The sequence below is a fragment of the Marmota flaviventris genome, chromosome 8, assembly GCF_047511675.1.
Source record: "Marmota flaviventris isolate mMarFla1 chromosome 8, mMarFla1.hap1, whole genome shotgun sequence".
NCBI classification, from domain to species: Eukaryota; Metazoa; Chordata; class Mammalia; order Rodentia; family Sciuridae; genus Marmota; species Marmota flaviventris.
This window is the reverse complement of record NC_092505.1, coordinates 88,183,036-88,255,124: the sequence shown is the minus strand read 5'-3', so window position 1 is coordinate 88,255,124 and position 72,089 is coordinate 88,183,036. Positions and strand designations below refer to the sequence as shown.

The window sequence follows — 72,089 nt, the reverse complement described above, 5'->3', positions numbered from 1 at the left end:
TGTTTGAACTCCTCCCTTCTAGTTCTAGAACCTGTGTCCATCCCATCTCTGCACTTTACTCCAACCCTCTACTCTAAACTCAGAGTTGGGAATGCAATGAGTGATTTTAGATTTCTCATAGATATAATAAGAGGGGGTTAGGATAAAAAATAGCTGAAGATCAAAAATGTTTTTTTGCATAAATTATTAGGCAATAATAATAAAATAATGGCCTTACAATTTGAAGTGGCTATCTTGACACAGTTGTCAAAATGTTCTATTGTAAGGTAGGCCAACCAGTTAGGAGACTATTCAAATAATTCAGGAAACGTGGCATGATCCGCATTGACTGCCATTTAAAAAATAGCAAGTAGCATGACCTCAGGGCCAATTTCTTAATCCCTCTAAACCTTAGCATTCTCATCTATAAAGAGGGTTAGAAATAACACATACCTCATAGGATGATCACTTTAATGCATATAAAACTCAAAACCCATTACATGGAAAGTCCTCAATAAATGAAAATACTGATTTGTTTTTGTATTTTTTTTGTTGTTGCTAAAATTGATATAGTGACAGAAAACAGATTCTAGAAGTCTAAAATAGCAAGCACTAAACACTTGTGGTTATTGAACACTTCAAATGTGGTTAGTATGCATTGCAGTATGTTAGAAGTATAAAATATGCACTGAATTTCAAAGCCGTAGTTTTTAAAAAGTGAATTATATAATTAATGATTTTTTGTTTTATTACATATTGAAATGATAATATTGGAGAATATTAGAATGACTTTTTCCTGTTTAATGTATTCTTTTTGATGTGACTACTAGGAAATTGAGCACTGGATGTGTGGCTCTCATTATTTTCCTACTGGACAGAGCTTCTCTACAGCTGTTAAGATAATACTTGCACAAGTTTGGTGGCTGACAAGATAGGGCATGAGGAACAGCAGGGAGTAATGCCACCTCTAGACTTCTCCCCAAGATCACTTTTTTCATTCCCTCTGCACCTGGCACCCTTGTAACATAAGACCAATTTCAGTAACTGCTTCTTATTGGATTGATTTAATCTTCCCAAGAAAACAACTTCACGTGTTGGCTACTTCCCCTACCACAGAAGGGGCAGCTCTTCCGGTTCCCAGTGGCAAGTTTTGAATAGACTGACCAGATCTGTTCCTTTGGGGAGAGAATTTACATCCATTTGTGCCTAACCCAGATCAATAGCATATATTTTTGCTCACTAGTGAAACAATTGTCAGAGGTAGATATTTAAGCCTTCATTTTTACAGATAAAGAAATCGAGATTCAGAGAGGTTAATTAATTCAGCACATGTCATAAAGCAGGAAGGAGTAGAAGTGAGAGGTAAAAGAAATTCTGTTTCCTTGATCCCTGCTACCTCTTCCTAAGTTGGCTGACCTTCTGGAGAAATCGGGTTCCCAAATTCTGACAGATACTCATCTTTTTAGGTGGTTTCCTTTGGATTTTAAGTCCCTGATTTAGAATACAAGAATCCAAATGCAAATGTATGATATGTCAAGATCATTGTAATGTTTTGAGCAACTAATAAAAAAAAAGAATCTATATGCTACAAAATGTAGGAAATGCAAGCTCTTTAAACAAACTACTCCAAGGTATTTATATCATTAACAGAGATTCCTTGGAAATCAAATCATTAGCATATCAGGTAATTTTCCATATAATTATGAAAACAGTTTTTTAAAAGGACTAAATATCTGATTTAATATTTTCAAGCATCTTTCACCATAGACTTCAAGCCATTTGAATAGATTTTTCTCTGACGAGTAGCCATCAAAAGAGAGCTACTACTCTTCTTACTATTTTTTCCTTATATCTTTAAATACAGTCTTGCACTGAAGCAAAGCAAGATGTAGAATTTAAAGTGCCTTTTCTTTGCCTGCTCAGTGCCCTTTGCATTGCAAAAGCCTGCTTTTACTATTAGACCTATTTGCTTCCAAGGGGCTTTTTACCTGCAGTCTTAAAAAAAAAAAAAAAAAAAAAAACTATCCAGGAAAAAAAAAATACCTACTCTAGTATTGGCATCTGGCCCAGAATATCTCTGACATATCTTTCAGCTTTAAAATGCTAGCATTCAATGATTTCTCTGAATTCTGTTTCAATTCCCTTCAGTCAAGATAATGGTATATTAATTTGACACAGGGTATATTGGCATATATAAATAAACAAACATTTATTTATAACATATACAAACATTCATTTACATATGTGTAAATAGCTGCATATAAGATAGCTGTAAATAATGTTAAGACTATTATTTTAATTAATTCTCACAACAAATTTTAAAGTTTGCATTAATATCTCAATTCCATAGATAAGGAAATTGGGACTCTGAAGTTAATTAACTTGCATGCAGAGCAATATTGAGAGCAAAGGAAAGAAATGGAGCTCAAATTCAGTCATCTTCAACTCCAGAGGTCTGGTTTCTTACCACTATTTCACTCAGCAGTAAAAGACATGGATAAATCAAAGCAATCTTTGTCCAGTTGGCAAGACTAAAAGGCTGGATGACTCAGTTTGAGGCTGAGAACACCACGTCCATAATGCTGGTTTCCTCCAGGAATAGAGCTTTACGCATATGATCAGCAGTCGGTGCAGAGACACTACTGGGAGAGACTGGACAGATTTAATTATAGTTCACCCAATGACTACCATGGTGGGACACAGCAAGGTCTGTGACCCATATTTTCCTGGCCCCAAAATATCTCCCTCACAAGTTGATACAACACTTGAAATCTCCATGATCAGATCATTAGCTCCCCTTTGGGAGAGAGCAGCAGTTAAACAATTGGATTAGTGACAGGGTTCAGAGCCAATGCAGAATAGGGAGTAGAGGAAATAAGGTCAAGGAGATGATGAAACAGGACAAGATTTGTGCCCTAGATGCCAAACTCTATAGGAATGTGGGTGCATAGAAATCATTTACAAGATCAATGAGGATTTTCATTTTGCCTTCCCATTTGGTGCTTAATCTCCCCTCCCTTGACTTTACTAGATTTCCCAAGAGCATTACTAAACACTTCATTTAAGAAATCAACAGAACGTAAAATAGAAATTATATTTAACCAAAGACAGATTAGAAGTCAAATAAGTCAAAGGAACAGACCTTGATTGCAATTTTCCAAAGCAGAACAAAATGAAATTTTTCAAAGGAAAGGAACCTTAGAATCATCTGTTTCAATTCCTTCATGTTAGAATGAGGAATAGGTGTAACAGTGAGCCAATTACCCAAGAGTTCGTGGCAGGGCTCACGCTACTTCCAGGGCTTAATCTTTCCTCCACTCCTTTCTCCATGAAAAATTAAAGACCACATTTATGATTGTTTACTGAACATGTTGAACTGTGGTATGTTACACAGACCCAGTTATTTTCCAGATCTAGTATGTATTTAACCCACTCCCAAGTAATGATAATAGAATATACATAATGCTTCCATGTTGCAGAGACTTTTAATACATTATATTACATATGTTCATATATTGGCATAGATATATAAATATTGCATATACATACACATGCTATACATTATGAAACATAAAAGAAAAGAAATAAATTATGAAGAATTGAGGATATGGGGGGAAAGGTACACTCATACACTGCTGGTGGAACTACAAATTGGTGAAACCACTCTGGAAAGCAGTATGGAGATTCCTTGGAAAACTTGGAATGGAACCACCACTTGACCCAGTTATCCCAGTCCTCAGCATATACCCAAAGGACTTAAAATCTGCATACTATAGTGAAATGGCCACATCAATGTTTATAGCAGCTGAAATCACAATAACTAAGCTATGGTGCCCTTCAGCAGATGAGTGGATAAAGACAATGTGGCACAAATGGATTATTTCTGAGCCATAAAGAGAAATGAAATTATGGTATTTGCTGGTAAATAGATGGAACTGGAGATTATCATGCTAAATGAAATAAGCCAATCCCCAAAACCAAAGGCCAAATATTCTCTCTGATATGCAGATGCTGACTAACAATATGCAGGAACAGTTTCAACTTATTGAACAGGGGGAGTTGGAGGAAAGAAGGGGAATGGACATGGGAAAGACAGTAGAATGAATCAGACATAACATTCTTATGTTCATATGTGAATACACAACCAGTGTAACTCCACATTATGTACAACCACAAAAATGGGAAGTTATACTCCATGAATGTATAATATGTCTAAATACATTCTACTGTCATATGTAACTAAAAAGAACGAATAAAAATTTTAAATGTAAAAAGAAGAAAAGACAGCAGTAGACAGGTAGTAGAAAGCTGCCCAGGTGACACAAAGTGAGAAGCAGAGCTTGGACCTGGCCCACCTCTCTGTGTTGTACCTTCTTGCCTTCTGCTCACTGCTGTCATATTTTTCTACCACATCTCATCTTCCCTTTCTCTGTAAATGTAATGGGAATGCAAACTGCAATACTCAAGGAATAAATAAGCTGAATGTTGCCACTATTATTGAGCAAGCATTTCTTTGATAGGGATTTTGGTACTTGGTGGGCCTAGCAAAAAATATACAGTGAGAGAGATCATTTGTTGTGCACTTGAACAGGGCTGCACTAAAATTCTGGCTTCACCACTTAATAGCTATGTGGTCTGGGAAATTTTACTTGCTTTTCTGAATATCAGTTTTGTCTGGTAAATAGAAAGGACTCTCACAAGAGTTACTCTGTGTTAAATGAAATAACGCATGTAAATGCATTATTTATATAGGTCTAGAAAAGTGACTCCCATGCTTATGCGTGTTGTTGCCATCTCCAGTTCTTATCTATAAAGAGCTAGTATAGTTTAACTCCCTTGATTCTCAATTGAAGTAGAAGAGCTAAGCCACGGGCACTGAGAAGGAACGGATAATTTCAGCATGAATTTGTCATTTGTAGCAATCTAAAAGGCACACTTAAGCTGTGAGCAGGTTTTTTTTTTTACACCAGCTGTGCATGTGTGATGCCCAATAGAGTGAAATGTTTAACAATTAAACTAGCTTTAAATACGTAGCATGGAAGGAATGAAACTGAATATCAGTTGTGATTATCCACTTGAAAAGCTCATTAAGAAATGAATTATGGAATAGTGGACTAATTAAGACCATGTGGAAATGTGTTCTCCATTTCTGCAAAGTGTTTTTTTTTTTCTTTTTGTAAAAATGAATCAAACAGAATGGCTTGATGTATCAGTATGACCAATTGTGGGGGGGAAAGTGGAAAAAACTAACATTTACTGAGTGCCTACTTAATGCCATATATTATTTCAAATCATCCACATGGCAATCCGGTATGATATCTGTTATTATTCTGTTTTCTTGATGATGAAAAGGAAGCTCAGGGAAGTTTAACAATATATTTATGTTACATAATCACTATATCAGAGAGTTGGAATTTCATCCTGACACTAATTTCAAAGCTCTGTCAACTAAACTTTGAGATGATCATTTCCCTTCGACATATGACTATAGACATGAGGCAAAGCTTACTTCACTATCCAGCAAACATGCATAACAGTCTTTTATTGATAATACCCATCCACATTTGTCTAACCAGTCTGTTTCCCACTCTAGACCATGATTTCTCCAAAATGAGGGTCATTACCTGTTGTGTCTATCACTATAGCCCCAAATCCAAACTCAGTGCTCGCCACAGAGTGACATCTTCAACAAATATCTGTTGGAGAAATAAAAGCTGAATCAACTAAATGGATAGGGTTTAACTCATTAGTCACCTTTTTGCAGATAGGGAAGCTGGGGGCATGACAGTGTTTTCCTGTAGTTAAAGGGTTACTCAATGACATAAGGAAGATTAGAATCCCTGAGCCTCTGAAGTAGAAAAAGAAGAAGAAGAAGAAGAAGAAGAAGAAGAAGAAGAAGAAGAAGAAAAAGAAAGAAGAAGGAGGAGGAGGAGGAGGAGGAGGAGGAGGAGGAGGAGGAGGAGGAGGAGGAGGAGGAGAAGAAGAAGAAGAAGAAGAAGAAGAAGAAGAAGAAGAAGAAGAAGAAGAAGAAGAAGAAGAAGAAGAAGAAGAAGAAGAAAAAGAAAGAAGAAGAAGGAGGAGGAGGAGGAGAAGAAGAAGAAGAAGAAGAAAAAGCCCATTGCTGAGCTCAATGAGCCAAATACTAGCAGGCTAAAGGGCCAGTACAATACTTAACATCCGTCCTCCTGAAACTGAAGTCAAACACATCATGAACACACGAACAACCGTTGATCTATGTCACATGTGACGGGGTCACAAGTGACCACCACCCCACCTCTAGTCAAGGAATCCATTCACAGTTACCCCAGTAAATGAAAGGCAATCTGCAATAAAAGTCTAAAAAGTGACTTATTCTTTTATTTGATTCTTCTCAAAGAGGCAACAGGATTCAGCAATGCACTTCTTCCTTACCTCTGCAAAATGGCAGCAAATGACCTGACTACTCTGTCTCCTAGACATTAAATGGGGAGAGAGGCCTTCTTCATTCCTGTTATAAGGCATTGTCCAGTAGTCATTGTCCAGTGGTACTTTCTAGCTCCCCAAATGACACCAACAACAGTCAAGGGATGAGTCAAAAACAAGAACCCACAAAAGAAATTATAGGAGTCTATAGAGAATAAGAAGAACCAAGAAAGTATCATCCTCTTTATCAAGAATGGAAAGCATTTTTAGAAGGAAATGACCAATGATATAAAATTGAGCGTGTTGAGAGGTTAAGTAACATGTGGAAAGAAAAGGAACAATTTAAGATTCCCACTGAGAAGTCATAGCAGTCTTGAATAGAGCAGGTCCAGTATCTAGAATAGACTTGTTATTCTGACTCCTCTATAGACTATGCACTGCTTAGACGCAGGACTGAATGTCTTGGCACCCACGGTATGCAGTGCAGTGCTTGGCATGTAGGAGGCACTTAATAAATATTTGGCAAATGGATGCACAAATGAATGAACTAAAATAAGGTAAAGTGTGTAGTTGATTTTGGAGGAAAATATCCAAATGGCATTTAAAACTGCTCATAATAAGTACCAACGTTTTCTAAATTAAATCACTAGATCTAAAATTATCACCATACATTTGGCTTCTCCCCCAAAAAGCCCTGAAGCCAAAACAACTCGACTCCTAGGGAGAACATATAATTTGCTGTCTGCAAAATAAAATCTCACACATCAGAAGCAACCCTAAATTTCTGTGCTCAGAGTGACCTTTTGGGCTTCCACTGTGATGTCATTAGTGTTATAATTTTATGCAAGATTAGGCATGTAATTATGTGTTAAATAGTTCTGTTGGCTCCTGCTCTCATTCAATAAAGGAAAGTGCATTAAGAGTCTCCCATATGCACAGCTCAAGGCCACTGACACCAGAAAACTGCATCTACTTTGCTCTCGTCCTTGCAGCTGTCACCTCGAGGCCCAACACTGAGAGGAATTGAGAAGCCACTGCACAGAGTTGCACTTGAAGAACCACTACTCTCCAGAGGAAGCTTCTAGAGACAGGGGTATTTATAAAGGATTTCACTTAGGTGAATTAAGAACCTGAGAAGTTGTGGCAGTTTTTCTCACCTTGGTGGCACATCACAATTACCTGGACAGCTTTTTTAAAAAACACACCAAAGTCAGAGATCCACCCACAGAAGTTCTCATTGTTCAGGGATGAGCCCAACACCAATATTTTTCAAAAGTTCACCCAGGTGATTTTAATGTATCACCAGCCTTCAGAGGCACTACCTTCATACTCCTCTTGCTCAGGATGGGTATCAGAATTTAGGCTAAAGAGGAAGTACTGCAGATTTTATCATCTCGATATTTCCTCTGACAGCTACCAGGCCCATTGGACCAAAGAAAGAAAAGAAAATCAATACTCTCAATGTACAAGTACAAAGAGGCTTAATTGGATTTTGTTTACAAAGAGAAAAATCCAATCCATCTGTTTTTAAGTATAATAATAGGGAGTGGGGGGAGAAGAAGCATACTAATGTTTAGTATGTACCTATTATGTGCTATGATCTACTTAGGTTGTTTTGCATGTATTGTCCAATTTAATCATCCGAGTAACCCGGAAAGGCAAGTATTATTATTCCCATTTTTACAGTTGAGGAAACGAAAACACAAAGATGTTAAATTTGCTTGTCCAAAGTCACAGTGATGGTAGGTGGTGACGCCATGAGGCAAACAAACAAATAGCCCCATCTGTGTTCTTGCTCCTCTTCTCATTAGGCCTTGCTGCCCTTTCCAAAGGGCTTTTTGAATGATAATTCAGCAAGCAACAGAAACTTGCTGTCCAAGTCAATGAAAAGAACAGAGGGAACATGACATTCCGGAGAAGGAAAGAAAAGGAATAATGAGGAGTAAAAAGAAGGAATAACATCCCAAGATAAGAAAAGGGTCAGGAAGGAGAGGTTAGCAGTACACTGCACCAGTGTCACATGATATAGATACTTAGAGGTCAAGTCAGAAAACACAACCAGTGTGTTGCTATGTGTCCTGCATTGTACCATAGGTGTGTAAGGGACAGACCTGCCTTGGAGATGCTCAGCCTACCTAGCAGGGAAGGCAGATTTGTGCACATGGAGGAGAAACTGCTCCTTGCTCTAGCAGAAGCAGAGATGAGGAAGCTGCTTGTATGTGTCAGAGAAGGCTTTGCAGAAGAGGGGACATCCAAGATGGCTTGGATACAGCATAGCTCCTTCACCATATATGAAACAGCGGTGGGGTGGGGGGGGGCGGCTGAGTGAATGGCAGGAGCTGAATCAAGGAAGCAGAAGCTAGCAAGGAGTGTGCCGAGACATCAAAGGGACACTTTATAAATTCTTGAGACAAAGAAATCTCACCACAGACTCACTGATGATTATGTCAGTTAGGATTTCTGATTTTCAGATATGTCCTCATCATACAGTAGTGGCTCTGCCAGGTTCACCCCATTCCTAGATGGGTTAGTGATGGCCTGAGACCCATGTCTCCACCTGCCCCACTGCCCTGTGCAGCCACAAGCATAACAGGTCTCTGTTTCACTCTAGGATTCCAAACTGCAAAATTTCCTCAAGTACTTTTTTGTTTCTCTGCATCACTTTTCTAATCACAATTCACATGAAATGTTCCTTGTCTTATAAAGTGAGCAGAGTTGAGTTAATTACTTAAGGAGTTCAAGAGGACTGCCTTTGAGCTAGGAAGAAATCTCCAAACCAGCTTCCATTAACATATTTTAAATTCTGGGAGTTTCTTTGAAGCCTGGAAATTTTTCCTCAACCTCTGCAGAATCTTTATATTGTTGTCCTTAAAGCAGCTCCTCACTTTCATCTTAATTAACAATGAACTTAGCAAATTTTAAATAAAAGTTTGTCTTTATGAAAGAAAACTGCAGTGGAGAAACTCCAAATCCACTTATTGGAGTAACCTGAGGAGATGTTAAGTCCTTCCCAACGAGCTTTAGACAGTCAATTAAAATAAATGTATCTTTCATCTCCCCTTTGTCTATCATCTTAAAACAACAGAGCCAAGATTCAGCACTGCAGTAATGACTCGCAGCTGAAAAGTATCCAAAATACACTGAAATCGCTAAAACCCTTCGCTTTGAATCATTTCAAACCATTTACAATTCTATGGTGTGTCTGTTAAATTCTGGCTAATAGCCAGCAGCAGGACAGTGCTTAGAAATTTATTGCTTTACCTATGCTCAAATTGTGCCATTTTTCTTTGTCTATCCCACACCCCCACTTCGTTGAAGGAGTAACTAATGTGATCAGATTCCACCAGGGTCCATGTCAAAAAAAAATTCCAAGAGTTTATACCAATCCTCATTCTTAGGAAATTACTCAGTCAACTTAGATTAAAATCATTCTCATGCCCCAAAGGCTAACTGGTTTCAATAACGCGTTTAATCCCTATTCTATTGGATATTTTAAAGATGTTCAAAAAGGAACATAAATAACTTTAAATAACCCAGATCCATGTCATTTAAAGAGATAGAAGATTCAATTTTTAAATCTTCCTAAAACTGTCTAGGTTATCCATTCAGGTGGTCCTTTCATCCCTTCATTTCCCTGGGATACCAAGGGAGAAGGATAACTTCTTGCATCTTTATTGACTATTAAGGCTTTGCTACCTCCCATAGCTCCTGCGCCTTAACCTTCTGGTCCTGACCAAAGGTTGTAGACAGTGATCTACTCTTAGGACCTGTTCTCAGGAAGTCAATGCACCATGACTTAATATATGCTTACATTCATTCTTCAATTTACTGAATCACAAAATACTGGTGCTAAGAACAAACTTAAAGGTTATCTGTTTCAAACTCTCCATGGCACAAAGTTATTTAAAGTAACACTCAGCCCTAGAGAGGTTAAGTGACTTTCTCAAGGTCAGACAGCTAGGTAGTGATGAAGTGGACTTATAACTAATGACATACTCTGAGTACATACCCTAAGCCTTTGCCCAGTGTAGCCTGCAAATCAGCAGTACTGTCATCACCCAGGAGAGGGTGTTACCCATGCAGAACCTTGGGCCCTGCCACAGACCCATGGAATCAGAATCAGCATTGGCACAGAGCCCCAATTCAAATGCATACTACAGCTTAAAAGCACTGGGCTGGAGCGGGAGGCCAGCAACTATGGGTTTGAAGCCCAGCTCCACCTCTTCTAAATGTAAGCAAATATCTGAATCTCTTCAGAGCATCACTCATAATTTGAAAATAATAGCACTGCTCACCTTCCAGGGTTTTCATGGTATAAGCATAACATGGATATCTGCACAGGCCTCTCATGATGTGTGCATAGCTAATAGCTGCAAAGTGCCTGGCATATAGTAGCTAATTGAGTATACAGTCACCAATATTATTTCTAGTCTCACATTTATCATTAATACTGTGCTTTAACTGATAAGAAAGACACTATTGACTTGCACCTGAGAAGGAATCACCTTTCTGCCTTCCTTTATTCAAATGTATCAAATATCATTTTTTTAGAGTTCATAAAAATTTAATTTTTTATCTTTTTAAATTTGTTCTTTTTAAATATACATGACACTGGAGTGCATTTTGACATATTATATATACATGAAGTATAACTTATTCTAATTAGGATCCCATTCTTGTGGTTGAACATGATGTAGAGTTTATCTCACTCCAGTCAGAATGGCAATTATCAAGAATACAAGTAACAATAAATGTTGGCAAGGATATGGGAGAAAAGTTTCATTCGTACATTGCTGGTGGGACTAAAAACTGCTACAACCACTCTAGAAAGCAATATGGAGATTCCTCAGAAAACCTGGAATGGAACCACCATTTAACCCAGTTATCCCAGTCCTTGGTTTATACCCAAAGGACTTAAAATCAGCATACTACAGTAACGCAGCCACATCAGTGTTTATCGCAGCTCGATTCTCAATAGCTAAGCTATGGAACAAACCCAGGTGCCCTTCAACAGATGAATGGATAAATAAAATGTGGTATATATGCACAATGGAATATCACTCAACCATAAAGAAGAATGAAATTTTGGCATTTATTGGTAAACAGGTGAAACTGGAGAATACAGGCTGAGTGAAATAAGCCAATCCCCCCAAAAAACAAAGGCCAAAAGTTCTCTCTGATATGTGGATGCTAACCCACAATAATGGAGCAGGGGAGTACAGAGTACTTTGGATTGACAAAGGGGAATGAAGGGAAGGGAGAGGGCATGGGAATAGGAAAGACAGTAGGATGAATCAGGCATAACTTTTTCCTTTGTTCATATATGAATACACTACCATATCAAATATCATCTTAACTCTTATATTTGATTAATATATCTATGATATTTCATATTTCCTCCTCTACAGAAAGTTATTATTATGTAGAAAATAAATAATAATAATAATAATAATAGCTAACTCTTTAGTGCTATTTGGAGATGAAATAACTTCTCCCAAAGTCAAGACATAATCAAAAGAATACAGCATTCCTGTAATTCCTTGCCTCTTGAGTCTATAAACCTGACCTCTAGGAGCCACTGAGTATCTGGAGCCACTGCTGCTAGACTTTATCAGACAGCATCTCAACTGTCAGGAGCTGAACCCACAGCATTGGCAGAGCACAGTTAAAAGATGATAGTTTGTGTCACATCTCAGCATCAAGGGAAAATGTTGGAGAGGAAAGGGAAAGTAGAATTTTAGTAACCAACTCTGAACAAAAATTCTAAGGGAAATATGACATACTATAGAGTATGAAACCATACCAATATTATATTTTAAAGGAGACAATACAGGGGAAATAGAATTTTTTTTTTTGTACTGGGGATTTGAACCCAGGGGCGTTTAACCGCTGAGTCACAACCCCAATCCGTTTTATTCTTTTAACACAGGGTCTCACTAAGTTGCTTAGGGCCTCACTAGGTTACAAAGGCTAGTTTTGAACTTGCAATCCTCCTGCCTCAGCCTCTTGAGCCTCTGGGATTACTGCACCTGACAGGAAACAGGACCTTAACATCAAAATCATAGGCCCCTAAAGCAGTGGCTTGAGTCTAGCAAAGGATTAGAAATAATGACGAAGCTTTTAAAAAAAATGGAATGCAAATTTCTGAAGGAGGGACCAGACATCAGTGTGTTTTTAAAACGATTCCCAGTTGATTTCATTGTGCAGCCAGCATGGAGAGCCAGTCCCCGAGGCATCAAAAACCTGGTGTTATTTAAGAAAGTCAATCCACTGAGAGCTATTGGTTGCTAATACAAAGTTCCAGAACTCAAAGGAATAGATTTAACCATAATGCATACCTCTTCTAGGTCTTTTCGCCATTCCTCCAGGACTTCCACCGCAAGGAAAGGAGACCCTGGACCACCATCTTCTAAGATGTTCATATGGACCAGTGGCCGGACTTCCTCATCTTACAGACACGATGAGAAAAGGTAACTGCACTGGGACCCTGGGCACTTGTCAGAAGGTTTGACCTGGCTGCAGAGAGGATGGTGACCAGGAAACACTAGGCAACTGAGCTTTGTGTCTTGAGATGTGGGATGGGCTCTTTACTGAAGGAGCAGGGCTTCAGACACCGACCTGCCTTCTCCTCTCATGTTGCATGTACCACATGGCTTTGTGAATGCTGTCCCCTGTTGGAATTGACTTTCATACACACACACACACACACACACACACACACACACACGCACGCACCACTCTTAGCTAACTACAGTTCTGCCTTTTGATATCCAACCACAATCCCTACCCTTCCCCCAGCCCCATCATCCTCTTTACCTGAACAGACTGTTTTACTCTCTGTCGAATTTCCAGACCTTTGTACCTTAACTGGCACACAGTAGATGCTCAATAAATGCTGGCTGATGTGAAGAAATCCTGTTTCTGTAGCACTGGACATGTGGTAGGGAAGGAAAGCAGAAACTGTGAGAGCACTCAAAGAGGACAAGACAAATTCAAAGAGCTCTCGGAATCGTTGCATGGATAACCTGGGAGCAGGGAAGGAATGAGGGAGCAAGAAGAAAGACAAAGGGGCAAATGCAGCATTAACGAGAGAAAGAGTGGCATCTGCAGATCAGTCCAACCATCTTATTGGGGTTGAAGGAGTAGATGTTTCCATAAAATTCTAGAAGCATTTTTAAATATTTAGTTTCTCTCCATTTGTTCTCTTCTTCCTCATCTCTCTTCCCCCATTGACCTTGTACAATTGGTTCAGGTGAAACTAAATTTTAAACATAACTTCCTTTACTAGCACAGAGCAGCTGAAGCAAGTAGCACATGAGGCAGATAAATGGTGCTGGGCCCTGGAAGGACCGGAGGGAGGTTTAGCTGAATATTGTTTTGAGGGATTATTTTTCCCCTTAAAACTCAAATGACCCTACAGATAAAATTCCTTTGAAAAATTCCAAAAGCAAAGTTATTCACAATGATTATTGCAAGTAAAATTTTGGAAGCCACTTCAGTGTCACAATAAAAAGCATGTTTAGTCATAATACTGTAATATATCGCTTAGCACTTTAAAGGGCTTCAACATAATATTAACTGGAAAAAAATACAAGTTTAAAAATTGCATATAAACAATCACTGCATCCTCGGAAAGCACATAACAAGCAAAAGTCCAGAAGGAAAACAGTTTTCATTTCTCTATTTCCCAAATGCTTTGTAATATGTTATGTTTCCTTAATTATGGAAAAATAATTATGTGATGTTTAAGTAAAATTACAACCCACAAGGCAACTAGTGTTTGCACATAGTCCCAGGGCTTGTCACTTCAACAAGCAGATCCCTGAAAATTCACTCTTTATTCATCTCTAGGTTTTCACCTGCTTTTTCTCAATGCTTAATTAAATTATTTTTTATTTGCTTTCAAGGTGAATCATCTTTCAACACAATCCGTCACATTTTAAAGTTTCAAGTGTCATTTTAAAATTCCACATTTTGTATGTAATTTTCTCCTTTTTTGTTGTTGTTTTGTTTAAAAGGCTGTTATCAGTGAAGGTGCCAAAGGGTAAGAGAGTTGGTTTTACAATTCAGGGGTCGCAACCAAATCCTAGGGTTTTGTTGCCCCACAGGAATATTATGACTGTCAATGATCAGTCCTCCTAAAATTCTGAAGGCTTTATCAGAGTGGGTGGACTATAATATAATCCTTTCACCTCCTATTTACTTTCATCAAATATTTTTAATACATTTTGATATTCTTTTACGAAGAAATTACTGAGTACTGCTTGTTCTACATAAACTACCCTGCTATTATGCCCATTTTACAGATGAGAAAGTGCAGGGTCAGGGTTTTGAAATAACTTTAAGGGTCCAACAACAAACTAGGATAGAATCCAAATCTGAAACCAAGCTCAAACTCTCTCTCCTGCACCCCCACAGCTTTACAAAGGTTCTTGTCAAAAATGAGAAATGCAGAGCAACAGTAAACAGCCAAACCCACAAGGGGACATCATCATGTTAAAATAGAGTTGAAAGTTATATATCAAAGAAGATAATAAACATATGATGATATACTGGCAATATTGATGAAGTTTAAAAGGAACAAATACTTAGTGTTCTGCATCAATAAGATTCTATGACAAATTAACTGCTTTAGTTTTTTTTTTATTTTCAAAGATGATCTCAGTAACTATGGGATTTAAAATAATTAAAATATTGACTACAAAGAAATCGCAAGCTTTATTTGTGAAACAGGAAGGCAAAAGCTCATGAAATTGGTTTGCCTGGTTGGCGTACAAAGTTAATAGAAACAGATGAAAAATAGCCAACAAATACAAGCAATGGAATCTTTTGCTAAGTGGGGGTCCCTAAGTGAATGTTGGATCATTGGTCCATGCCTCTTCCTTGACCACATCTTCATCTTTACTGCATAGTTCACAGATTCTTAAGGATAAGACTCAGATTTTAAAGCTGACTTTGAGCAGAAGCTGTCATTCTGCTAATGGTTAGGCTGGGGCTGTAGTTCAGTGGTAAAGCTGGGGCTGTAGTTGAGTGATAGAGTGCTTGCCTAGCGTACCCGGGGCTCTGGGTTCAATTCCCAGCGCCACCACCAAAAAAAAAAAGCTGCTTTTGGTGACAGTAATCATGACGATAATGGCCAATAATGAATCAAGACAATTACAGTCTTCAAGTTAAATTATTTGGAAATAAATTAACAGGATCGTCTGGCAGTGCTGTCTCACATTGCTAGTGATTGATCCACCCTCATTTTTCCTTCTGCAAACCTGGCTTCTGTGTGTGCCTCTTTTCTCCACTTATGCTCCTAAAGCAATGCCAGGAGGGGCTAGCCAGCCATACAGCCTTTTCCTGATTCCAGAGACAAACTTGTCAGGATATTGGATTTCCTGGAATTCTTAAGACAGTGAAACATCAGAAACCAGCTTAAAAACAGGCAGAACAAGTAACTGGAAGGAAAAAATCTCACTGAAAATTCTGAATAAAACATTTCATTGCTCAGAAGAAATTAAAGTCAATTTTACTTGTTTTTATTATTTGGAGTCTAAGCCAGCCCTTTTTCTGATCATCTGCTACATGCACCACACTAGATTCTATCCTCATCCTCCATTCCCCAAGCCCAACAATATAAAGTAATACATTTTCTTCTCTGAAAACATTTCATTGTTAAGCAAGTTCAAAAGGATTTTTTCCCATACCATTTTCTAAATATTTTGCAGCTTTACCTTTTATAATTAAGTCTTTAATCATCTGGAATTGGCTTCTGTGGTAGGTGTGAAGTAGGCATCCAAATTTTTTTCTATAGAGTTAACCAGTTGCCCCAACATCACTCACTGGACAATGTATTATTTTCCCATCGATCTAAAAACACACACGTATCATATATTACATTTCCATGTGTGCATGGTTATGTTTTTGGATCTCTATTCTGGTCTATTAATCTGCTCTATTATTGTCTCAGGTATTATATCTACCTAAGGCAAATACCACAATTGAGTTTTATTTTACATATTGATATGTTATCAAATAAGACATCTATCTTATTCTTTTTTAATCAGGAGTTCATTTGCTTTTCTTAACTATTTGCACTTCATGTAAATTTGAGAATGAGCTTCTCAGGTCATGTTTACCACATTTCCATTAATGCATTGTGGCAAAATTATATCTTTCTGCCATCAAGTCTTTTTTTAGTTTTATTGATTTTATTTTTTAAATACATGACAGCAGAATGCATTACAATTCTTATTACACATATATGCCACAATTTTTCATATCTCTGTTTGTATATAAAGTCTGTTGACACCCAATTCGAGTCTTCGTACATGCACTTGGATAATGATGTCCATCACATTCCACCATTCTTCATCAAGTCTTTTTCTGATTAAATAAGATTAATATCTACATTGATTTCAGTCTCCCCTATGAAGGAGAGAAAGACTTTATTTTTTTTTCTGAACTCGTGTAAGTTCATAATTGGGACAGTTGGGACAGATTCCTGTAACAAAAGACAGATCAACAAGAGAAAAACAAGTAAGTGCGTGCGGTGCCCATTGCCAAGGGATAAAATGACTTAGAAATCTATCTTAAATCATATTTCAACAAATAGCAATACATTTATTACCACTCATTTTTACTTCCTTCTATTATCTTTAGTATGTTCTGCTAATATTTTCATAACCTCCTTTGTTGGACGCCTGGCATGTTGATTTTCAAGTTTTCTCCTCTAATATAAACATTTAAAATTACTTTCTCTTCCTATGACTCTAACTGCATCTACCAGATGATCCATAGTGTTTTCCATATTCAATTCTAAATACTTCCTAATTTCTATCAGATTTTATTCTATGATCCATGAGTTCTTTGTGCTATATTTTTATTTCTGTATATATAGTCCTTCTAGTTATTTTTGTTATTTGTTTCTATCATTATTGCACTGAAATCATATAATGTAGTCAAAATAAAGGTAATGCTTCTGAAAGGCTCTTTAGATTATAAAGATACCCTCGTTTATCTAAACAATTCATATAATTTTCTGTTTCTTTCTATATTGTGCGCTAAAACATTTTATAAAAATTTAATGTGCTAATGGATCAGATAAAAATAAATAAGAATTAAAATATGGGAGATATCATTGCAGTAGTGATCTGATAAGAAAAAAAGGCCTAAAAAATAACTCCCAATTTTTCATTTTCATCTTTAGTGTCCTAGTCATACAATAAGGTTCATAATATTACAATTTGTGGGAAAGCCCCACAAATTAATTGGAAACAATAACATTAAATTTATGGACCAAATAAAAAAAAAACTCATGTTAATGACTGTATTAAGAATGGCTGTCATTAGTTCCCAAACTCAAAAGCACATTGTTTCCAATGGAATGTGCAGGTTCAAAGAGTGAAAAGAGGATAATAATTAAACTAATCAAATTGGACCCTAAATATACACTAACTTGAGGAACATCCATGAAATCTGGAACTTCTAGAAGATAAAGACAAACATACAAAGAAGCACATCTCAGGAAAGTAGGAAACCAAAGTGAACAGAAGGCAGAACCATGTCTGTGATGCTCTGCCATGTGAAATGACAGATGGGGTCTCCTGGGCCATAAATGGACAGCAGCTCCACTCATTTCAGCTCAGAAGGGATCCAGTAATCTATTGCCCTGCAGTCTGCCCTCATGAGATCCCACAGAAGGAGACCCTCCTTGAAGTCTGGAAACTAGAACTCTTGATTCCTAGAAAAACTGAATTTTTTCTGGAAGAGTACTAAATTTGTTGGTGGTAGAATCCAATGAACACAGATGGGAAGCAAGAAGCCAGGAGCCTGTTCTACCCATGGATTCTGATTTATTTGGTTTTAGTTGACTATTCTGCCTCCCTATGCTGGCTACCTCACAATCTATGCTCATGGTAGTTATTTTCAGTCCAAATAAAAATATATTTTATAAGCTTAATAAGTGCAAGAGATTGAGTCTACAAAGATGAATGGGGTCTGTCTCTATCTCTTAAGCAGCTCAGTACTCATTGGGCCATAGAGACATAAATATCAATATTCAGTATATTAAATATTATGTGTAAGTTCCTGAAAAGCTCTCAGCCAAGTAATTTTATATCTACTTAATTCTCTACTTCTAATTCATATCTTCCCTAGTTTTCTTTCCTATACCCATCTGGTACCCCCTCACCTCTCTGACAGTGTCAGGATCCTTCACAGACTTCTCTTCTTACACTTCCCACATTCTTGTACCCAAACCATCTTTGTTTCTCTGACTAGCTAGAAAGGATCATTAAAACCCACAGTGTTTAATAGTTGATCCTGGACACAAATGATGCTCAGATCTAAATGCTCATCTCCTCTGCCACTTCTTTCTAAAAATCCCTCTTTAACTAATATCTGAAACACTAGAAGAGTTTCAGAATCAATCTCTGCCTCGAGATATAAACCTTTCTAGATAACACACAAACACTAACAGGAGTTATCTTCCTAAAGTACAAATCTAATTATTGTACTTGCTTAAATTATTTTAATGTCTATGGTGACCTCAGAGGACACACACATCCTTTATTCTTGGCTTCTCTCTAACTAGCTAACTGCCTGCCAATCCCCACCCACCAGATCCTGCAATCCAATCACATTCAAGTATCCCTACTCAAAATTTTCCCAGATCTTCCCCCTCTTCTTAATTATTTGCTCATCCAAGGCCCAATTCCATCTTTCACAGGACCCTCAGCCATTACCACTTACATCAATGGCTCCCAAGTGACAGTCTTCTAAACCATCTTCATGCTTATAGCCATAGCCCTGGGCCAATTCCTCTGCCATGGATCCTCTGAATGTTCATATTGAGGGATGCCTAATGCAGCGATAGTCAATGTGTCTAAAATCAATTTGCCAAAAAAGCCATTTCCCAATCAATCATTTTATTGACTGTATTGAATTTAGCTATGAACCAAAAATTTTGTATGACCATTGTGACTTTACATAGTTCTATCATAACCCACATTAAATTGGTTATCAAAGACAAGTAAGGCCCCAAAGGGCCCCTATTTGGGGACTCCTCTTATCTCTATCTCTCTGCTCCTCTACCTTTCCCTCTCTGTGTTCCAGACACACTCTGTCTCCAGTCCCATCTTCTCTCTGTCCTCTGTTCCTCCCTGAACCTCCTCCTTGGCCATGCCCTCCCACACTCTGTGGCTGTTGGTCTCCCCTCCTCTGCCTGGGTTTCCTCTCTCTCTAGGTCAGTAAGCCAGACTGTATGCTTTGCTGGTTTTCCTCTTCAATATTCCTTTAGCAGAAGGTCCCACCATTCTCATCCAAATCCCCCCTGTTGTGATAACAAGACCAGAGACCAATTGAACATTCAGTAAACTGATGTCATGAGGACAAAATAAAAACTTGACTGAATTTTCAAAAAATGTTAAATATTACCATCCCAAATCAGCTACCATATCCTTAGTGAATAGGTAAAAGAAACAAATTTTGGTTAATGGATAAAGTTGACAAGTCCATCAAAGTTGTCAAAATGTGAAATTGCCACAACAATCCGAATGATGCCTAAGTGTTAGCAAAACAGCAAATGCCTAACACGAATGGTGTGAAAATCCTTTGCATACCACCAGTGACTTGAAATATTGTGCTCTATATGTGTAATATGGAATGAATTGCATTCTGCCATTATGTATAACAAATTAGAATAAATAAATAATTTAGTAAAGAAATAAAAGGATTTGGAAAAAAATAAATCAGTATAAACTAAAAGGCTCCCGAATGAAATGTTAAATGTTTATTCTATTAGCAGAGTATATTTACACACTACTCAAGAAAGATATATCTATAAATATATTCTTAATAATATATTTATAAAGAAACTGAGCCCACTACGAAACCGCTTTTTAAAAAAAAAAAAATCAGGCCAATTTTAAAATACTGCTAAGAGGAACACATTAGTAAGAACATACTTGATGATTAAGTGCATTTTTAAAATACAGTCTTAAAACATTCATAGAAAACATCTATTCATATTCACGTATTATGTTGAAAACAATAATGCTTAAAATACATCTTTGTTAAATCTCTAAGTAGGGTAAAATAGATAAATTGTATTCATTTAGTGAGCTGATTCTTCAATAAATTGACTTTCTGTGAATCAGCCATTCAGTAACTGATCCTTTGGCAAACTGACACTCAGCATATTGGCTTTCTTTTCTTCCCTTTCGTACACCTCTCTATTCAGCCTCATTACCAGATCTTGTCATGATTAATACCTCATGCGGCAATCCCAAGAAATCAGCCTTCTTCACTTCCTGCCCCCAGGACTTAGATGCTTGTGGTTCTTTTTATGAAGACTTAACATGTTGACTAACAAATTAATAAATGAATTCATAAATGGCCTTTGCCCTGCCTTCACCTGAATACCTTTCTCCCTGTAGAACAGAAACCAAGGGAATCTGACTTTACATGAGTAAGAAAGAGCCAAAGAGTCTTTATTGGACTTTCTACTCTTTATGTCCTCTGTGTGTGTGTATGTGTGTGTGTGTGAGCGCACGTGCGTATCCTCATAACTAATGTGCTTATGAATTATAGAATGAGTCCAAATATCAAATTTAAAGAAAGTACCCAAATATAGTGTTTGAAATAAAATTGTACTCTGTTGATTATTGCTTGGGGTGAAAATAAAACTTTATTGGATAATTGAAAAAAAAATTTTTTTTTTTGCAACCCTGGGGATTGTACCCAGTAGTGCTATCACTGAGCTGCACTCCCAGCCTTCTTTATTTATTTATTTGTTTGTTTGATTATTTATGTATTTATTTTAATTTGGGACAGTGTCTCATTAAGTTGCCCAACCTGGTGATCCTCCAGTTTCAGCCTTCCAAGTTGTTGGAATTATAGGCATACGCCACTGCGCCCAACTTGAAAATCTTTTGCTTACAAGAATATTTATCAAAAAGATTTTTGTTGGAGTTGGACTTGTAAGACTTATTAATAATTTCTATTTTCTAAAAGGATTTGGGCAGAATGTTCCCTGTTTATGTAGTAAAGACTGTATATATCTGTTATCTGTTGTCAATATGTATGAATATTCACTTTATCCTTCATGTCGACTCATGGTTCATCACGGAGTCAACACTGCCTCAAAAGAGCTTAAGTTTAGTTTTGCTGGGACACACCAAGGCTAGATCCACTTCAAACTTATAAAGTCAAATTCCTTCTCTATACCTACTAATTGCACACCCATCCAAAACTGAATTCATAATCATAACCCAGACTCATTCTTCCTCTTGAACTCTCTACTTCTGTAAATTGTATTGACATTCCCTCCCTTATTTCTCACACCAAGGACAGTTTCTTGTCCTCTCAAGTTGATTCATAGAGCATAGACATGAAGAGCTAAAAGAAGATGAAACATCAGCTTAGATATTGGTGGCACTGTAACCCCCAACACACAAGACTTGTTAGTATGAAGGATGATGCTTAGGCCTGAGGCTCGGGACATGCCCCTTCTATCTACCATTGAAGACAACTGGGTTTGATAGGGACCAATTCACTAACCCATTAACACTTAGGATATGCACACTTCCTTCCCTAACAGGGGCTCACTACTTGGACACTGAAAGGCAAAGGAGAGTGTGAAATAATTTTTTTTAAAATAATAATAGGTTGTACCACACAGGAGCAATGAACTTCAAACTCACCCAAAAGAGAGATTTAGTCCCCCAATTATCAGGGTATCACCCATCTCATCAATCAAATTAGCTACTCCTCCACCTGAGCTCCAGACACCTAACCAGGGGGAAGAGAATTTATAAATGTGCAATCATCCTCTCCCTCCTTTTTTAGCAAGGTCAGAAATGGGGGAAAGGTAGGGGGAACTCTCTTTGGACCCTGCAAAGTGTAGGAAAATAAGAGTTCTGCCTTACCACTCTTCATCATCTCCCCTGTTGTCCAAGTAAAGCACTGAGACATAGATCTAAAACTCACTCCCTCATCAGCTTCTATATTCTATCAGTTGCCAAATTCTGACATTTTATTTCCAAGATATTTCTCCAAACATCCTCTTCCCTCCAGCCCACCGTGATCCTGGATCCAGCCCTGATCATCCTTCACCAACATTATTGTTACCATCTCTCCCAATTCTTCTCTCTGATTTAAGTCTTGTCCCATTTATAATTTAATCTCCACACAGCAGCCACCGTGGTCATCCTGAAACTCAGTTCTGATCATGTCATCCACTGACAGCTTCCCCTTTAACTACAGGAGAGACGCCAATCTCTAGAAAGACTTACAGAACTCTTCCTGACCAGACTACTTTTCCAAATATATCTGCCCCATTTCCTCTGACCCACACTCACCCCAGTGATACTAACATACTTTTAGTTTCAGGTAGTCTCCATACTAGTTTTTCATGTGATCCCTTCCATCTGGACTGTCCTCAACTCTTCGTCTCATGGCATCGATTCCAAATCAAACGTGAAGAGTCTGTTTAAGATGCCACCCTAGGAAGCCTTCCCAAACCACAATTCTTACTCCCTATCCCGTTCCCTAAACATTGGGAATACTGTAAGTTATTTCATCATTGAACTTACTACCATATGTTGATATTATTTTTATATCTGTCTTCTAATTGTGCCAAGGCCATATCCCCAGAAACAAGAGGTTACCAGCACTCAAGATAAGTCTGTACATCTAAACACTTTGGTCTTTCAAACTATCCATTCATTCCTTTTGTTTATCCTTTAATCCAATCATTATTGGATCCTTTAATTGAATCATTATTGATTGATTGATTCTTTGGATGTGGCTCACCCCACTCACCATTTTCATTTCACTGGGTAATATCCTCATTTCCCAGATGACTTTGAGCTATATGGAAACAAGTCACTTCCCCCCTAACCCCTGGCTCCACAGTATATGAAGAGCATTTGTTAACCATTTTCAAATTGCAATTTGTTTTTAAATTACCTGTTTGAATCATTTTTATATGCTTCTTGCTCTGGTGACATACTGACTGATTATTCCTCATCTATTTTATGAGTATACAGTGACATAAGAAATGCTGTGTGACAGTCTAATACCCTAGAACTTTCTGAGACTATTGCTCTCTCCTCGATGGCTTCCATCTGCAGGAAATGCGAATCTCAATGGCAGCCATCAGAGTTAAATACATGTTGATAAATAATAGTGAAGTTACATCAGATTATTATTTTACAGCAGATCTTTGAAGCCACTCAATCTCAACCTATCTTTCCTGCTTCAGAAGTCTTCCTGCTCACCAGCTTTAGCTGCTAATGGGCACTGATTTTTTTTTTGTCAAGTTCATAAAAGGTCAAGTTTAAAGAGCTTTGATGATAAACCGTACAATTTTCAAAGAAAATTGCAAAAAAGAATGGGAGACAGAAGGTGGGTGGTTACCAGTCTATGGAAGTCAAAAGCAGGGCAGACCAGCTAATCCAACGATATTGGGCTTGGGAGCTGGAGGATAATGAAGAATGTGGTCTTTCCAAGACTCTGGCAATGATCACAAACAGCCTAGAGTGAGTGAAGGCGGCAAGAAGACAGGAAGAACAGGCCATGAAAAGATGATGAATGAAGACATCTAGGTAGCTGGGATGCTGCTCCCACACAATGCCCACTCCTGGAGGAAAGATTTGCATAAACTAGTTCGTGAAGAGAACTTTAATGATGATAACAATTAATTTTGTACACTGATAACTAAAATAATAAATACCTAAAACCTTCTATATATGTATATTAAATACATACACATTCTTTGTACAGGGAACCAAAATATTTAGCAATCATTCCAGAATAAACCAGCCAATCAGAACAGATATGAGCCATAAACACCGGTAAGGTCATTCTGGAGCACAAAGCTAAATATAACCCTAAATGTACACACAATTGTACAAACAATGGGCGTCTCTTATTCCCCTGCAAATTCCACATTTGATTCTATTCTGGTTTCTTTTCCAAGAAACATGAATAAACAGTGATAAAAATATTAAAGGAAAATGTGGTCTGTCTTGTGCATTTTGGTTTTTGTTTAAAGCTTAAAAATTGGCTTAAGAGCTTCCTTCTCAGTTTTCAGGACCATTTGTCCTGTTTCCAGTTCCAATAGGCCAGCAGCTTTCCTACTCCCACTGCCCTGCAATGCAAAGCTCCCTATCAAAATAGGAACTGAGAGTGCCCAAGCTGTATCTTGATCAGCAGGAGTTCTGGAATTCCCAAGCATTGACTTCCTACCCCCCACTTCTCATACATCTCCCCAAGCACCAACACCTCCAGAATTTTCTCACCTTTTCTTTCTTCTCCTGCTTGCTTCAAATCCATTCCTCCATTCCTAAGCTTTATATATTATTAATTTCCTTGCCATTCTGTCCTGCAGATAGTCTTTGAAGAATGGTAGAAATTTTATGATGGTCTAATATTCATGTCATTAAACCATAGCTCCCACTCCATTTTTTAATAAGAGCTTTATAGTTGTACATAGTGGTTTGGTTCATCCTAACAAGCTCATACATATGTGGAAATTGATTTCAGTCCATCATCCCCTCCTTTTCCCTCCCCTCTCCCATTCTCCTTCCTCTACGAGATTTCCTTTTCCTTGTCTATTAATTTGTATTTAATTGGTTCTTTATTTTATCCTACCCTTTCCTCCCCCTTTCCTTTATTTTACGCTAGCTTCCACAGACGAGAGAAAACATTCAATCTTTGAGTTTCTGAGTTTGGTTCATTTCACTTAGCATAATTTTCTCCATTTCTATCCATTTACTGGCAAGTGCCAGAATTTCATTCTTCTTTTTGGCTGAGTAGGACTCTATTGTGTGTGCATTGTAACAATCACAATTTCTTAATCCATTCATCTACTGACAGGCATCTGGGTTGATTCCATCATTTAGCTATTGTGAATTGTGCTACTATAAATATTAAGGTGGCTGTATTGCTGTAGTATGCCAATTTTAGATCATTTGGGAAAACACTAAGGAGTGGGATGGCAGGGACATATGATGATTTCATCCCTAGTATTCTGAAGAATTCCATACTGCTTTCCAGAGTGATTGTACTAGTCTACCAGTCCACCAACCATACACAAATGTACCTTTTCCCCCACAACCTCATCAGCATTCATTGTTGTTCATATTCTTGATAAATATCATTCTGACTAGAGTGAGATGAAATCTTATATAGTTTTGATTTGCATTTCCCTGATTGTGAGAGTTATTGAACATTTTTTTCATTTATTTGTTGTCCATTTGTGTGTCTTCTTTTGAAATGTTTCTATGTAGTTCTTTTGCCTATTTATTGATTTGGTTATTTGTATTTTGGGCGTTAAGTTTTTTTGAATTCTTTATTCTGGTTATTAATCCCCTATCAGAGATTTTCTCCTATTCTGTAGGCTCTCTCCTTCACCTTCTTTTTTTTTACATACATGACAATAGTGGAATGTATTATACTCATTATTACCCATTTACAATTTGTTATGCAGGAGTTTTTTAGTTTGATGGCATCCTACTTATTGATTCTTAATTTTATTTCTTGCACTCAGGGAGTTTTGTTAAGGAAGTTGGTACCAGCACTTATATGGTAGAGTATGGACCTTATCTTTTCTTCTAGCAATTGTAAATATCTGGTCTAATTCATAAGTCTTTGATCCATTTTGATTTGAGTTTTGTACAGGGTGAGAAAGAGGAGTCTAATGTCATTGTTTCTACATACAGCTTTCCAGTTTTCCCAACATCATTTGTTAAAAGTCTGTCTTTTCTCCAAGATATATTTTTGATGCCTGCATCAAATATCAGGCAGGTATAGGTATGTGGATTTGTCTCTGTGACTTCTATTCTGTTCCATTGGTCTTCAAGTCTATTTTGATGCCAATATCATGCTGTTTTTGTTACTACAGCTCTGTAGTATCATTTCAGTTGGTATTATGACACCTTCTGCTTTGCTTTTCCTTCTTAGTATTGCTTTAGCTCTCTGGGTCTCTTATTCTTCCAAATAAATTTCATAATTTTTTCTAATTCTATGAATAATGTCATTGGTAGTTTGATGGGAATTGCATTGAATCTGTATGTTGCTTTTGATAGTATGGTCATTTTGACAAAATTGATTCTTCCTAAGAACATGGATGTCTTTCCATCTTCCAAGGTTGTCTTCAATTTCTTTCTTCAGTGTTCTATAATTTTCATTATAGAACTCTCTTACCACCTTAGATTAATTCCCAAATATATGTGTGTGTGTGTGTGTGTGTGTGTGTGTGTGTGTGTGTGTATTTAGGTTATTGTGAATGGGATGGTTTTCCTAATTTCTTCCTTGGTTGAATCACTGTTGGAGTTTAGGAAAGCTATTGATTTATAGGTGTTGATCTTGTATCCTGCTACTTTGCTAAACTCATTTATATCTAGAAGTTTTCTGGTGAAGTTTTGGGTCTTCTAGTTATAGAATCATATCGTAATTTAACAACTTCATTTCCTATCTGTATCCTTTTTGTTTCCTTTTCTTGCCTGATTGCTCTGGTTAGTTTTTTGAGGACAATATTAAATAGGAATGGTGAAAATGGACAGTCTTGTCTGTTCCTGATTTTAGAAGAAATGTTTTTAGTTTTTCTCATTTAATATGATTTTGGCTTTGTGTTTGTCATAAATGACCTTTATGATGTTGAAGTAAGTTCCTTCAATTCCTAGCTTCTCCCGTTTTTTTAACCTCAATAGGTGTTGGATTTTATTAAAGGCCTTTTCTGTATCTATTGAGATGATTATGTGATTTTTGTTCTAAATTCTATTTAAGTGAAGAATTACATTTACTGATTTCTGCATATGTTGAACCAACCTGGCATCCCTGGAATAAAACCCATTTGAACTTGGTGTATTATCTTTCTTATGTGTTTTTAAATGGAGTTTGCTAATATTTTATTAAGGATTTTTGCATTTTTGTTCATCAGGGATATTGGTCTGTAGTCTTCTTTCCTTTGAAAATGCATCTTTGTTTGGTTTACTAACAGAGTTATACTGACTTTATAAAATGTATTTGGGAGTATTCCCTGTCTTTCAATTTCATGGAATAATTTCAGAAAGACTGGTGTTAGTTCTTCTGTAAAGGTCTGCTAGAACTCAGCTAAGAATCCATAAGGTCCTGGGCTCTGCTTTTTTGGAAGGCTTTTAACTGCAGTTTTTAATTTCATTACTTAATATTGGTATGTTTAGGTTTTCTGTATCTTCCTGAGTCACTTTAGGCAGATCATATGTGTCTACAAATTTGACAATATCTTCCAGATTTTCCTGTTTATTGAAGTATAAATTTTCAATATAGTTTCTGATAATCCTCTGGATTTCAGAAGGATCTGTAGTGATATCTCCTTTTTTATCTCTGAAATTGTTGATTTGCTTCTTCTCACTCTTTCTTTTGGATAGTTTGGATAAGGGTATGTCAATCTTATTTATCTTTTCAAAGAACAATCTCTTCATTGCATTAATCCTTGTATTTTCTTGTTCTCAATCACATTGATTTGGGCTCTGTTTTTAATTATCTCTGTCTTCTACTGGTTTGGGAGTTAGTTTGTTCTTTTCCTGAGGCCTTGAGGTGGAGCATAAACTTACTTATTTGGGATCTCGCTAATTGTTTACTGTACGCACTCAGTGCTATAAATTTTCCTCTTAGAATTGATTTTATAATGTCCCAGAGATTTTGATATTTTGTATCTCTGTTCCTGTTTATTCCTAAAAATTTATTGACTTCTATTCTCATTTCTTCTTTGATCCATTCTTCATTAAAGAGAGTTTTGTTCAATCTCCCTGTGTTTATGTGGTTTTTATTTTTCTTACTGTTGATTTCTAGCTTCATTCTTTTATTATATTATATATGGGATTATGTGATTTTTTTGCATTTGCTATGATTTGTTTTGTGACTTAGAATATAATATATTTTGGAAACTATTATATTCTCAGCTAAGAGACAGGTAAATTCAGCTGTTTGGGGTGGAATAGTCTGTAGTTGTCCATTAGGTCTATTTAATTTGTAGTGTTATTTAGGTTGGAGATATCTTTATTGATTTTATGTCCACCCCATTTTTTGAATGAGAACCTTTATTAAATATTTACATCAGTCATTTTGCAAGATGATCTGCCTACCCTCATCTCCTTTAGCCATTACAAAGCTTTTAAATGTTATTTCTACTTTGCAAGAAACTGGGGATTGAAAAGGCTAAGGAACTTTTTGTTGATCACACAGTTAGTAAACAGATTCGAACAGGACACAATTTGACTTCAAGCTCATGTTCCTATGTTGCTTCTCTAAAACCCCAAATAAAAGTACTAATAAAACTGTTCAAAGTTATGAAGACCAGCCTTGATTTGCCTTGATTTGACTAAAACTTTTCTAAATCACTCAAGTATTTACTCATATAAGAAAAAGTAGGCAGGATCACCACCCCACATCTTCACACTGCTTATAAATCTCAAGCCAAAAGAGCCCTAAGCACCCCTAAGCTCGAGAAGAATGTTAACCAAAATAGCTTCTGTCTATCCCTACTGAGGGAATAGCATGATTAAATTGATAGATTTCTGATTTATGTTGCCATTTATTTGAATTAGGTATGCAGAAATTACAAAATATATCAATGGTAGATGACTTGATAGATGGTAAAGTCAATGAACCCAAAGAATTATTTTGAAGGTTGAGGAATTGCTTTCTTTCTGTAGAAATGGAAAGAAGGAACATTAGTTTGCCATTAGATGTGAGCCTCAAGGTAAATAAGGAGGGTCCCTGTCTGCTCATGTTATGCACATGTGTACGTGTGTGTCCATGCATGCACACATGATACGTTGCAGGGTTAGAATTACATGCTGGGATCCAGTTGCACTCAGGCAGGTTCAGAAGTGTCCTCTGGGTCTCTTAGCTCCAGCAAGACAGGGGTAGAAACGTACCCGTTCTCCAGGCGCATACTGATTAACTTTGAACTTTATTTAATATTGCATTGTTTTTCAACTTTAGAAATATCTACCAAAAAATCAGGGACCACGACCTCCTGGACAAAAGGAAAACAGTCACAGCACTAAAGGCTGGAGAGGACCGAGCCATTCTCCTGGGACTGGCCATGATGGTGTGCTCCATCATGATGTATTTCCTTCTGGGAATCACACTCCTGCGCTCATATATGCAGAGGTAATGCCACTGTGCTGTTGGGACACTGCCATTTGTCTCTACCCTCATTGCTCAGTCAACCCTGAGGTCATCTTCCTCACCCTCTTTCCTATGGAGAACTTCCAGAAGTGCCCCTCATATAATATTTTAATAATGCTATCTAATAATAATACTAAAATAGTTTTATATATAAACTGCCTATTATTGCCAAAAACTTTTCATACATCGTTTTATCCTCATGACTACACTGTAAGTATGAATATCCTCATCAAAAAAAATAGGAAAACTGAGGTTCAAAGAGAGGTAACTTGTCCAATGTCACATAGCTTTAGCATGTGGCCAAGCCTTAGCTTCAAAGGCATAACCCACTCATCTCAGCATCCCTATTCTTGCTCCTTCATGTCTGTTCCCACCTTCATTCCTTTTCCACCCTGCATCGCCCTTCTCCCTCCCTCTACGGCAGTACTTCTCAATGGCACATCTCACAAAAACTTTAAAAATGCTGATGCCCGGCCCCCACCATCATCCCAGAAAGTCTGATTAAACTGGTTTGAAGTGGGACCCATTCATTAGTATCTTTTAAAACTCCTCCAAGGGATACTACTATACTGTCAAAGTTGAAAAACACTATTGTGCATCGACCTTTTAAAATAACAGATTTTGAACCCTTTTTATTTAATACCCCTAGATTTACTGAGTAGATGGGAAGGCAAATAAATAGTGAGACAGTTGGTATGTTCTCTCCTGAGCTAGTAGCAGCATCTCTAGCTTCACTGTTGACCATGAATTGGACATGAAGCTCAGGTGAGCCCAGCATCACTAAAACTAATGGGGGAAGTCTCACAACAGTTCAGCTTAAAGTAACAAGATCCTTTCAAACAAAAAATTAAAGTTTCAATCCAAAAGAAAAGAAAACCATTTGGGGGCATTCATTTCTCAATCTAAATTAATAGCTTCATTTTAGAAACAAAAATCTAGCTGAAATACAGTAATTTGCTGAAATTAAGGCATCATCTTTCACATTTGTGGCTGTTCTGCTCTGTTTCTCTGATGGCCTTCAGCTGTGCTCCTTCTCAATGAAAGCACTGATGCCTCACGCCCCCAGAGTTCGTTGATTCCAAGCCCTCTTTCAAATCCTCACATCTGCTTGGAACCATCCAAGACTTTTTCCTCTTTGTATAAGCAAAATCTGACCATCCATGTTCCAGGAAAATATAGTTTGCCACACCAGAAGAGAGTAGGTGCAGTATCTTGCCTCTGGCATAGAACTTCACACATGCAAAAGTGCAGAGAGCTGTGGATGTCAAAAGGAAAGAGTATTAATCTTCACAAAAACATGTTGTTTTCCAATCACTATGGTAATCAGTTATACCCAGAAGCAAAGCATTGATTGCTGGTGTGTTACTTTCTAATTACAAATGTTAACCTTGATCATAAAAGTAAAGGCATTCTAAAATTAAAGATGACCAATGGACAGGTGGACTCTTTCCAGTTGAGAGGCCTCAGGGCATCCTTGTTAACCCATTAGTCTGCACAGATGGGTTTCTTTTCTACTGCTTTATGGGGAGGCAGCACAGCATAATAGAATGAACCAGGACTTAGAGAAATACTGGATTTTGTAGAATCACAACTTCTATCAGTTATCAGCTACATGTCTTTGTACCTGTTACCTGATTTCTTTGACCCTTGATTCACTCACCTTCAAAAGGAGATAATTTATGTGAAACATCAATTAGAATTCAAAGGATTCAATAAGTAATTTCTCTTCACCTAATCCAGGGGTTATCTTTTTTTTCCCTTTTTAGAATGACCGTACGGCATTGTATCTCTGACTTCCATCTGTCAAGTTGGACCCCAAGCCACTCCACCCCTTTTTTCCTCTCTTCTGCCCTTACACCTTCTCTGCCTACAAACTGGGCAGAGGAGGAGGTGCAGGTGAAGAAAGCACCAAGGGAGGCATAGCAGAGATAAGGACTGGTGCAAGGCAAGAAGTTATACATGCAGAAATACAGGGCAAGCACAGATCGTTATTTAGAAATATACTTTGTGCTTCCCATGGAATTCAATAAGAAAAAATAACTAACCAATCAAGCCTTGGAGTATATTATGTCCAATGGAGGTCACTGAGAAAATTCTCAGGTTCCAAAGTTTGTCTATGCTATGTTAGAGTTTGCCTAAAGCAGCTTTGTTCAAAAGCATAAACTTTATGCAGACGGATGTATTATAGATTTGGAAAAGGCTTCCAGCCCAGGAGCTGAGCCACCATTCCCTCTGCTCACAGCTTCCTTGCCAGTAACTCTCGGCCTTTTGCTCACTCTTTCCTTTTCTCTGTAGTGTGTGGACTGAAGAGACTCAATGCACCTTGCTGAATGCGTCCATCACGGAGACATTTAATTGCTCCTTCAGCTGTGGGCCAGACTGCTGGAAACTCTCTCAGTACCCCTGCCTCCAGGTGTACGTGAACCTGACTTCTTCTGGGGAAAAGCTCCTTCTCTACCACACTGAAGAGACAATGAAAATCAATCAGAAGGTAGGAGCTTGGCACACTGTATCCATGCACCCCCACAGAGCTCCGTGTCCCATTTGTCTCTCTCTGAAGTTCCCCTTTGCCAGCATTTCAAAGGAAAATATCACCAGAAAGTAGGCCCTGGCCGCCTCCATTCACAAAACTCACTATTTGATTCTGGCCTGGAAAATACTTTTTCTCTGTGCAAGCCATAGACAAGTCATGCCCCATATTGTGGTAATGCAGATTTTGCCTTGACTTCCATTTGGGAAGATAAATTTTTCTTTATTTTTATGCCAGCAGGCTGAGTCTTTCAAAGTAGGAATAGAGCTTAGTTAGAGATGTGCATATCAAAAACTAAGTATTTGCCATGTACCTGGGAACCAAAGGGTAAAACTGCATTGCTATATTTTGTTTTTCCACAATCATTATCAGTTGGTTCTTGGACCTTGAGGATATAACTTAACCTCTTTGAGCCTTAGTTTCCTTTTCTCTAAAAAGATGATAACAAATAATCACCCTGCAAGGTCATTGTGAGAAGTAGAACAAAGGATGTAGTGTTGAACAGAGCTCAGTACCTAGCACAGGATAAATCTTCAACCATGGTCACAGTGTGTGTGTGTGTGTTTCTTCATGTATGTTGTATTCATAGAGGTTGGCTGCACTGATGGAATCATGCTCAGCAAATGTGTATTGTGTTAAAGCTCAACATAATATTTATATTAATAAAATTTGGGATAACCAGTAAGTTTCAGGAGAACCAACCTGCCATTATCAATTTTAACTTATATTGAGTTTTGGATTTTATAGTAGCAATTTAGATGTACAGAATACTTTCATATGCCAAGACAATCTAATATCACTCTCCAATAGAACAATAGGCTTTTATTCCCAGAATACAATCCTCATGTACTCTAATCTTTCATATAAAAACTTCATTATAATTGCCAGGACTGAAATAATATAGCTTCTAGTTATGTGGAGGGTACAATAGCTTGGAGGTTCAATACTAGAACAGAGAGAGTAACTAGAATGTATGTCAACATATCAGAAATTCACCCTGTGTTTTAGTTACTAAAACTTCAGAGAATTCTTGCAAATATCTCTGAGGACTCACCTTAATGAATATTTCAAAGAATGTTATTTGAAAATGTTTCTTCTGATTTTTCTTTCATTTGTAGTATCCACAAACAATAGCAATCTTAAATCTGTGCTGCAAACACCCTCACAAGGTGTTTGTTTTTCAAGATCTTCCCTCAAGTCAGATTTTTAAATCAAAGCTGACCTGTAATAATGAATACCTATAAAACTTTCAAATAGCCAAGGAATTGAAAAGGAGCCAAAGTTGAATAGGCACCAAAAAATGGGACTCTTTCCATTTTCTCATTTTGACATTGGATCACTGCAGCCCTGAGATTGCATTAACCAGGCTATAAACAGGGAGTAAAACTACCATTAAAAGTCCTAGTTATATATTTAAGATCAGTATGTTTTCTCCTGTCAGAATGTTCTAGGTCATTGTTTGGATTATTTGCACCACTACCTTAGGGGTTTTTTGTTGTTATTGTTTGTTTGTTTGGGACTGGGGATTAAACCCAAGGGCGCATAACCACAGAGCCACAACCCCCAGCCCTTTTTATTTTGAAACAGGTTCTCTCGCTAGGTTCTTACAGCCTCACTAAGTTGCCAAGGCTGGCTTTGAACTCAGGGTCCTTCTGCCTCATCCTCATGAGCCATCACACCCAGCCCCACTACCTTGTTTTTAAGTGGAAATTATAACACCTAACCAGAAACAGGCATGAAATGAAAACATAAAGCTCAAGTATTAGAGATTCTCCCATGTAAATACCACAAGAGTAAAGAAATTAAACATTTCCTGCACTCCAAAACACCCTTTCTACCTTCTCTCAATAGCTTCCAGAGATGACCACTGTCCTGCCTATTATGGTAACTGTTTTCTTATTTTTCTTCGTAGTTTTATACCCAAACGTATATCCTTAAATTTTATGCTTTATTTTTGCCTCATTTTTAAAAAATTATATAAATGAGATCATATAGAAAACCTTGTTCATATCTGGCTTCCTTTTCACAGTGTATTTTCAGAGCCCTTCTATTTGGTTGTGGTTCATTTTTGTGTCTGTACTATGTTCCACTGTATGAATATGCCAATTCATTCATTGTACTATTGATGGACATTCTGAGTTAACTACAGTTCGGGGCTATTACAAATAACACTGCCCTAGGTATTCTCATAAATGGCTCTTCATGTTCGAGCAGACATATTTCTGACAGGTATAAACCTGGGAATGAACTACCTAGATCATAGAGTCTACATATCTTAAAGTTTAATAGATAATGACAAATGGTTTTCTAAGTGTTTATAGGCATTCATATTCCCACCAACTCTGTATATACAGAGTGTTTTTATCACTCCAAATCTTCAACAACAATTGGTATCATCTGTGGTCTTTAACTTTCACTAGTGTGTTGTTGTCTCCTACTGGTTCTGATCACTAATTTTGTCGAGCTCGTTTTCATTTAATTATTGGTCATTTGGATATCCTCCTGTGTGCAGTGTCAATCCAAGTCCCTCAGCTCCTTGGTCTATTGGGTTGTTTCTTCCTCATACTCATTATAGGAATTTTTAAGCCTAAATATGAAACCTCTGTTGGTTATGTGCAGCAAAAATCTTCTCCTATCATGGGTCCTACTCATTGTCAGAACAATATCTTTCAATAAAAGACGTGTCTAATTTCAATGTAGGCGAATTTTGTCAATCTTTTCTTTTTGTTTAGTACTTCTGTTGTCCTACTGAATAAGTCTTTGCCTACCTTGAGGTCATGAAGTCATCCTCCCAAATTATCTTCTAGGAGCATTATTATTTTTCTTTTCTCAAATAGAATACAATCTATCTCAAATTGATTTTTATATAGGGTCAAGATTATGACCCTATATATATATATATATATATATATATATAGAGAGAGAGAGAGAGAGAGAGAGAGAAATATATATATATATATATATATATATATATAGAGAGAGAGAGAGAGAGAGAGAGAGAGAAATATACATATATATATACATACACACAGCCACTATTTTTAACATCCTCACTGGATTTTTTTTTTATGATCCTACTTTTCCCTCTGTTTTCTCAGAAACTACCTCATCTGTCAAGTGTTCTTTTAGTGTCTAGCCTAGAGATTACAATGTTAGTTTTGACTAATTGAGAATGTTAAAATATTTTAAATTGTCATTATTTTCTCAACTTACATATTATTATCATTTTTATTATATATATATAGATATACTCATGTGAACATTATTATTACTGTTGTATGTAGTAAATATTAACTTATATGGGCCTCCATATTTTTCCACTTTAAGTTTTTTCAGTCTTTTATCTCTGCTATTCCATCTGGGATCCTTTTTCCATTGCCTGAAGAATATTCTCTAATTAGTATTTATTTTAGTGCAGTATCTGGTGTAAAGAATTTCTCAGTTTTCATTTGTCTAAAAATACTTTTTATTTCACTTTTATTCTTGAGAGATGAATTTGCTGAGATCCAAACTCAAAGTTGGCTGTTCTTTTGTTTCTGTTGTCATCTGGTGAAATTGTCACTGTTCAGGAATTGGTACTCAGCTTAATTTCTGCTTCTTTGAAGGTAATCTTGGCCTATTTAGAGATCGTTTCCTTTTTCTTTCTACAGTTTAACAGCTGTGTGCCGAAGTGCATGGTTATCTTTATTTAGCCTTCTTAGCTCCCAGGCTTCTTGCCCTGTTCCTTGATGTTGTCAGTCTTAGTCAATGCTCAGACATTGTCTCATCAAACATTGTCTCCATCCTCACTTCCTCTCTCTTCTCCTTCTGGGACTCCAATTGGTCATATTTTGGCTTTCTCATTTACATCCCCTCTGTGTCTCACTCTTCTTTTTGTATTTTTACTCTTTTTGTCTTTCTTTACTTTATTCTGGATATTTACTTAGATTAGCATCCCTTCCTCAGCTCCAACTCAAGGTTTTATCTATTAATCTCATCTATTAAGTTCTTAATTTCTCTTATTTTCAGTGCTAGAATATCCACTTGAGACTTTTTTATCATTTCTAGTTTCCTGCAATATTCTAATTTTTCTTTTTTTAAAATTTTTATTGTTGGTTGTTCAAAACATTACATAGTTCTTGATATATCATATTTCACACTTTGATTCAAGTGGGTTATGAACTCCCATTTTTACCCCGTATACAGATTGCAGAATCACATCAGTTACACATCCATTGATTTACATATTGCCATACTAGTGTCTGTTGTATTCTGCTGCCTTTCCTATCCTCTACTATCCCCCCTCCCCTCCCCTCCCCTCCCCTCCCCTCCCCTCTTCTCTCTCTACCCCCTCTACTGTCATTAATTTCTCCCCCTTGTATTATTTTTCCCTTTCCCCTCACTTCCTCTTGTATGTAATTTTGTATAACCCTGAGGGTCTCCTTCCATTTCCATGCAATTTCCCTTCTCTCTCCCTTTCCCTCCCACCTCTCATCCCTGTTTAATGTTAATCTTATTCTCATGCTCTTCGTCCCTACTCTGTTCTTAGTTACTCTCCTTATATCAAAGAAGACATTTGGCATTTGTTTTTTAGGGATTGGCTAGCTTCACTTAGCATAATCTGCTCTAATGCCATCCATTTCCCTGCAAATTCTATGATTTTGTCATTTTTTAATGCAGAGTAATACTCCATTGTGTATAAATGCCACATTTTTTTATCCATTCGTCTATTGAAGGGCATCTAGGTTGGTTCCACAGTCTTGCTATTGTGAATTGTGCTGCTATGAACATCGATGTAGCAGTGTCCCTGTGGCATGCACTTTTTAGGTCTTTAGGGAATAGACTGAGAAGGGGAATAGCTGGGTCAAATGGTGGTTCCATTCCCAGCTTTCCAAGAAATCTCCATACTGCTTTCCAAATTGGCTGCACCAATTTGCAGTCCCACCAGCAATGTACAAGTGTACCCTTTTCCCCACATCCTCGCCAGCACTTGTTGTTGTTTGACTTCATAATGGCTGCCAATCTTACTGGAGTGAGATGGTATCTTAGGGTGGTTTTGATTTGCATTTCTCTGACAGCTAGAGATGGTGAGCATTTTTTCATGTACTTGTTGATTGACTGCATGTCCTCCTCTGAGAAGTGTCTGTTCAGGTCCTTGGCCCATTTGTTGATTGGGTTGTTTGTTCTCTTATTGCCTAATTTTTTGAGTTCTTTGTATACTCTGGATATTAGGGCTCTATCTGAAGTGTGAGGAGTAAAGATTTGTTCCCAGGGTGTAGGCTCCCTATTTACCTCTCTTATTGTTTCTTTTGCTGAGAAAAAACTTTTTAGTTTGAGTAAGTCCCATTTGTTGATTCTAGTTATTAACTTTTGTGCTATGGGTGTCCTATTGAGGAATTTGGAGCCCGACCCAACCGAATGTAGATCGGAGCCAACTTTTTCTTCTATCAGACGGCGTGTCTCTGATTTGATATCAAGCTCCTTGATCCATTTTGAATTAACTTTTGTGCATGGCGAGAGAAAGGGATTCAGTTTCATTTTGTTGCATATGGATTTGCAGTTTTCCCAGCACCATTTGTTGAAGATGCTATCCTTCCTCCATTGCATGCTTTTAGCCCCTTTATCACATATAAGATAGTTGTAGTTTTGTGGATTGGTTTCTGTGTCCTCTATTCTGTGCCATTGGTCCACCCGCCTGTTTTGGTATCAGTACCATGCTGTTTTTGTTACTATTGCTCTGTAGTATAGTTTGAAGTCTGGTATCGCTATACCGCCTGATTCACACTTCCTGCTTACCATTGTTTTTGCTATTCTGGGTCTTTTATTTTTCCCTATGAATTTCATGATTGCTTTCTCTATTTCTACAAGAAATGCCATTGGGATTTTGATTGGCATTGCATTAAACCTATAGAGAACTTTTGGTAATATCGCCATTTTGATGATGTTAGTTCTGCCTATCCATGAACAGGGTATATTTTTCCATCTTCTAAGATCTTCTTCTATTTCTCTCTTTAGGGTTCTGTAGTTTTCATTGTATAAGTCTTTCACCTCTTTTGTTAGGTTGATTCCCAAGTATTTTATTTTTTTTGAAGATATTGTGAATGGAGTGGTTGTCCTCATTTCCATTTCAGAGGATTTGTCGCTGATATACAGGAATGCCTTTGATTTATGCGTGTTGATTTTATATCCTGCCACTTTGCTGAATTCATTTATTAGCTCTAATAGTTTCTTTGTAGACCCTTTTGGGTCTGCTAGGTATAGAATCATGTCACCTGCAAATAGTGATAATTTAAGTTCTTCTTTTCCTATTTTTCTGCCTTTAATTTCTTTCATCTGTCTAATTGCTTTGGCCAGTGTTTCGAGAACTATGTTGAACAGAAGTGGAGAGAGAGGGCATCCCTGTCTTGTTCCAGATTTTAGAGGGAATGCCTTCAATTTTTCTCCATTCAGAATGATGCTAGCCTGAGGCTTAGCATAGATTGCTTTTACAATATAGAGGTATGTTCCTGTTATCCCTAGTTTTTCTAGAGTTTTGAACATAAAGGGATGCTGTACTTTGTCAAATGCTTTTTCCGCATATATCGAGATGATCATATGGTTCTTATTTTTAAGTCTATTGATGTGGTGAATAACATTTATTGATTTCCGTATATTGAACCAGCCTTGCATCCCAGGGATGAATCCTACTTGATCATGGTGCACAATTTTTTTGATATGTTTTTGTATCCGATTCGCCAGAATTTTATTGAGGATTTTTGCATCTAGGTTCATTAGAGATATTGGTCTGTAGTTTTCTTTCTTTGAAGTGTCTTTTTCTGGTTTAGGAATCAGGGTGATGTTGGCATCGTAGAATGAATTTGGTAGTTCTCCCTCTTTTTCTATTTCCTGAAATAGCTTGAAAAGTATTGGTATTAGTTCCTCTTTAAAGGTTTTGTATAACTCTGCTGTATACCCATCCGGTCCTGGGCTTTTCTTAGTTGGTAGTCTTTTGATGGTTTCTTCTATTTCCTCAATTGATATTGGTCTGTTTAGGTTGTCTATATCCTCCTGACTCAATCTGGGCAGATCATATGACTTAAGAAATTTATCAATGCTTTCACTATCTTCTATTTTATTGGAGTATAAGGATTCGAAATAATTTCTGATTATCTTCTGTATTTCTGAAGTGTCTGTTGTGATATTGCCTTTTTCATCCCGTATGCTAGTAATTTGAGTTCTCTCTCTTCTTCTCTTCGCTAGCATGGCTAAGGGTCTGTCGATTTTATTTATTTTTTCAAAGAACCAACTTTTAGTTTTGTCAATTTTTCAATTGTTTCTTTTGTTTCGATTTCATTAATTTCAGCTCTGATTTTAATTATTTCTTGCCTTCTACTTCTTTTGCTGTTGTTTTGCTCTTCTTTTTCTAGGATTTTGAGATGAAGTATGAGATCATTTATTTGTTGGTTTTTTCTTTTTTTAAGGAATGAACTCCAAGCAATGAATTTTCCTCTTAGAACTGCTTTCAATGTGTCCCATAGATTCCGATAGGTTGTGTCTGTGTTTTCATTTATCTCTAAGAATTTTTTAATTTCCTCCTTGATGTCTTCTATAACCCATTGATCATTCAGTAACCTATTGTTCATTCTCCAAGTGATGCATGATTTTTCCTTCCTTCTTTTATCATTGATTTTCAGTTTCATTCCATTATGATCAGATAAGATGCATGGTATTATCTCTACTCCTTTATATTGTCTAAGAGTTGCCCTGTGACATAATATATGATCTATTTTTGAGAAGGATCCATGTGCTGCTGAGAAAAAAGTGTAACTGCTTGATGTTGGGTGGTATATTCTATATATGTCAATTAAGTCTAGATTATTAATTGTGTTATTGAGTTCTATAGTTTCCTTATTCAACTTTTGTTTGGAAGATCTGTCCAGTGGTGAGAGAGGTATGTTAAAGTCTCCCATGATTACTGTATGGTGGTCTATTAGACTCTTGAACTTTAGAAGAGTTTGTTTGATGAACATAGCTGCACCATTGTTTGGGGCATATATATTTATGATTGTTATGTCTTGTTGGTGTATGGTTCCCTTGAGCAGTATGTAGTATACCTCTTTATCCCTTTTGATTAACTTTGGCTTGAAATCTATTTTATTTGATATGAGTATGGACACTCCTACTTGTTTCCGAAGTACATATGAGTGATATGATTTTTCCCAACCTTTCACCTTCAGCCTATGTATGTCTTTTCCTATCAAATGCATCTCCTGTAGGCAGCATATTGTTGGGTCTTGTTTTGTGATCCATTCTACTAGCCTGTGTCTCTTAATTGGTGAGTTTAAGCCATTAACATTTAGGGTTATTATTGAGATATGGGTTGTTCTTCCAGCCATATTTGTTTATTTATGTTACTAAACATGGTTTGTTTTCCTCTTTGATTATTTTCCCCCCTTTACTGTCCTACCTCCCACTGTTGGTTTTCATTGTTATTTTCCATTTCCTCTTCCTGTAATGTTTTGCCAAGGATGTTTTGAAGAGATGGTTTTCTAGCTGCAAATTCTTTTAACTTTTGTTTATCGTGGAAGGTTTTAATTTCATCTTCCATCCTGAAGCTTAATTTCGCTGGATACACAATTCTTGGTTGGAACCCACTTTCTTTCAGTGTTTGAAATATGTTATTCCAGGATCTTCTAGCTTTCAGAGACTGTGTTGAAAGATCAGCTGTTATCCTGATTGGCTTACCCCTAAATGTAATCTGCTTCCTTTCTCTTGTAGCTTTTAAAATTCTCTCCTTATTCTGTATGTTGGGCATCTTCATTATAATGTGTCTAGGTGTGGATCTCTTATGATTTTGCACATTCGGCATCCTGTAGGCTTCTAGGATTTGGGATTCTGTCTCATTCTTCAAGTCTGGGAAGTTTTCTCGTATTATTTCATTGAATAGATTGCTCATTCCTTTGGTTTGGACCTCTATACCTTCCTGTATCCCAATGACTCTTAAGTTTGGTATCTTTATGTTATCCCATATTTCTTGGATGTTCTGCTCATGGTTTCTTAACAGTCTTGCCGAGCTGTCTATGTTCTTTTCAAGTTGAAATACTTTGTCTTCATTGTCTGATGTTCTATCTTCTAAGTGGTCTACTCTGCTGGTAGTATTCTCAATTGAGTTTTTAAGTTGGTTTATTGCTTCCTGCATTTCTAGGATTTCTGTTTGTTTGTTTTTTATAACCTCTATCTCCCTGTATAGTTGATCTTTTGCTTCCTGGATTTGTTTGTGTAATTCATTGTCGAAATGATCTTTCATTGTCTGATTTTGCTGTCTAATGTCTTCCTTGAGACTCCAGAACATCTGAAGCATGTATATCCTGAATTCTTTATCTGACATTCCATCTGCTGCAGCTATTATCTCTTCTAAAGTTGAGTTGACCTGCATTGCTTGTGGTCCTTTCTTTCCTTGTCTTTTCATACTGCTCGCGTTTCTTTCTGCTTGGTGAAACTGTTGTGTTTTTGAAATTTTCCCCCTATATATTTATATTGCTCTTGTATAGTTGAAAAGTCTTCCTTGCAGGGTCGGGCGGCGGCTGTGCTCCTCCTCCAATTGGGGTGATCTGTCTACCACGCTGACGGGCCGCTGGGCCTGTTCTGCCATTCGGTCGCAGGTCTGCCTACCTTGCAGGCGCGGGCGGCGGCTCTGCTCTGCCCTTACTCCAATTGGGGTGACGTGTTTACCACGCCGGTGGGTCGCTGGGCTTATTCCGGGCGTGGGAGGCGGCTCTGCTCTGCCCCTACTCTAATTGGGGTGACGTGACTACCGTGCCGGCGGGCCGCTGGGCCTGTTCCGGGCGCGGGCAAAGGCTCTGCTCTGCCCCTACTCCAATTGGGGTGACGTGTGTACCATGCCGGCAGGCGGCTGGGCCTGATCCGCCAGTCTGTCGCAGGTCTGCCTACCTTGCAGGCGTGGGCGGCGGCTCTGCTCTGCCCCTCCTCCAATTGGTGTGACTTGTCTACCACACCCACGGACCACTGGGTCTGTGCTGCCGGTCAGTGGCAGGTCTGCCTACCTTGCGGGCGCGGGTGGCGGCTCTGCTCTGCCCCTACTCCAAATGGGGTGATGTGTCTGCCGCGCCGGCAGGCCGCTGGGCCTGTTCCACTGGTCGATCGCAGGTCTACCTACCTTGCAGGCACGGGCGGCGGCTCTGCCCTGCCCCTCCTACCACGCCCGCGGACCACTGGGCCTGTTCTGCCAGTCGGTCGCAGGTCTGCCTACCTTGCGGGCGCGGGTGGTGGCTCTGCTCTGCCCCTACTCCAATTGTGGTGACGTGACTAGCACGCCGGCGGGCCGCTGGGCCTGCTCCCGGCGCGGGGGGCGGCTCTGCTCTGCCCCTCTGGGTTGATGACAAAGTGAGAGAGACTCGGGTGTTTGTGACTCACTTTCTTTACCAGGAGACCAACTGTTTCTGTCGCCGCTGGTATCAATGAAGTTCTCTCCTCCGCCGCTGTCTGATGACATCAGATCTCTGCCATGTTGGTATCCCATGCAAATGGCAGCATTTCGTTCCCTTTGCCGGGTGACCAAAGCAACGGGTGAGACCTGACCGGCCCTCCCAAGCCCCATCTCAATCCTGTTGCCACTGCCTATGAAGGCTCGGTTGGTATTTACCTCCACAGTATTCAGCAGGACCCGGACCGAGAAGCAGTTTCCACGGGTTCTTTAGCCCTGGGCCAGAGCAGTTCCGGGAGCCGGGATTCGTCCGCTCCGTGCTCGGTGTATGTTCTGATAGGAGCAGGCTCCAATAAGCAGTTTCCGCGGGTTCTTTAGCACTGAGCCTGAGTAATTTGTCTGTGAGACGCAGGCGAATGGCAGCCTGAATTACCTGTTCTATGGCTGAATGAGCTGCGATCAGTCAAAAACAGGGATGGTGACGTAAGCTCTCCAAGATGGTGGCCGATGGCTTCCTCTGTGGTCTGACCGGTGTGGAGAACCGAATTGGACCTCTTCCTTCCCCCGTCTCAAACCCAGAATTCAGCACTGAGCATGGTGATTGCACAGCTGGCAGAAGCCCGCAGAATCCGCAGCGCTGTATCTTTGCGTTGCTATCTCGTCGTTTCCCAGCGCGCGCCGCAGACTCTAGCCGGGGGGCGATTTGCTGAATAAGCAGCGTGACCCTCCGTGCAGACAAATCTCTCGCATTTGAGCCCCCGTAGCTGATCCTCGTGCGATGTAAATCCTTCCTCTAGGTTTTGGAGCACCCCAATTTTGCTGGAAATTCCTAACAAGATAGCTTTTAGCCATTCTAACTCGTCATTCTCCCGCACACTGACGCGGTACACAGGGGTGATGCACTCCCTTCGCCGCCATCTTCCCTCTCCATTCTAATTCTTCTATTTAAGTATTTCTATGTAAAAAGTAAAATTGTAGTTGTTTTAAAGTCTGTTTTGATGATTCCAATATCTGAAGTCCCTATGTAATCATTCTATTTTTTTCTTCTTTTTATGTTTTTATGTTGTCTTGTGCTTTCTAGATATTTTTGTTTGTTTGTTGGAGATCATATTTTTAAAATTATTTACAAAAATAAGTTTAAGCATGGGACAATGTCATGATGTCATTTTTTCCAAAAAATATTTTCATTTGTTTCTGGGAGGCCCCTGGAGACACCAATCCTTTAGGACCACTGCATTCTAACTTCATAAATTGAGATATTCAAATCTAAGCTGCAGTCCCTGTGAGAACCTATGTACTTCAGGTTGAAGTTGCTCCTAGGCTTGCACCTAGGATGCAGCCTTGCAGAGACCTAACCCCAAAGTGAATAGGGGGATCCTGCAGTTCCCCACCTGATAGGCCTTCAATAATAATTCCTACCCAGAGCTCTGCAAGGATCTCAAAAGTGCTATTTAGGATTTTAGACAGACACTCAGTCACCTTTCACAATTAGCAAACACTCCTGAAGGAAAGACACCAGACACTCAACCTGCTTTCCCAGCCCAGAAGTTCTTTATTCTCTGCAGAGTCTCTCCTTTTAATCAGAAATATACATTCTGAAAATGCAGTTATCTTCATGTCACAAAGTCATTTAACCATCTTTGTGCAACATGAAGAATGTTTAGGATATTTCTGGCAAAAAAAAATTTAAATAAATAAAAATATTCTCAATGTCAACCTCCTCTTTCTGTTACCTTCCTGCAACCTGACCAGAAATGGTCTTTTCCCCAGTTACAAAGAAATGGGTACAGCCTTGTGTGTGTGTGTGTGTGTGTGTGTGTGTGCGCGCGCATGTATTTGTGTGTTGTATCTTGTTTGTGGTGTCAAGGATCAAACCCAGAGCCTCATGCTTGCATGCTAATCAGGCACCCTACCACTGAGCTACATCCCTAGCCTCTGAACTCAGTTATTGAGATACATAAGGAACTACTGGCAAGGTTTGACCTGAGCCACCAGGAGGCAAAATGATTCAATTAAGCTGTCTGTATCTTTGTAGAAAGATATTCAAAAGGATTTTAATTTTAAATTTTCACACTCTCATATTTTTTCTTTGCCTTTAAACTCTGTGCCCAGTCTCTTGTCAACATTACAACGAAAGCTGCTTAAGCTGATAAGCTGGCATGCTCTTATGGAGCCATTGGCTGACTAATGGTCTCTGGGAGCTGCAGTGGGCTCAAGGGCCTCTGCCTCCCTTGGCCACAAGGCTGTCACTAGAATCATAAACAGTAGCTAAGTATTAATTCACTGTGATTGTTGCTTATGAATTCCTCCCTTCTGATCTTCTTTGGGAGTTTAACTTCTTTTGCTCAGCAGGGATTCTCAAAAAATGCCCATCTGTTTTAAGGGTGGATTCAAAATGCAGTATGGTGTAAAACATGAAAATATAACCTTTTTTGGTTATTTTATAATACCATGTATGATGTTTTATATAATTGTCATAGGGAAGATAGCTATTTTAGTGGGGGATAAGTTTCATATATTAGCCAGTTATTTATAACTCCAAACAGCATCACCCCTCATATTCTTACCCATTTTAAAGTTTTAATAGCTTCTCTAAATTCAGAGACTGTACATATCCAAAGCTTCTCAACTCAGCACTATAGACTTTTAGGGTAGGATAATTCCTTGTTTTCAGTGAGGGTGAAGTAGGAACCTGCCCAGTACATTGTCAGATGTGTAGCAGCATCTCTAGCCTCAATCCACTAGGTGATGAGCCTCCCCAGGCTAGTTGTGACAACTAGAAATGTTTCCAGACAGTGGTAGAATCATTGCTTACATTTTATTTAACTTTGTCTTTGGATGCTATGAAATCCTGAAATTGTATGCAAAGCTCCTTAGTTCTGATGCACAATATTGCTAGGATATGGAATAAAGAAAATAAAGTTGAGAATCTAAATGGAAAATAAGAGACCCAGCATTTATTAAGTGCCCACTGTGTATTATGTACCCAGCACTATGCTGAAAATCTTACTAAGAACATCTCATTTACTTCTCCTAAAATAATAATAGCCAAATTTTATCATGAGCTTACAATGTGCCAGGCACTGTGAATTGCTAAATATTTTACACAAACTAACTTATTTAATTGTAGCAACAATCACACATGTTAGGCACCACTGTTACCCCTACTTTACAGTAATGATGCTGGGTTTAGAAAATGAATTTCCCCAGTTATGCACTTAACAATTAACTAGGTCTGAATTAAAACTCTGTCTCTTTACTTCATCACACTGTCTCCTAAAGAGAAAAAAATTCAGAGAATCCTCTTGAGAGAATAAAGAGTTCTGAAAATCCAAATTCTATGAAATATTTATCCTTCTGTTGGCGTATTTTGGTGAGTAGGTGAGAATCTACATCATTCCATCGTGTTCCAAGAGGTTCATAGGATCAGGTAAAAGACCTTAAGCAAAGAATCGAATTATGTGTAGATAATTCTGTGGCTCCACAGGGAAATCATGTTGTGTATTCAGTTGTGTAGCCAGTGTAATATAATATATGATACAGACAGAAGCTATTCTGAAAATGGTAAAAAAAAAAAAAAGTTGAGAAACATTCCCTAAAATTTGATCTTTGACATCACCATAATTAGCCTGCTAAATGTATTATATTGTTGCTGAAATTGCTAGGGACCACTGTTTTGGTCAGCTTTTTCACTGCTGTGACCAAAAGACCTGAACAGAACAATTTTAGAGGAAGAAAAGTTTAATCAGGGGCTCATGGTTTCAGAGGTCTCAATCCATTGACAGCTGGCTCTGTTCCTCAGCTCAGAGTGAGGCAGGACATCATGACAGAAGAGTGTGGTGGAGGGAAGCAGCTCACATGATGCTCAGAAAGCAGAGAGGGGTCTCCACTTGCCAGATACAAATATATACCCCAAAGCCATGCCTCAAAGCCCACCTCCTCCATTCACACCCTACCCACCTCAGTTACCACTCAGTTAATTCTTATCAGGGGATTAATTGCCTGATGGGTTAAGACTCTTATAACCCAATCATGTCTCCTTGAACCTTCTTGCATTGTCTCACACTTTAGCTTTTGTCTCACATCCAAACCATAACAACCACAGATTCAGAGATACTTCTGTGATTGACAAAGTTAGTCACTATTCACCAAAACTGAATTCTGAGACAGCTGAAGCCACTTCCATGCAGAAATGAAAGGAAGGGTGTGCTGTAAGAAGCTTCCATAAACCTATGTTTCTGAGCATGGAGAAGAAACTATTTCTTCCCAATACCAAGAAGACCATGGAAAAGGGTCAAGGTTTAGATGAGATATCTGACTCACCATGAATTGCAGACTCTGTTACATAGGCTACTCCAGATATTGAATAATTCCAAGGCTCTAGACAGCTTCTCTCTCATTTCTGCATCTTTTAAGCGAGTTCTCTACTCCAAATTAAATAGAAGTGCCATAATAGATGTAAGAACTTTGGGAAAATATAGGAAAGGAAAAAATGACCTTATATAGCAGAGCATGAATTCTGTTTTCCATTTCTCTACCAAACACTTCCAACAGTCCCACTTGCCAAAATCAAGCAAATACTTCAAGTGCAAACTAATCAGGTCTAAACTAGTGGGGGGGGGGGGATAAGGATTCACTATTTTAAAAGTGATAAAGAGCTGGAAGTCTCATAAGAGGAAAGAAAAATAAAGTCCAAAATTGCCTTCTCAACATTTGTTCATCACTAATGTTCAAAGAACTCTGAAGTTCAAAATATACCTGTGGGCCAGAGTAACCCAAGGCTACCAGCTGCTGAGCTCATTTTTTGAATATAGGATTATGTCTTATTAATTTGAATATAGGATTATATCTATAGCATAGAACACAAAGTCTGGCAAATTGTATATGCTTCATGAATATTTATATTGTTTAAGTACACTAGAAAAAATTCCATCTGACTTTGGAATGAAAAGTACATATTATTTACATGATCATTTTTATTTGTTTGTTTAACTTAGGACATCATGAACTAGGATGCCCTAACTACTGGTTAGGGCAAATTACAAATCTGTAATCTACTCTGAGGTGATAGGCTTTGATGAAGGCATTTTTAGATACATTCCTGTTCCATCTCATCACCCCACCTTTATTGGGGTCTCATTGCTTATGATTTTGATGCCTATATTTAGCATGGTAAAAGACACATTGGCACAATATTTACTATCACTCAATAAATATTGATTGGTTTTCATTAAACTTCTGACCCATTTCTGAAATAACACACTTTCTTTTTTATAAAGAAGCCAATGAAAGACAAACCCCTCCCTTGAGGGGTCCTGAGAAATTGATAATTCCCTTCTTCCTGACAGTGAGGTTATTCAGCCAGATCCAGCTCCCACTGCTCCCTCCCCTCCTGGAATCTTTTATCTTTGGGATGAAGGCATGTCACTCTGCTTCACACATGCCCAGTGAAGCGTGTTTATAAGAAAACCCCAACAGGTAGTTTGTCAAAACTTCTGTCCATCATGAGAGAGAAAAAAAAAAAACTCTGTGGATGTAAAAGATTCTGGAAGTGAAGCTAAGAAAAGGAAATTTTCAGTCATTTTTCCAAAGAACTGAAAAGAAAATATAATTGTTCAGTCTTCACTGACCACAGAAGACTCTTAAAACCCAATAACAGGTTTTCATAACTAGGATAGGAAAGGCCATGCCAGGGGACATCTATATGGCTTTCAATACCAAAATAAGTTTCTGTCTTTCAAGTATCTAAGAGATTGGGGAAAAGAAGTAAGTTTTGATTAACAAAACTCAAGATTAAGAAAAGAGATGTGAATTAAATCTTCTGCTGAATGTCTGCTTCAGAGGTTTGATAAGTTTATATGTTACGTGTTAAGGCACAAAAGAAATAATCACCTATGACCAGGGTGAAAATATTAATGTACATGTGTATGTAAAATAATTACTAATATGTTCCTTTCTGTTACATATCATATACAGTGTAAAAGTTAAACCTTTCCATTCTCATATCTTCCAATAAATGAAAAGGTTTAAAATGCTAAGGTCTTCATCTTTTCAACCTACATTACATTTTCCACCTGTGTTAATCAATGACATTTGTTAAAATATATCCCATATGTTCTAGACCAACCACATGATAGTATCTTCCTAACATTTGATGAAATCATAAGACAACTAAAGCTTTACACCCAGTTCCTACAGGCCTCAGGAAGATAGTTTAATCCAAAGAAACAGAAAACTAGAATCCTAAGGTAGAATTCTATGTTTTGCAAATATAACAGGACAAAAGGGGGACACAAGAGCCACTGAACAGAGCTGTCCCCATGAAGATTGTACAGCTAGTAATTTTTCCCTCTCAGAGGTTTCATAACTTAGAACATGCCACTTGATTGAAGATTTTTAGAAGATTGTGTGAACATGTATGATATTCCAAGAGAAAATGTAATAATAAAAATTTATGGAGGCTTTATAGCATATTTATCATTTAATGCTCACAGATTCTCTGCCAGGAAATCTCTAGCAACCCCAAGATATACATGAAATTGGTTCTGAGGGGCCATACAACTTGATAACAGTAACCTAGTAACCAAATCTCCTAAACACAAGTCAAGATGTTTTTACATTGCCTCATACATTCATTATCACAAATGAAATCAATAAGAAAAAGAAATGGATGATTGAAATATGGTAGAATTTTCATGGGTAGTTAATGGTCTAGCAGAAGCCAATTTGTGTGTGAGTTGAAAAGGGGCAGGTAAGAAGTCAGGAAGAGCTAAAAACATCAGGGTAGAGGGTCCTTTCTCCAAGCACCTGCCTGCTGCACATATATGTGCCACTGGCCCTGAGGACCCAAGTCAGGTCTTGTTTGGAATAGCCAGCCCACATACACACACATTTCAGATTCTGACATCTTTAAACTTTAATAAGCAGCTCCTGTATTACAACCTTGCTAGATAGTCTCAATGGTAGTTTATATCTTGTTTTATTTGGAAGAATCTCACCTAGTGACAAAGTTATTGCCATTTGGCAGAAAAATGTTTCTTTAAAAATTTTTTTTCTTAAGCCGAATCAATTCATGAGAGCATAAGAAAAGGGGAAAAACACTCTATTTTTAATAGAATGCCATTTTTATTGAAATCAATTCAATAACTCAGTACTGTTAAGCCACTGAAACTACTACTATAAACTATATTGGCACAAAATATACAGGGAACTGATGCATTTATAATCTAAATTGGCTCACTTTGAATTCAGTCATAAATGGCTTTTTGTACTTGTTCTGTTTTTTCTTAATACTCTTCTTCAAAAAAATATTTTTAAAACTAAATACATGATCTGGGAAGTTGGAATAACAGAAAGCAGTACCCACCTCCCTTAAGTGCCTGAGAGTCTTTTGATCCAGAGGCATCCACCTAGTAGAGCATTTGCTTCCTGGCAGTCACAGGCTAATTGCCAGCTTAGTTATAAGTCACTGTGAACTTCTGGTTTCTTGAGGATACTTTCAGCCTCTTCATGCTGTGTTAATACCAGCACTCTGCTGTACTCACAGGGATGTGTATACTCACACTTATTCTTCACCGGTTAAATTTCAAGGTGTCAGCCAAACCTGGCTACAAGAACATCACATTAAGCATGGTTTATAATAATGCTGACATGCCATGCTCCATTTTTAACTAATCAAAGAAAGTTCCCACTGTTTACAGTCAATCCAATGACTACAGCTCAGCCAACAAAGTAAAATGCCTGTGTACCAACCAACAAAGTCGGGAGGAAGAGTAATTCAAATATACTCCATTAACAGAAACTCATTTCATTTCGTTTTCATTTCTTTTATATTTTCTTCCTGTGAAATGTATAGGTCTATTCTGAAATTCAAGAATCTCACCCCAAATCTCATATCAAAGTACCTCAAAATTTACCCATAGCCCACCTCATCCGTGTCTCTGAATACAGGAGTGTAAGTTGTGCACGGCACAACACTGAGGATACCAGTCTCACTGTTAGTTAAGGAGGTGAATATTTATGGTCACCATTAATAAATGGGTGGTTTTCATAAAGTCAGTTTATTCTGATAATTTTCCAACTGAAACAACAGTGTTTTGAAAATGAGGCATAGTTTTCTAAAATACTATATTTTAGCGGTGATTCTGTCAGAAATCACTTTAGTTCAGAAAGTCAGTTAGATTAATCATTTGATAATATATATCACAAGAAACGAGAATCTTTTCCTGTGGAGAGGGTCTTAGCATTGAGGGGGAGAAGAGTTAACCGAGGAGGCTTGTATCTCCCAGAAGAGTGGCCTACATCACCTTTTCCCCAACTTTTTAAAAAACTGTCATCATTTACATCAGTTTTGTCACTGCATACGTACAGACCAAAGAAAGCAGGTCACAGAGATTTCATGTCCTTAGAGATCACGTTAAATCAGGGAAATGTATTCAAATAACATATAATTCAAAAAACTACAAGAAAGTTATTTAATTCCATATGTATCCAGAGAAGAAAGAGGAGAAGGGGAAGGAGAGGAAGAGGGGACAGAGAGGAAGAGACACAAATGGAAAAGATGGAAGGGAGAATTCTGCAGAATAAGAGAAAAGAGAGAGGTGTAGAAGGGGTCACAGGAGGAGTAAGAGAGGAGAAAAGATCAAAGGAAAGACACAGTGAGTTCTCAAATTAGGAATGGTTGAAAGATAAACTGGGTTGGGTCTGCTTTGGGAAAAGTGTCTTTGTCAAACTTTGGGCCTGAGATGGTAACCAGTGACCAAAGTGACTTAGCAGAACCAAATGAAGCCATGCCAAAACAAAAGAACAAACTACATCAGACATTGGTACAATTGATGAGCAGACAAATCCAGAAAAGTTTACACTCTTAATTCCAAGGAGAAGGATGTTCAATAGGGAATAATTACAACCCAGCACACTTCGCTATGGGGAAGAGCCTAGTTGGAGTCATTTTCTTTGTGTGTGTGTGTGTGGTATGTGATATGGAATGATTAAAGCAAGCTAATGAACACTTCCCTGATTTTTACTTTAATTGATACTTTAATAATGCATGGGTGGGTTATCAAGGAACACCTTAAGCAATGTGTAGGGATTCTGTAGGTTTCTAGAAGAACCAGTCTGAATACAAATAGAATAACCACAGTGGTCATTTCACTGATAAATTAAGTTGGTCGCTGTACTCTACCCCTCCCACTGTCTGTCTGTCTCCCCCCACACACACACACATACACACACATCTTGGTATAACGGTTTATCTCATTCTCTACAGTGCTCCTACATACCTAAGTGTGAAAAAAGCTTTGAAGAGTCCATGTCCCTGGTGAATGTCGTCATGGAAAACTTCAGGAAGTACCAACACTTCTCCTGCTATTTTGACCCGGAAGGAAACCAGAAGAACGTCATCCTAACCAAACTCTACAGTTCCAACGTGCTGTTCCACTCACTCTTCTGGCCCACGTGTATGATGGCCGGGGGCGTGGTGATCGTGGCCATGGTGAAACTCACACAGTACCTCTCCCTGCTCTGTGAGAGGATCCAGCGGATCAATAGATAAAAGCAAACATGGATGAAATTGTTTTCTTTAAAGCTCAAATACTGTTTTCTTTCATTCTTCACCAAAGAACCTTAAGTTTGTAATGTGCAGTCTGTTATGAGTTCCTTAATATATTATTATATGTAGAGCAATAATGCAAAAGCTGTTCTATATGCAAACATGATGTCTTTATTATTCAGGAGAAGAAATACTGTTTTGTGTTGGTCAGTTCTTTTCATAATCTTGTTTTGTTGCTGGAACTAGTGTGTCCTTCCTTCCTTCCGCCAAAATAGGGCTCAGATATTTATTTGCCAACCTATATGGAGGAATGTAGCAACATCAATGTGCTAAGGTCTGCGTTCTGAGGTATCAGATCTCTTAAAGACAAGATTTTTCATCATTTATTGTTTACTAAAGCTAGAGCCAAAAATGTTTTTTCCCTTTCTTAATCAAAATTGAGCCCTGTAGCAAGTGAAGGGACCGGATTTTCTAGTTAAAGGGTGTTAAGCATTTTTCTTGTCTTTTTATCATGTGACTAAAAAAGAAGGGAAACCTAGCCAGTTACTTTTCTTTCATCACTTTTTATTTACAGCTTTAGATTTTTTAAACTGATTTCCAAAAAATAAAAATAAAAAAATAAGCTTTTTTCATTAGCCAGTTCTGTAGTTACTTCCTATGAGTCAAATAGAAAATTAAGAGCCCTTTTCCATTTAAGACCCGCTACTGTGTGAAGAGATGATATTGACAAAGGATTCATTACCTTTGGACTTAGTGAATGTTGGTAGATATTCCAGTACAATGCAGGAACGTCTGTGGTAGGAATGTATTTGTGTGAAAATCTTTATTCCATCTCAACTGAACTGTTCAATGGTACAAATTAAGATGAAACTTGCTGGTAAAGACTGGTAGACTGATTTTAATGGGTAAATCTACTGTGGTAAATTAACATGTTGGAATTGTTCTTTGGGAATTTATTATTAAGTTAAGGAATGTGTACTCTGTCCTCTAACAAGTGTTCTCTGTCAGAACTTTAAAGATATGTACACAGAATATCTGTCTCCTTTACATGTTTTATTTTTCTATTTATAATTCCCCCTTTTTGTTGTTATATTTTATACACAGAATAGACCTTTTTCTTAACACACATTTGAACTGAATAACAGATTTAAAGGAAGCCTTTCTTCACGTTGCTATTTACTTATTGTATTGGGGGTGGGGGAATGAGGGATTGGTTTTAAATAAAAAACATTCCATCTTTTATTTAATATCACTATCAAAAGGAGAAGACAAACATCTATCTTTCTCATCTATATTTAAGTACCTTTTTGTAATGTAGTATCAAAGTTTTTTAGGTATTGCAAAATTTTACAAATCACTTGTGGAATGAATGGCAAAAATAATCTGATGATGTGAAAATTATTCTGCAATATTGTAATTCATAGTTTGACTTTTCATAAGCAAATAAATCCCTAGGGTGTGATCAGGACTTCAGATGTGTAATTAAAGTTTTTTTCAAAAAAATTCATTAATCACAAGAATTGAATACTTCTTGCATTCTGAGCTGGCAAATCCGTGGTAGTCCAAAAATTTGTAATTCTAGATATTTTAAGATATTAAAAAGTTTTCTTTTTTTAACACACAAACACATACACACAATATTTTAAACATTTGAAAAACTCTTTATTCCTACTCTACTTTAAAAACTTAATTGTGAAGATAATAGGAAAATCTTTGGGTCAATGAGGCTGAAAATTTATAATCTTTAGTGTTCCCTGGGCTTCCCTTCAAGAGATCCAAAGGGTGAAATATGTGTGAGTGAAATTGTTGGGATTTTAAAAAAAATTTTCCTCTGAATTTTTATTAAAATTCCCAACTGACATTTTACATAAGAATATAGGAATCTCAAAATAATGACACCAAACAGATACTAACTGTACCTTCTTGAATCCCAATACAGCAACAGACCCTTTAGGTGATTTAGATGTGTGCATAGTTACCCAGGAGAAAGATCAGGGCATAATGCTTTAAATGCTTTGCATGTTTTAACTGATTTAATCTTTATAACAACCCTATTGGAGGGAGCTCTAGTATTATCTCATCCTACAGATGAGAATGTTGAAACTCAGAGATGTTCAATCACTCCCCCAAGGTCACAGATACTAAGAGCTGAGACTCTGAGACAGACTGGCCGCCTCATTTTCCCATTATGGCAGCCATTTCCATAGCTTTGGGGTCTTCAGATTACATGGAGGGATTCTGAGGTTTGGAAGGGATTGGAGGGATGAAGAAGAAAGAGATTGAACTGGAAGACATCGTTCAAGATATGTGACCAACCTTCTGAGTCTGCTGACTGCCTCCATGTAAAGTTGAGCAGTGAGGCTGAACTTTGGTCCCTTTTAACACTGACATTCCATGCCAGATGTGTGGAAAGAAGAATGAACACTGTTCTTCGATCTTCAGAGCACAGTTCTGATTCTCAAATAGACTCTGTACATATTAATCTATGGATTTTTACAAAAGCCACCCTGCTGACTTTCCAATAAGCCACTTGACTCCTTAGGGCCCAAAGCCTTATTTACATCTGCCAAAAGCAGAGTTCTGAGTCTCCACATTATTCAACAAGAATGATTTCCCCAAATGTTATGAAGGCCTATATTTCCAAATCACTTTCATTATCCAACTGGCACATCCCATCTAAAACTTTATTGATTTCAGATTCCCTGAGTTGGCATTGTATTAAAACCCAGAAATGATGAATGCACCAATGACTGCTTGCAAATAGCTATAATAAAAAGATATGATTCTGTAGAAAGCTACTGGTGAAGCTACACATTACCAGCTGATGGTAATGTGCAGGTGATCATAAAACACATGTTTAACTTTTCCCTTTGCTGTTAAGACCAAAAAAAAATACTTATGCAGGGCATTTATAAAAACCTAAATATTATTTTCAGTATATCAAACCATGAACATCTTACTACATTCCTGTGAGAGAAATATCTTGACACTAACAATTTTATTGACATTAACAAAGAGACCTATAGGATAGTAAAATAGGATGAGTAATCAACTAGAGTGAGCTAAAACAATAATCTTAAGGGAATGATCTGTTACCTCATAAGCATAGTTAAATCGCCCTGTTCCTCCACCAAAATACTGAAATGAATAAAGTTCAAGAAGGTAAGAGAGTTCTCACTGTCTTGGTGGGAAAAATGGAATGACACAAAGTTAGACCTTGATCCTTCTCCTCTCAACTTCTACTGATTTCCCTCTTCCCTTGTAAAGAAATTCAGCCAGCACAGTCTCATAGTTCCATAATAACCACTCCAGGGCATGAACTGCAAAAGTTTCAGGACCTGCCTGAAGACTCTGCCAGCTTGACAAAGGCATGGGGACAAAATAGACAATTTCTAAATTGAACCTGTTCCACCCTTCTCTATTTGTAGCACCTGGAAGGAATAAAACAAAGTAGGCAATACTACCTTCTATATTAAGAATGAGCTTGGGGGGCGTGGTTTGTGGCTCAGCGTTAGAACACTTGCCTAGCATGTGCGAGGCACTGGGTTCGATCCTCAGCACCACATAAAATAAATAAATAAATAAACAAAATAAAGGTGTTGTGTCCAACTACAACAAAATAAATAAATAAAGTTTAAAAAAAAAGAATGAGTTTTTAATCCACTAGAAGGGTTGAAACAACACACATGAATCTGCGTACTACATGCTTTTATTTTAATGAAAGCCACAGAAAACACTGTTCTTTTTGATCTATTTACAATTTTGATAATAAAAAGAATGTGTTATTTTATATATATATAATAAAGGTGTTCAAGAAGATATATATATATATATATATATATATATATATATATATATATATATATATATATAAAATAACAGTTCTCTAATTTCACATGGATAAAGACAATATCGAGACTTGGTATGAGGCTTACCTGGAATACATGAATATAAAATACCTGGCATTGTATCTAGCATATAATAGATGATTGCCAAATGGTAATTATAACTATCAGTAAGAAAATTTGGAAGTAGTATTAATAGAATTCACATAACTACTAGCAGTTTAGAGTTTCTTGGAGCTAAAATAGTTCGAAAATATCATGTTATCCAAAACTCACACCAATTCCTAAATCCCCTCTACAACATCATTAGCAGGGATAATCTAGCAATAAGGATGTTCACCTATTAGTTATGATGATGAAATAACTGACACAGTCTACTTATTTTAAAAAGGTTCACTTAGCTCATGGTTTTGGAAGTTCAAGATTGGTGGCACCAGGATTGCCTTTGGGCCTCTAGGGATGACAGAGAATGACAATGGCAGGAATGCATGTGAGACTCAGTTGCCACATCAGGAGCCAGGGAGCAGAGAGAGGACAGGCCTAGGGTTCCACAGTCCCCTTCAGGGCACACCCCCAGTGACCTAAGGACTCCCACCAGACCTCACCTCCTAAAGACGCACAACACTTCCCACTACGGCCACCCTAATGTAGGGGACTTTGGGAAACACTTACACAAGCCATAGCAGTTCAACCTGAATCCTGCCATTGTTAGGCGAGGCCACCATTTAGTGCAAGAAGATTTTACTGATGACAAATTGGAATCTGCCTCACTACAATATCTACCTCCTAAATCTACACAAAATTAACTCAACAGTCCTGCCACTAATTTATATTATGAGTGTTATTTTATTGAAAAATGAAGGAAGGAGGGGTTGGAAAAAGAGCAATTTCCAGTGGTTTAGAATATAAGACCATGGAAAATAAACCTGTTCAGCCAGAATTAGTGACATAAAGGGGATTGATGAAGGTAGTATAAATGACCTCGACTTTGAATGGTTAAAGATATATCTAGCACCACCTAATATTCATGGGTGATTTAAATTGATGAACCAGATAAATCTGATGCCTCATGAATTTTAATCCAATACCACCTCTCAAGTACATTTTGGCTTTCTGAAAGGTAACATTGTCTGAAACTCTACATCATGTTCTTATTCGGCTTTATGACAACTGAAATAAGATTACCTAAGAGCACGGATGTCCTCCTCACAAAACTTTGGTACAATTGCCATGTGTTTGCTTAGGTACCATCCTTCAGTGTTGTGCTAAGGAATTGGAAGAAATTGTCAATCTGTAAAATTTCTACTGGGGCTTTATGAGTGTTCCATTTAGGTAGAAAGAGAAGTGGTTCTCTCAAGTAATTTACTAACTGAATTAAGGTTTCTAGAACTGTTCTTCAACCTAGTTAAATAAATTTAATTCCCATGTCCTTGCAAGCTGTGTCTTATTACCAATGTTGTCTATCAGGACCATGGAGAAGGCTTCAAAGTCCTCTACACAATTCCGCCAACTATTAGCAGTACAAGAAATTTCTTTAGGTAGAAGGCACATTTCTCTTCATAAAAGTTAATATCCCCCCTCTATCTCTCTCTCTTTCTCCTTCTACCCTCCCCCGCCCCCCACCACTTTGTTTTTCTCTGGGTTACATTCTTAATCTCCACAGACCAGCAAAAATGAACCTCAGTAACTATGTGTTCACGAAATCCCAATGTTTATAGTCACAGAAGAAAAATCCAGAATTAATATCAGAACTCAAACAAGCATGTTCTCTAGGCCAGGTGCAGTGGCACAAGCCTATAATCCCAGCTACTTTGCAGGATGAACCAGGAGGATAGAGTTTAAGGTCAACCTTCAGCAAATTAGCAAGATCCTGTCTTAAAAAAAAAATAATAATAATCCAGGTCTTTTTTCATTTCCTGCCCACTACTGGGAGCACCAAACATGGCCCTGGAATGGTAAATGCCTATTGACCACATTTCATAGCACAGTACTTCAGGGCCCACCTCTGAAACGCTGGAGTCAAGGCATGGGATTGACAGCCCTACTAGATGGGCATCAAATAATACCCTAAAGGAAGACTGTATGGTTGAAAAGCAGAGGAAGGGGTGCCTGGCAACTACAAACAGCAGATGACCCTGACAGGGAACTTGGATAAGCTCACACTGGAAGAGTTCCCCAGCAGAGTTTGGCTGTAGGAAGAAGAATACCAATATGAGGAGAAAAACAAGTGTCACTGAGAGAGTAAAGGGGCAAAAGAAACCAGTGCTTAGAATTTAATTTGCATTTTTTCTATGACTTCATAAGTTATATAATTTAGAAGGGGAAAAAAGAGCTTTTTCTGATGCAGTAGATAGAAGATGCAGGAATACTTTGTTTTAATAGGAGACAAGAAGCTTGTTCAGAGAAAGGTATTAGGGCACCTGATATCATGATAAAAAGAAAGAATTAATAGGAAACAGAAACTAGTTTAAAGGAAGGGAGAATAATAATAACATGTGAAACAGAATTTTAAAAATTTAATTCAAACAACTATTGCTATTTGTCAGATTAAGAAGTTTTTTCTTTTTTTTTCTTCAAGTTCTTATCCTTTGGGGTTGCGAAATATCTAATTGGCTGCCATTCCCTGCTTAAGAAGCAAATGAAGAGATGCATTCTCCCTACTTCTTAGGCTTTTCCCACATCATAACATTTAAGAAAATGATTCATCCTCAGACAATCTAGTGATGTTTATTGCCAAACATAAATCAACAGGAAACATAACTGACCATCTGCAACATCACCTACCATCTGCAACACCATAGTTACTTCAGTACCTGAACATCCGTATACCTTTGATTCAGATATGTTCAAACTCATCAGCCTCTTTTAATCAGAGCCATCAAATCTCAACCCTTTTATTTGCTGCATTAAAATTCCAGCAGTTTCTACCAGGCAGCTGCAAACCCTGACACTTATCTCATGGTGAGCAAACACAACAGGCCCTCCCTGTGCCATCCTTGAGCATGACAGAAGTATCATTTTGGAGCAATCAACAGTGTGTATTTCTAACCAAAAGCAGTCAGCTGCTACAGCTAACATTTAGCATTACTGAGAAGGCAGGGAGTTCAGACTGGGGACTTATAATGTACATAAAATATATCCCTTCCTTTCCAACAGTTGTGACGGATGCAGAACTTGATGCCAATGCTACATTTACATCCATCTCCAGAAAGTCACAATTATCTGGGAAATTTCAGCTTTCCTAAAAAAACGAGAAAGCACTCTAAATACAGCCTAGGTATCTGCCAGCAGAGACTCCAGGAGCCAGGTCTAGCTTGGCCATGTGCGGTCTCTTGTAGCAGACTAGCTTTGTGTTAACACCAACAAAGAAGATTTCCCTTTTCCAACTCTCAGTCTCTTTGAAAATGCCATACTATCTGGCTGAATGAATAACCTTTTGAATGCTAACAATCCTGAAGTTAGCCTGGCAAACATCCAAGACTATTTAGAAGATTCTACTGGGAGTGTTGGAGAAGCCACATGTCCAAATTATCCAACATTAGCAATTAGCAACTGTCTCCTTTTTTAAGAAGAAAGCATTTTAAGAGTTGATCAGAAACTGCCAACATTTACCACTCAAGTCAATTCAGAATAACCCCGTGGAAAACTGGAACACAGGAGCTCTTTGGAAGACCAGGTAAAAGCCAGCAATTTTCCTCTCATATCAAAGTAGTGCAAGACCCCGGGACAGCAACCTCTGGAAAAATTAAAAGTCAACTTCATGTGGTCATTCCCTAGATTCTGCTTCTGTGTGGTGGATATCAGTAATCACATGCAGGCATTTGCAGGCAATAAGCAAGTTCAAAGGAGATTTTCATTCAAAGAGGAAATGTGGGCCAGCCTTTATAAAGGAAGACTTACACTCTAAGAAAAACTAGTAACATTTTGCTGCTGCAGTTGACTTGGATCACAAGGTCAATTGACCCTTTATGTCTTATCCCACCATCATCCCATATCTCTTAGTTTCAGTCATTCCTGTCAAAGGCCATCTCAAGGCTCCAGGTTCTTTAGGCTTTTGAATTTACCATCTTCTGTGCCAGAGACTCCCTTCTTTGAACTCCCTTATCTACACCTGACTAACCTTGTACTCCTCTTTGAAGGTTCAACTCAAACCTCATCTGAACCAGGAGGAGATTCCTGATCTTTTTCTCAGGTCCCATCTAGCTGCTCATCTTCTGTGCTTCAATAACACCATATGTAACTGCACTTCTCTATAGAAACATTGTCAATTCACATCATGGTTTTGAATTATTTCTCTGGTACCTTTGCAAGATTCTCAAAGGTATGGACTTTTTTTATTCATTTTGTTTTGTTTTTATGCTTCTACCTTCCAGTCCAATATAATTCTGGTGCATTGTAGGGACTCAATAAATGTTTTGTAAGTGAGTAAATGAATGATTGAGTTATTAATTTAAAAATGGGCAATAATAGATTCTCTGTATTTTGACCTAAAGAATCTTCCCACAAGACAAAATACGTGGAAGACCACCATTAGAGATCTATTCATTTTACTGTTGTCTCTGGTTGCCAGCTAAGAAAACAGCCAATGGTCCAGGGCCACACTGACTCCTTCAGCTGATCATTTCTCAGCACAGAAATGTACCTAGAGGCATCTATCACCCCAGAAACCTAAGAGCAGGGCTTCAAGGGAAGTTATGATAGAATACAAAGTCTTAAACTTATAGAATGAAACAATGCCCAATAAGAGTTAGTCAATCTAAATAAGTGACTAAGCATGCAGGCACTAACTCTGAGCTTGACTCCTGGTCCTGCCATTTATTAGCTGAGACATTTGGGGAAATGATTTCTGCATCATTTTCTTCAACTAGAAAATGGGAATAGTAATATCTAAACATAAGGTAAAGTGAGGTGATATGTAAATGCTTGGCAAATATCTCACTCACAAAATAAGCACTCATGAAATGAAAGCAATTATTTTACAATGGATGAATAATAAAAGCAGAGACTATTCTTAAGATTGGAAACAGAGTTAGAGACAAAAATAGAAAGAAGGACACAGTGTAAGCAATAAAATATGCTTGAAATAAGCTCATCTCTCCTACAGTATTACCTAGGACTGATTCCAGCCTCAGCACTATGGAGTGCTGTCTTCCATCTAAGCTCAGTTCCAGAGAGATTTAAAAGCACCCTTGTCAACAGAGCAATGGGGTTAGAAGTCAAGAAATTGATGAGCTGTTAATCACATGCTCCCAGTTTCTCTAGGGTAGAAACATCTGTGGAGGAACCTGTCCACTCCCCCACAATGTAAGAGAAAGGATTCAGTCTCATTGTTGAACCTTATCCAGTGCATCTGAAATTCCACAAACCCTTTTAAAACTAGAAGCATAAGAGGCTGAGTGAGTAAGCATATGGGTTTAGGGGCTCAAAGATACCAAAAAAAAAATGTATGCAGAGAGACACAGCAGAGAAGCAGACCATGAATGTAACATGCACTTGAGTCAGAATGGTGAATGCCAAGGCCATGTTCGAGAGTATGGATGACTGGACTCTGTTGTGCAATGGGTGGTACATTGGACTTCTAATTCAAAGAGTGCCAGAGACTGGCCCCAAGTTCTTTTATTTTCCCCCTGGAGAAGAGTCAAGAAACTGAGTTCTAATTATCACATGCCTTATTTATGTAAGTGTGCTCACCCTTTTACATAGGGATTACCAGGCAATTATTTTAACTTGAGATTAAGGATGTAGATCTGAGCTACAAATGCAGAAAATAAAAATATTTCTCATTTTTAACTTTCAAACTCCATGTCCAGCAAACTGAAAAGAGTGAAAAGAAAGTTACCTAAGATTTGGCAAATGTCATCACACTGGAAATATTTTTATTCTCCCCAAAAAGAAATGATAGCTCTAGGAGACCAGCATTTTCTTCATAGAATGGAACACTTCGAGTTCTAAAAACTCATTTAGATGCTCAGAAAGTCTGGTGTGGGGGGAAAAGCCACAGTGTGCTTCAGAAGTCATGCACACACATGCACACATGCATGACATATACATGCCCCCTGAAACAAATGGTTTATTCAGTTTTCTCACCAGACAGTACTTCTGCTTCCTAAATGAGCTATTATTTTCTTGCTCCCTGGTAGACACTTTAAAGGTGAAGAAGACAGAAAGATGAAGTTTCAGAAACTATCCCTTCTCATAAAGAATTCATCATTTATTTATATCATAATTAAAACACAGACTAAGTAAACTCTATTGATCAAAGAAAAGAATCAGGATGGCAATGCTTTGCAGCCAAACTACTAATACACCCAGACACCAATATACCTGACTGGAAATTAGTTCAAACAGCAGAAAGCTGAAAAACACAAGAGAGGGTGTCGTGCCATAAGCTGGGACCATTTTTCCACCTCTACTTACCAAGGTCCTTAAAGAGGTGGAAGAACAAATTGCCAATCACAGCCGAGCAGAGTAAGCCCCGGCTCTGTCCGTGCGCAGGACTTTAAGATCTTCAAATGTCAACTGTTGTTCTGAAATTTGTATATCTAGTTGCAGCCTCTTTCTCTGCTCATGCCATTCCTTCAGTCTGTTTGACAAGTTCTGGCAGTAACTACCCCAAGAATGTCACAAGTACTTGGTTCATTTATACATATGTGTCACTGTCCAACTTCCAACTGCCAAATAAATAAAATATGCCACAAATCATGTAATAAAACATGTCACAATTTGTCACATACAGGATCTCTTCTGCAGCATTTTCTGAAGGTCAGAATCATCTCCTGGGCAAATAAGAAAGGGAAGTAGGTTTTTCAAAGTCTTGGTCAAAAATATTCCAAGGGTCCTTTCCTGACATGACTTACCGAGCTATCCAGGGAGTACTTTCCCCAGATCTTAAATGGTGGGAGAGAAAAAAAACCCAGGAAGATTTGTTGTAGACATTCAGGATGTCACTGAATAAATGTGAGTTATTAGAACCTAAAACTTAATTCTATGGAGTAGTGTTGGATGCTTAGCACATGGTCAAAAATAATAAAAAGGAAGACAACCGTGGTGACAGGTGATGCAGAAATGAATGGACTGAGAAAAACAATCCAGTAGTAACTAAGCCTCTGGAAATTTCACCTGCAAAGTCAGCCTTACCTTGAAAAGTGGGATTCAGCATCATGTGTGTCTGTGTTCAACTATTATGTTGAATGTTCAATTATGAGTTTAGATAATGCATAAGAACATTATGCATCATGATTTGACATATGGCAAGTTTCGACAATATAAAAAAATAATTTTCTGGTGAGGACCTAAATCATTTAATATGGCCATTCCAACATATTTTAGGAGTCTGGTGTGTTGTGATAGAAAGAGCACAATATGTGGAGTCAGTACACCTAGTCCTTATCTCAATTCTCCCCCTTTCCAATTAATAACCCAATCTCTCTCTATGCTTCAGTTTTCTTTTATGAAATAATGATGAAAATAATACCTTTCCCACATACTTTTCATGGCTACTATTGGTTTGGGTTCAAGTGAGATATTCTGTGTGAAAATATTTTATATACTGTCCACAGCATTTTTTTTCTTTTTGTCAAGGAATTCTGTCCATGTCCAGGACTTTAAGATCTTCAAATATCAACTGTTGTTCTGAAATTTGTATATCTAGTTGCAGCCTCTTTCTTAAATCTCAATCTTTACCTGCTTTTGGATATCTCTGCTTGGGTAAACTTCAAGCACTTCAATATTTTCAATCAAACTGATCTTCTTTCTAAACCCACACAAATACACATACCCACACATGCCCCAAGCCTCCCTGACATATTCTCACTTTAGTCAAAGTCACTACCAATCTTCACCCAGATGCTCAAAGTCACCCCATCCACCTTTCTGACCTTCACTCCTGAGCCTAACCACTTCCAGCCACTGGGAAACACTGATTCTATGCCCCAAGCATGTGTCAAGTTAGCTTCTTCTTTTTCTGTTCACGCTGTTGTTCATCTGGTTGTGGTAGTCTCAGAATCAGTCTTTCTATCTGCAATTTCTCCCCTGCTCCTTACCCCAATTCATTCCTTACATTGTCACCAGAATTACTTTTGCAAATTGATATCTGATCAAATCACACCCTGAGTAATTTCCTGTTGCCCTTGTAAAAAAAAAAAACTCAAAAAACTTAGCTTGACCTACAAAAACTTCATATGTTCATCCCAAGTTGTTGGCCTCATGTCCCTGCATTCACATCCCCACTTCCCAGAACTCTCTGTACTCATACTGAACTTCAAACTCAGACTTTTCAAGCTTTTGCCATTGCCCACACTCTGCCTAGATTTCCCTCTAGTGTCAGTAGAGGTAAGAGCACGGCCTCTGGACTCCAGATGCCTGGGTTCAAGTTTTATTACCACCCCTGCTTTTTTGCTCCAAAGATTGCATTCATCCAAAACTATGGATTCACCTATAAACAGACTTGAGACAAGGATTCAAGAGCCAGCAGTGTTTTTTGTTTGTTTTAGGAGATGGTTCATAAAATACCAGTAGGATAATGAGAGAGTGAGAAAGGGAAGAAATGACTCTCTAATAATAGAAATGCTGGGGCTGGGGTTGTGGCTCAGCAGTAGAGCGCTCACCTAGCACATGTAAGGCACTGGGTTGGATCCTCAGCACCACATCTAAAAAAATAAATTAAATAAAGATATTGTGTCCAACTATAACTAGAAAATAAATATTTTTAAAAAATAATAGGAATGCTATCAAGTAAGCTATCTATCTGTAGATGGCTGACATTTCACAGGGAAACTCTAAGCAACAGTGAAGAAGTGAAGAAGTGAAGAACTCTTTGGGGCTATGGGTATGGTTCAGTGGTACAGCAAGTGCTTATCATGCACAAGGCTTGGGGTTCAATAACTGGGGGAAAAACACTCTTGCATCAGAGTTATCTGACCTGTGAGTTATCTATCTGAGAAGCAAGACTCGTTGGTTATTAATAGGCCAGTTCTTATTGGCCATTGGTTGAAATACAAAATGGTGGGCAGGGAGGGAGAAGGATATGGGCTTCTGTCACACTATCTCTATGTCCAGTCTACTCAATCATAAAAGGGAAAACAGTAGTACCTATCTTTGAGAGCTATTGTGAGGGTTATATCAGATAATATATATAAAGTACCAATGATAGTGCTAAGTACTATGTAATCACTATATAAATGCAGTTGTTCTTGCTATTACTATTAATCTTTTTACCTGTGAACTCCCCTGTCACACTAAACATTTGACATCCGTAGAACACTCTCCTAGCTCCAAAATCATATCATGGCATTCTCCAAATTATTTTTTATATACTTAGGTGTGCTTATTTTCCTCAGTACCTTGAAGGAAAGTCTAGTCAAATTCTATGTCTTGCACAAAATAGGCACACAGTAAGTTTTTGAAGACTTGAATTGTACCTATATTGTCTTTCAGTAAGAACTGTTTCCCTCTTAAGCTATATAGAAAGAGAAAGCAGGACATAATTATAGCCAGAAAAATAAATATGAAAAGAAACAATGTATTAATAATATTAATAATGTATTAATAAGAACTCAGAAAATATTTGTTGAATTAGTAAGTTAATATCAAATGAGTATCTATTATGTATTAGGCATTACTCTGGGCATTCAAAATGCAAAAATGATTAAGTCAAGATCCTTGCCCACAAGAAGATTACTAAAAGTATACACAGATTAATGAATAAAAGAAATGGACATCGCTGAGCTAAAGAGACACTGAGAAGAGACAAAGACCATCAAAATTAGTCACTGATTTGAGTTAATGCTCTTTTGTACCATAAAGATTCTATATAGTAATGACAAAAACTGGAGTAGACTCTGAAGCTTTGAAAACTTCTCTAACCTCTTAATAGCCAAACTTTGTGCTCAAGTTTTAAGAATTTCTAGTTCTCTGATGTCACTCAATATATGAACAGGTACCTGTAAAGAAAAATAATAAGGGAGACACAGAGACAAGGTGCAGAGACAGGAAAAAATGGCTGCTTGTCCAAGTGGCCACATTTATTTATACCAATAGGTTACATTAAGTCATTAGTACCATAACTACATTATTGGTTAGAGTATTGGTAAGGTTGCTTATTCTGCAGTTACATTTCATACTTACAATATGCAACATCATGAGCTTTGTGCAGCTTTTAAGGAAGTCCATTGTCTAAAGTTACTGTTAGGCAGGCAGATCCAGGAGCACCAGAGCTTGGTGAAACATTGTAGTTATCTAACAAGTTCCTTCATTCCCATAAAAAAAACCATCCTGGTGGTAAGGGAACATAACCATTTCCAAACACAATGAATGAGTTATAAGCCTAAGATCAAGGTCGAAACTGATAAAACTCTTAATACAGAGCTTCCTTGTGAAGAGCATTGCTACAGCAGCCAGGCATCCTATGTCCTTACATGGCTGTTTCCCAGCAGCATTCTGCGTCTTTGCACAGAAACTTCCTAGCCACCAAGCATGCCACAATCACAAAGTTTATCAGAGACCTCAATCTTAAACACAGAACCCCTACAGCTCCCCTTTCTTGTTTTTTAAGGCCCTTCAGATGAATAAAATATTTGTTTTCTTCTTAATGCTGGTGTTGGAGGCAAAAAAAACAGGGTAGGCATTGACAACAGCAAGCACAACATAACAATCCCAGTATTAGTAAGCATCCACCTATGAATAATTATTTGACCCAAGTGAAGTTGGGTAACCATGAAGTTAGCCAACCCAATAGGTGTCCATCATCTTGTCAGACATTTTTAATGATATCTTTAAGGTTGTCTAACTCCTTTGAGATAGAATTACTATTATCACTTATATTGAAGCAACACATATTATTAAATTCCTGCCATCCTTTATGATGTAATAATAACAATAATCAATTGTAGCCCAATTGTCAAGTATGGCTAGATGATGTTGTTTTTGTTCTTCATCATTGAGCATATTAATTGCCATAGAGGTATGATTGATATTTTTTCCATAGCATAGGTCAGTTTCATAGTGGTTTTATAAGCTCTGACAGCCCAGGGATACCCACTAAGGAATATGTCAAAGCTTCACATTCTGCCGTAGAGAGAAGGTTTACTGAATCATCACAGTTTTCATCATGGGGAATAGACCTTTTATGGATACGTTGAGCAGGATGGTAGTCTATTAAATCCTATGGGATGGTAAGAACACAGTTAGCCTACTAAGACAACAATGGGTACCATGGGACATATTAGCAGGTATATAATTAAAGGTATATGCTCCACAAGAAAAAAACCATCCTGGTGGTAAGGGAACATAACCATTTCCAAACACAATGGGCTCCACCTTAGTACAATTAAATAAAGGTTTTCCTAAAGAAACACATCTATTTATATAGCCTTGAATTTCAACACAAGTGTCAGTTGCAGTTATAACACAGTGGGAGTAAATAACATCGTAGAACTAGATGGCTTCACATACTGATGATTCCTCCAATTATAAGAATCTTTATAGAATATATGTATATGCAGGGGCATTATCCATTTTTAAACTACTAGGGTTGCCCACGATGGCAAAACAAAGCAATAAATGAGAAATGCAAGCAGATACCTTTTCAGATCTATGGGCACCAGCCCAAATGAACCCAGAGTGAGTATCAATGGAAACATGAAGAAAGGAGTAAGGATGAAAAGGAGGGAAATGCATAATATCCATTTGCCAAAGTGCATTAGAATGTAGGCCTTGTGGATTTACAGACTCCCACATAGGGGCCCGGAAGTACACAGTGAGAACAGTTGTTAACTATAGCACAAGCCTGTTGAGAAGAGATGGAAAACATCTTCATTAGTGATCGTACATTTTGATGAAAAAAATCCATGGGATTCTACAGCATCTGAAAATAAAGGACAAAGGGATTTCACGCTTCATCTGCATGAGCGTTACCCTCCATCAAAGGTCCAAGAATTTTGGTTGGCTGCGTATATGAGTGAGGAAGATAGGAGATGTGTGATGCTACAAGAGAGTTTGAAGGGTTAAAAAAAAGAGAGTAAATTGGAATCCAAATGAGGAGATAACACAGCTACAGAAATATGAGGAATTAGTTTAGCTACACGCCATAATCACAAAGTTTATCAGAGACCCAATCCCAAATACAAAACCCCTACAGGTAACACAAAGCTCTAGTCTGGAATGGACATGCCCTTGTGGTGCACTTCCACTAAGTGGCATGGTTGTAAATCCAGTGTGAGTGACCATCAAATTATCCAAAAGGAAAAGCAATCTCTTAAAGGATCTGTTTTCTTAAAATTCTTTATGCAATGATATGGTAAATCTGCCCATTATTTGTTAAGTGAAAGGAAATAAAGGAGAAACAAGTACATTGGGTGTGCCTCAAGTAAGTTGCATGACCGTAGCCATTCCTGTCTTTTCCCTATGGGTTCATGACAGTGTGACCGTGGTGGCTGTGATGGAGGTTATGTGTGGTCTCAGTAACAGGTATCTTTACTCTCCTAGACTGATGGGGCTACCATCACTAATCTCCCAGCAATGGAAACCGACACTGAGACCCCAAATGGCACCATTTCCTGGAGAACTAGCCAGCTACCTGTTAATAGGTTGATTATATTGAACCACCCCAAATCACAGAACAAGCAGAACTTTGTTCTTATAAAAAGAGTTACATCCTCTGGATATGGTTCTGTCTCACTTGCATTAGGGGTCTGTTAAAACCACCATCCATGAACTTACGAAATGTCTATTCCAATAGAATTCCTCACAACATTTGTTTCTGATCAAGGAATTCACTTCACAGCAATGAAGTGTGGTCATGGATCATGCTCATTAAATTCATTGATCTTACCACATTTTTCATCATCCTGAAGCAGCTAGCTCAATAGAACAAGGGAATGAATTTTGAAAAATCAGTTACAGCTCCAACTCGGTGTCAATACCTTACAAGGTTGGTGAAATGTTCTCCAGCATCCTATATATGTTCTGAATCAGTGTCCAAGAAATGGTACAATTTCTCTAACAGCCAGAAGTCACAGGCTCAGGAATTAAGGGGTAGAAATGGGATTGGCACCACTCACTATAAGCTCTAATCACCCACTAGCAAAATTTTGCTTCTCGTTCCCATGACCTCCCATCCCCAGCACACCTCTGCTCTGTTGATCCAGAGATCTTAGTTTCAGAGACATAAATGCTCACACCAGCAGACACAACAATTATTCCATTGAACTGGAAGTCAAGACTACCACCCAGTCACTTACTCCTCTTGGTTCTGAATCAATAGCCAAAGAGAGAGTTATTGTACTGACTAAAGAGACTGATCCTAATTACCAAGGGGAAATTGAGTTGCTACTACACAGGACATTCCAGACAAGAGATGCCTTCAGTTGTCTTCTTGTACTACCATGTCTTTTGATTAAAATCAATAAAAACTACAATAGCTTAATTCAGGCAGGAATGCTAATGGCCCAGAACCTTCAGGTGAAGATTTAGGTCATTCCATTCGGCAACAAGTCTTGATAAGATGAAGTCATTGCTGAGGGCAAAGAGAAAACGAGGTGCCCAGTGGAAGATAGTAGCTATAAATACCAGCTATGACCACATGACCAGTTGGAGAAATGAGGACAGTAATAGCTAGGAGAACTTCTTTCTTACTTTGTTATGAATATGTTTATGTATATTTTAAGCAAATATGTTTATTTTCTTCCATCTTATTCCCTTACCATCTAATATAAAATCTAATAGAAATAATTTTATATCACATTGTTTAAGTTATAGAAGATCAAATATAAGAGTGAACATCATTTAAGGACTTTGCATCTTCCTCTGGGAAAGGGTTAGTATGTTTCCATTGTTTGCAGGAAATAGTTGTATCAAATTAAGTAGAAGTATGACATTGCCTTTATTGGAGATTAAAGTAGGTGTGTGTGAGTCCCAAGTGGATAAGACAAGAAATGGACTGTGATAGTCAGTTTTGTGTCAGCTTGGCTAGATACTAGCCAATTTATGTATTACCAGATGCTGATCTAGGTATTACACAGAAAGCATTTCAGATTTTTTAGGGGGGTCAATTATATTGATCTATTTTTAGTTATTTATGTATAGCATTTTATAAAAGTATTTCATAGATGTGTTTTTCACCTATAATTAGCTGTTTATTTTAAAAGAAGAAGAAGAAGAGGAGGAGGAGGAGGAGGAGGAGGAGGAGGAGGAGGAGGAGGAGGAGAAGAGGAGGAGGAGGAGGAGGGCTGGTGATATAGCTTAGATGGTAGAGCATTTGCCTAGCATGCACAAGCCTGGGTCCAATCCCCAGAACCACCAAAAAAAAAAAAAAGAGAGAGAGAGAAATTATCCTAGATGATGTGAGTGGGCCCAATTCTGCCAGTTGAATGGTAAAGGGAACTGAGGTTTCCCTGAAGAAAAAATCTGCCTAAGATCTGAGAGTCCCAACTTGCTCTTTCTGACAACCTGTCCTACAAATATAAATAGATATGTCTTTGTCTGCACATGACTTTGTAAACTGCACAAGAAACTGGTATTGCTGTTTGCTTTCTGGGAGGGAATTTAATGGCGGGACGATGAAGGACAGAGAAATGCTTCTCACTCTGTATCCTTTAGTAATTTGAAGTTTTGAACTATTTGAATGTATTACCTAATCAAAAAGTTTTAATTTTTCTATTTTAAAGAGAGAAAATTCTTCAAAGGAGTTTGTTTGACTCTAATTCTCACTGATTTTCCCTTCCCTTCCCCATATATCAGATTCTTATTTATGATCACTTAGCTAAATTGACCCAGAGTGGTCACTTGAAAAACACAGCTCTCAAAATTCGCTCCTTAGAAACTATCTATTCTTTGAAAGGTTCAATAAGCGATATAATTTCAAAAGACTTTGAAAATGTTCAAGAGTCTATCTTTCATCTCAGGCTACAAATAATATGAAGAAATTCAAGAAAATGAACATTGAAAGGGGGAATTTTCTAGTTGCCTCAGAGTCGTGCACAAAAATTTCATTGAAATCTCTTCTCAAATGAACAAAACATTTTTTCAAAGTTGTGAGCATTCGGTTGCAGCTCAACAGGAAAACTTACCATGTTGCAAGGCAATCATTCAAATTTAGTGTATCCTGGCATTTTGGAATGCCACTTGAAGCCATGTAACTTCATGGTGACACACTGACAATGGTCAATTTCTGCAGTGTAAAATGGCAGGGGTTGTTTTAAAAAGAAAAAAAAAGATACACAATTTCCATATCAGACACCATCTCCAACCGGGGGTCCTTAGGATGACAGATGAAAGTAGAAGGAACCAACTCTCAATCAATAAAATGGTTGGGAGAAAAAGCCCAACAGAGGAATGATGCTGAGGAGGCTATAAAACAGGGAACACCAGTGTAACGTCAGAAGTTAGACAGGGTTTATCCACTACCCTTTTGTTTTCTTTGGCATTGAGTTTATTGTAAACAGAAGTGTTATATCAGTGAACGACAGGATGGAAGATAAAGAATTGAATAAATGTGTTTCTGGTATTTCTAGAAAACAATAAATTAAAAGAGCAGCTCAACATAAGAGTTATTTTTTAAAAAACAAAAGTACTTACAGAGCTCAGTTCTGTCAAAGCTCTTTAAAAACACATGGTCCATGGAAATTCATGACATCTGCAGCCGAACTAGCAAGTTCCTGCAAAGTCATCTAGGTTTGCCAGCACTCTGGTGACCAGATATAAACTTTTGCTAAAAATAGGCAACCAGTAAATTTTGTATTCACAGCCCAATAAAAAGTAAGTAAAGCTTTATTTTAAAAGGTACAAAACCAAAAAGCTGTAGAGGAAAATATTGACAGATTCACCTACATTGAAATATGAACATTATGGAAAACATTGTGAAGATTCCCCCCCGCCCCCAAAAAATGGAACTACCTAATGTTCCAGCAATTCCACTCCTGGGTTTATATCCAAAAGAAATAAAGTCAGTATATCAAAGAGACATCCACACTCCCATGTTTATTGCAGCACTATTCACATAACTAAGATATGGAAAAGAACTAAATGCTTGTCAATTGATGAATGCATAAAAAAAGTGGTACATATACACAAAGGAATACTATTTAGCCATAAAAAATAAAATCCTGTCATTTGCATGAATAGGACTAGAAATTGTTAGTTTAGGCACAGAAAGAGAATTATCACGTGATCTCACTCATACAAGAGATCTTTAAAAAAGAAAAAAAAGTTGATCTC

At 37.8% G+C, this 72,089-nt stretch overlaps 1 protein-coding gene across 1 annotated transcript; it reads left to right on the top strand.

The window, feature by feature from the left end:
• The first annotated feature begins 12,795 nt into the window (after window positions 1-12,795).
• Window positions 12,796-52,035, top strand: Kcnmb2 (potassium calcium-activated channel subfamily M regulatory beta subunit 2). The gene is made up of 4 exons (XM_027942234.2): window positions 12,796-12,851; window positions 29,362-29,532; window positions 31,846-32,041; window positions 51,751-52,035. Exons 1-4 carry the CDS (start codon window positions 12,796-12,798, stop codon window positions 52,033-52,035), a joined length of 708 nt encoding a protein of 235 aa, XP_027798035.1.
• Window positions 52,036-72,089: the final 20,054 nt, after the last annotated feature.

Bases quoted from the DNA above. Each gene is read 5' to 3' on its own strand.
- Kcnmb2 (XM_027942234.2), top strand. From the start codon at position 12,796: ATGTTCATATGGACCAGTGGCCGGACTTCCTCATCTTACAGACACGAT. The intron at 29,533-31,845 runs GTAATGCCACTG...TTTTCTCTGTAG, and splicing joins CTGCGCTCATATATGCAGAG to TGTGTGGACTGAAGAGACTC. The intron at 32,042-51,750 runs GTAGGAGCTTGG...CATTCTCTACAG, and splicing joins CAATGAAAATCAATCAGAAG to TGCTCCTACATACCTAAGTG.